The sequence below is a fragment of the Dreissena polymorpha genome, chromosome 1 (genome assembly GCF_020536995.1).
Source record: "Dreissena polymorpha isolate Duluth1 chromosome 1, UMN_Dpol_1.0, whole genome shotgun sequence".
In the NCBI taxonomy this organism is placed as follows: domain Eukaryota; kingdom Metazoa; phylum Mollusca; class Bivalvia; order Myida; family Dreissenidae; genus Dreissena; species Dreissena polymorpha.
Genome location: NC_068355.1, coordinates 145,503,243 through 145,564,190, shown reverse-complemented (window position 1 = coordinate 145,564,190; position 60,948 = coordinate 145,503,243). Strand labels below are relative to the sequence as shown.

The following is a 60,948-nucleotide window of genomic DNA, read 5'->3' as shown; positions in this document are numbered from 1 at the left end:
TATATGAAGAGAAAACACCAAAAATAAACAACGGTTGCGATAGACACCTATATACTGTTAGATGCCCATAATATCACTTTAACATTGTGACCTTGTATTTGACCCAGATTTAGACATTGCCATAGTGTTAAGATAAACTGAAGTGAAATCAAGAGCAATACATAAATGTGTCTTGAGTGGTATCATGCTTTTTACTTGTTGAGCATTTTTCGAAACCTAAACGCAAAGTGTGATGGAAAGACAGACGGACGGACAGACAGACGGTCTGATCACTATATGCCCTTAGGGGGCATAAAAATACAGGATTTCCTACTGTGCCAAAAACTAAGGCACCTGGTCATGTCTTAGCAAAGCCAGTTACCACTTTCAATGGCACCATTATGTCTTTGGTTTATTATTCCCCCCTTCGAAGAAGTGGGTGTATATTGTTTTGCTCATGTCGGTCGGTCCGTCCACCAGATGGTTTCCGGATGATAACCCAAGAACTCTTACGCCTAGGATCATGAAACTTCATAGGTACATTGATCATGACTTGCAGATGACCCCTATTGATTTTCAGGTCACTAGGTCAAAGGTCAAGGTCACGTTGACTCGAACCAGTAAAATGGTTTCTGGATGATAATTAAAGAACGCTTACGCCTAGGATCATGAAACTTCATAGGTACATTGATCATGACTCACAGATGACCCCTATTGATGTTCAGGTCACTAGGGTAAGGTCAAGGTGACTCGAACCAGTAAAATGGTTTCCAGATGATAACTCAAGAACGCTTACGCCTAGGATCATGAATCGTCATAGGTACATTGATCATGACTCGCAGATGACCCCTATAGATTTTCAGGTCACTTGGTCAAAGGTCAAGGTCACAGTGACTCTAAATAGTAAAATGGTTTCCGGATGATAACTTAAGAATGCTTACGCTTAGGACCATGAAAATTCATATGTTCATTGATCATGACTAACAGATGACCCCTCTTAATTTTCAGGTCACTAGGTCAAAGGTCAAGGTCACAGTGACTCAAAAAGTAAAATGGTTTCCTGATGATAACTCAAGAATAATTAGACCTAGGATAATGAAACTTCATAGGTACATTGATCATGACTGGCAGATGACCCCTATTGATTTTCAGGTCACTAGGTCAAAGGTCAAGGTCACAGTGACAGAAAACGGATTCACACAATGGCTGCCACTACAACTGACAGCCCATATGGGGGGTATGCATGTTTTACAAACAGCCCTTGTTTAAAAAAATTATAATTATACCTAGATCAAGTTCCAGTTAGGGTCACATGTGTCTACTATGTTCCAGGTCAAGTTTTGACCATCGGTTTTCTTGGAACTCAGGAAATCGCATCGGGCCATCATGAAACTCTTGTTTTGTCACATGACCCAGATTTGAACTTACAGGGTTGTTACATTTGTATGCCCCCCCCCCCCTCGAAGAAGAGGGGGTATATTGTTTTGCTGTCTGTTTACCAGTTGGTTTCCGATCAATAACTCATGAACCAATTTACCGATTGGCTTGATAATTCATATTTGCATTGGCCTTGGACAGGAGATGACCCCTATTGCAATTGGGGTCAAAGGTCACTGTCATAATAAGGGTGAAAATGGTTTCTGATAAATAACTCATCAAGAATTGGCGTATTGGCTTGGACAGTAGATGAACCTATTGAAATTGTGGTCGATAGGTCAAGGTCACTCACAATAAGTGTGAAGATCGTTTTCGATCAATAACTCATCGTCAAATTGACTGATTGGCTTGATACCATGTGCATTGGCTTTGGACAGTAGATGACCCCTATTTAAATTGTGCTCACTAGATCAAAGGCCACTGTCACAATAAGTGTGAAAATCGTTTCCAATCAATAACTGTTCAACAAATAGACCGATTGGCCTTGTCACGAGGTCAAAGGTCAAGGTATTTGTTAAAATAAGTGTAACAAGAGCTGTTAGAGCACAGTGCGCTCGACTATTCGAGTGCTTGACAGTATAACGTAAGCCATCATGGGGAAATTGTTAATATTCAATCATTTATTAGACCATCTTTCAAAAATAAAAAAGGAAAAAAAAAAATTGTGGGGGGGGGGGGGGGGTAGGGGGGGGGTGAGAGGAAAGTATAATGGGGGGGTAATTTAATAGATGATGTTAAAAAAAAATTGGGGGGGGGATAGGAGCGGGGGTGAGAGGGGGTTATAATGTGGGGTGGGATAATTTATAATATGATGTTAAAAAAAATTGAGGGGGGGGGGGGGGGAGGTGGGGGGTAGGGGGGTGAGAGGGGGTATAATGTGGGACTTGGTAATTTATTAGATGATATTTAAAAAAAAAATGGGGGGGGGATTCTGGGTAGGGGCGTGGGGTATTGTTTGGGTGGAATCCATTGTGGTATTTAGGTAAGTGTTGTTTTGTCAAAGTAATAATAAATGTGATCATAAATAAAGAAGTTATGGCAATTTAAGCAAAATGTTCAATTATCTAAGTGTTAAAGGGGCCATAATTATGTCAAAATGCTTGATACAGTGGTCTGCTCTTGTTTATAGGTTGGGGTCATGTTGGAAAACAAGTATGCAAAATATAAAAGCAAAATGTCAAAAGATATAGGAAATATTTGGGGTAGTACGCAAAGTTTAACATAGATTTATCAATAATATGCATATTCTAAGTATAAAAGGGGCAATAATTATTTAAAAATGCTTGATACAGTTGTCTGCTCTGGTTTATAGGTTGGGGTCATTATGGTTAACAAGTATGCAAAATATGAAAGCAATATGTCAAGGGACAGTGAAAATATTCTGGGTAGTACGCAAACTTTAACATTTGCTGCATATTCTTAGTGGAAAAGAGGCCATAATAATAAAAAAATGGTTGATAGAGTTGTCTGCTCTTGTTTATAGGTTGGGGTGATGTTGGTTAACAAGTATGCCACATATAAAAGGAATATGTCAAAGGATATAGGAAATATTTGGGCTAGTACGCAAACTTTAACATAGATTTATCAATAATATGCATATTCTAAGTATAAAAGGGGCAATAATTAAGAAAAAAATGCTTGATAGAGTTGTCTGCTCTTGTTTATAGGTTGGGTTGATGTTGGTAAACAAGTATTCAAAATATTAAAGCAATATGTCAAGGGACAATGAAAATAAATGGGGTAGTACAAAAACTTAAACATTTGCTGCATATTCTAAGTGGAAAAGGGGCCATAATTATGACAAAATGGTTGATAGAGTTGTCTGCTCTTGTTTATACGTTGGGGTCATGTTGGTAAACAAGTATGCAAAATATGAAAGCAATATGTCGAGGGACAATGAAAATAATTGGGGTAGTACGAAAACTTTAACATTTGCATGCTAACGCAGACGCCAATGCCCGGGTGAGTAGGATAGCTCCACTATATATATTTCATATATAATAGTCAAGCTAAAAATTGTTACTGATCAATAACTCGTCAACAAATTTACCAATTGGCTTTATACTTCACATCTGCATTTGCCTTGTACAGTAGATGACCCCTATTGAAAATTGGTGTCACTAGGTCAAGGTCACGTTAAGTGTGAAAATCAAGAACTTGTCAACAAATTGACAGATTGGCTTGATACTTAAAATGTGCGTTGGCCTTGGACAGCACATGTAATACTATAATGTTCTCAACCCATTTACTATAAAGATGATTAAATAGAAGTGCATACTTCTGTGTCAACTAAAACCTTATTTAAGTGGCTTTTAAGTCACACTTTTATGATAAGATTAACTCTTTCTGTCAGTTTTAATGCAAAGGCCCTGTTTTGGTAGGCAATTGGTTACCTTGTTTTTGGACACTCATGTCCAAGATTCAACCTTTTCCAAGACATTGTGCATGTAAACATTGTATCAAAGTTGTATCAAGATTAAACTTAAATGTTTCTTAGCTCACCTGAGCACAACGTGCTCATGGTCAGCTTTTGTGATCACTATTTGTCCGTCGTGTGCCGTCAACATTTGCCTTGTTAACTCTCTAGAGGCCACATTTATTGTCCTATCTTCATGAAACTTGGTAAGAAGATTTATCGCAATAATATCTTGGACAAGTTCAGAAATGATGCCCTTTGGTTGAAAAACATGGCCACCAGGGGGCGGGGCATTTTTCCTTAAATGGCTATAGTAAAACCTTGTTAACACTCTAGAGGCCACATGTATTGTCAAATCTTCATGAAATATGGTCAGAAGATTTATCTTATTGATGATATCATGGATGAGTTGGAAAATGGTTACGTTTGCTTGAAAAACATGGCTGCCAAGGGGCATCTTTCCTTATATGGCTATATATATGGCTATAGTAAAATCTTGTTAACACTCTAGAGGCCACATTTATAGTCCGATCTTCATGAAACTCGGTCAGAAGATTCATCCCAATAATATCTTGGAAGAGTTTTAAAATTATGCCGGTTGGTTGAAAAACATAGCTGCCAGGGGGCGTGGTATTTTTCCTTATATGGCTATAGTAAAACCTTGTTTACACTCTAGAGGCCACATTTATTTTCCGACCTTCATGAAACTTGGTCAGAAGATTTGTCCCAATAATATCTTGTTATCTCAGTAGAGCAACTTTAGGCCTTACATGCCCTCTTGTTTCAATAGAGCTGTAACGATTCACCCATCATTCGATTTGATTATTTTGGAATCGATTCAAATTAAACCATTTGCTGCTTATTTTTATAAACTATTTCATGTTTGGTTTGTCCAGGGCATGCATTAATATGTTTGGTATTTGTAATTAACTTATTATGTTGTACATTTAAAGTGTTTAATCTTTTAATAACATTTAAAAACGCAACATTGTTTTAGAAGTAACTAATTTATTGAACAAAACTTCCTGTTGAGTTATTCTTAAATAACATAAAATGCACTATGTTTTACATGTGTTTAACAGAGAAAAAAAAACATGTAAGTACATAAACAACTTCCAGTTGACTTCTTAACAGAATGCACACAGTATAGTAAACAAACCATGTGTATTGAGGAAAAAAATGAGATCTAAACATCACAGTAATCAAATTCGACCTGTCAGTTGTCAGTTTGGATTCATTTCTTTATATTGAAATCATTCAGTTTCATTTGACCCGTTGTCGCATTTTTTTTTTTGCTAACGTGTTAAAAGAGCTTGTCGTGGGAGATGAAGATTTCACATATGAAATATCAACCGGGTGTTTTCTCGTTAAATGTTGCCTCAAATTTGTAGTACTTCCAGATTTAAGGCAACTTAAGTCAACAAATCACGTTTTTCAAGTTTCTTTTGCATCAGAACCTTCGGGAAACCAGAAATGTTCCCATACTTTTGAATTCAATTTTGACAGTGCGTCTTTCAGCGTGGTTGAAGAAGCCATTTTACCGGCTGATGTAATGCTCAGCATGTTATTCATTCGTTCATTGGCTACCATATCGGCTATTGACCAATTACAAGACGTATTACAAATGACAAGAAAGTTTAGACGACGGATTTGGAAAGTAAGGTTTAAAATGCGGATCAATCGGGATTGCAGTGAATCGAATCGAAATTGGCCGTATTGGAATCGAAATCGAATCGGCAGTGTTGAACCGGTTTTTCGATACATCGAACTGATTTGATACAGCTCTAGTTTCTAAGATTCCATTTTGGTGACCTAGTTTTTGGACACGTGATGCAGACTCAAGCTAGCCCTAAATATTTATATTGGCAGGATAAACATTTTTTTACCAAGATTGAGAATAAAGATTTTGCCTCAAGCAATAACAAGCTTACAGTTCAAAATGAACAGCATACGCCACCCGTAAAATGATAATCACTACAGCTCATCTTCAGCACTTTACGCTCAGGTGATCTGAAAATGTCTGATTTACACTTAAACATCTAGTAAATACGAAGTATAGACATTGATTATGACAATGGTTAAAGTCAAAATTTCGGTATTTCTTTGCAATTGGTCATAATTTGCTTTATAACTGTGTTTTTCTGTGAATAATGATTGCACTTAAATTTTAAATTGGTGTGATATGTGTTTTTTTTAAACTTTCAATGTAATGGTGAGTATCTTGATATTGTTTTTTTTATGCCCCCCTTCGAAGAAGAGGGGGTATATTGCTTTGCTCATGTCGGTCGGTCCGTCCACCAGGTGGTTTCCGGATGATAACTCAAGAACGCTTGGGCCTAGGATCATGGAACTTCATAGGTACATTGATCATGACTCGCAGATGACCCCTATTGATTTTGAGGTCGCTAGGTCAAAGGTCAAGGTGACCCGAAATAGTAAAATGGTTTCCGGATGATAACTCAAGAACGCTTAGGCCTAGGATCATGAAAATTGATAGGTAGATTGATCATGACTCGCAGATGACCCCTATTGATTTTCAGGTCAAAGGTCAAGGTCACAGTGACCCGAAATAGTAAAATGGTTTCTGGATGATAACTCAAGAACGCTTATGCCTAGGATCATGAAACTTCGTAGGTAGATTGATAATGGCTGGCAGATGACCCCTATTGATTTTCAGGTCACTAGGTCAAAGGTCAAGGTGACCCGAAATAGTAAAATGGTTTCCATATGATAACTCAAGAACGCTTATGTCTAGGATCATGAAACTTCATAGGTACATTGATCATGGCTCAGAGATGATCCCTATTGATTTTGAGGTCACTAGGTCAAAGTTCAAGGTCACGGTGACCCGAAATAGTAAAATGGTTTCCGGATGATAACTCAAGAACGCTTATGCCTAGGATCATGGAACTTGATAGGTAGATTGATCATGACTTACAGTTGACCCCTATTGATTTTCAGGTCACTATATTAAAGGTCAAGGTCACGGTGACCTGAAATAGTTCAATGGTTTCTGGATGATAACTCAAGAACGCTAATATCTACGATCATGAAACTTCATGGTGGTGGTGGTGGTGGTGGTGGTGGTGGTGGTGGTGGTGGTGGTGGTGGTGGCGGCGGCGGCTTAATTCCATTTTGGCCCGATGTTTATTGATTCAATGCATTACAAAAATCCTTAAAATGCCTATTTCCAGTAACTGTGACCTTCAACTGTGACCTTCACCTTTGACCAAGTGACCTCAAAATCAATAGGGGTCATCTGCGAGTCATGGTCAATGTTCCTATGAAGTTTCATGATCCTAGGTCTAAGCGTTCTTGAGTTATCATCTGACAACCACCTGGTGGACGGACCGACAGACCGACCGACATGAGCAAAGCAATATACCCCCTCTTCTTCGAAGGGGGGCATAATTAAAAAATTAATGCATGATGTTGCGATGATCACTTTATTGTGATCTTCTCGGGTATTTTAAAAGATCTTATAGCCATATTTTTAATGCTGGAATGCTTGTTTGTTTGTTTGTCAGATAAACTGTTAGAAATACCACTGTTAAATATCCATCCATCTGCATGCAAATTCATTACTAATTTCGAACGCATCTAAAATGTCGCAGCCTCCAGCTAAAGGCAGACGCGTAGAGCTTACGTTAGAGGATAAGATGAAGCTCATCACGGAATCAACTGCTCAACCAAAACCATCTCTGAAGGCACTCGGCGAGCGCTTCAATCGATTAAAAACACTTTTTTTAAGAATGCAATTAACATCATCAGTACCTGCGTACAGTTATCACATGGTACATGTAAATGTATATGATTTGTTTAATTTTTATATGATTCTGTACACAATGCATACCATGTATATTTCGGCAATATGCATACTCTTGGTAAACCGGAACTCTCTGAAAACCGGACGATCAGGCCGGTCCCGAGACCGTCCCGTTTACAGAGAGACTACTGTATAGAAATAAATATACTAGACATACTTAATTTTGGAAATAAATTGATCCAATTTAGAAAGATTGAAAAGTCCACTAGGCATAAGTGGGTTAAAATAATACATAATTACATGTTTTACTTTGCCAAAAAAATTATTATATGGTTAATTTAAATAAATACCAACCGGCAATCTTACTGTGCATGGTAAACAAAAGTCCAATTTGATTACATGTTTATGTTAAGCACTAACTATGCTGTACCCATAACATAATTGTCTTATCTACTATTTTATTCCTTATGAATGTAATTCTTATCGCTCACAATGAGGTGTACATGTTTTTCATGGCCAAAACAGTTGCAAAATGAATGTGTAATAAAAGCAATTTCAAAGCCATGGTTACAGATGCAGGTAATCTAAAACTTTTACATCTATATTTATTCAGACCATGAACATACACAAGTTTTATAACGCGAACAAATATATTGAAGAAGTATCATGAATGGCTCTGTTATCAGTCTGTGTTTTTTTCATTTATACAATAGTCATTTTATTAAGAATTGAGACTCTAAAGTCACTCGGAGTTTTTTTGTTGATAATCATTGGACCAACTTTAAAATTATCATTTATTTCCGTTTGAAAGTTTGCAATGTGGAGACAGCATTTTGCAGGTCAATGTTTCACAGAAAGGTCAAGTTTTAATTGGCCATGATACAGCTTGTCTGGCTTGTTACTTTATGATCCATCATGTCCAATTTCAGTAACTTACCACCATTACATCAAGTGGAGAAAGTGTCACATGCATGATCCATGTCAAGGGCTCAAAGGTCAAGGTTACACTTGAGAGGGCAAAAGTTAAATCAGAGGCACAATAAAATGATTGGGAAAGCAACAATATAATTCATTAGACAAAACACAATAACTTGTCAAAAATGTTCAAAATGTAGAGCCAGGGAGCTGCACACTAATCTTTAACTAAAAGATCACTTAAAAAGGACAATACTAAAATAAGGGCACCTTGTGCAGAACTTCATCATTCATCAAACAAATCCATTGTTAAAACAGCTTGCCACAAATGATCTCAGGACACAATTTAGTAATCACGTATTGCGTGCAGGGCCAGCGTACCGTGCCCAAGCTTATGTCCGTACTTCAGTCAATGAGCAAAACATGGGCTAAAAATAGTTTTTTCAAACAGTAAATACAACATCGCTCTTACGTGGTCTTCTACACATAAGGTCTGAGTAAAGTCTTTACAGATCAATGTCATGCTTATAGTTCAATAACAACAACATGAACCACATACTAGACAATCGGTTAGACATGATGCAAATAGACATCGACATTAGATAAATAAAGGTTGTTTATGAAATGCACACCTAGTGGTATATTCAATGACAATATACAAGAAGTTTATAAATTTTAATAAACAAATGCAGAATGCACATCTAAATACAGTCAAACAACATCAATATTCTGCATGTAACAGTTTGCCTTTTACTTATTACACGATATAATAAAGTCTTCACTTTCCACAAACATTCTGTTTTCAAAAACGCTCTTTATAAAGAATAATTACTTCTGTTTCCCAAGATTTAGAAAAGAAGCACTTGCATTAAAATTAATAAATATAATTCTGCAAGTAAACTTTGCACCATCCAAAAACAGCAATAACACAGCTAGTCATTTATTTTACTCATTTATTTAGCAACATTCAGTGTTGGGTTTGCAGGGTGTCAAATATGATGTCAGGTGTGGGTGGCTTCCTCGCCCTAATGTGGTCACTGAAGATACCAGAGGGGTCAGCATAACTGCGCAGCAGGAAGTATATGGTGTCCTCGATGTTCTCAGGGGTCACACCAAGGTCCTCTAGAGTGGGCAGGCTGGGATCAAGGCAGTCAGATACTGTCTCCTGGTGTATAGAATAATGCCGGTGCTCAAAAGGTTAATGATGGGAAGCCATAAAAGTATTAAGACAGGTAAAAACAAGACTATTGCCAAACAATAAAAGTCCCCTACCAGCTCCACCATTATCAGAAATTCAACCATTGTCAGAATATTTTTTGTTGTTGCCATAGCACCAGAATTTTTGACGTAGGAACAAAATGAACGTGCATAATGTCCATATTGCCATCTATCCATGTTGGAAGTTTCATTAAAAAAATATTAAGAACTTTTAAAGTTATTGCAGGATCCAGAAAACCACCATTTTCAGCAGTATTTTTAGTCTATTTGTTGCCATAGCAACCAGAATTTGTGACGTAGGAACAAAATGAAATGATGTGCATTATGTCCATATTGCCATCTATCCATGTTTTAAGTTTCATGAAAAAATATGAAGAACTTAAAGTTATCGCAGGATCCAGAAAACCACCATTTTCAGCAGTATTTTTAGTCTATTAGTTGCCATAGTAACCAGAATTTTTGACGTAAGAACAAAATAAAATGACGTGCATAATGTACATATTGCCATCTATCCATGTTTCAAGTTTCATGAAAAATATGAAGAAATTTTTAAGTTATCGCAGGATCCAGAAAACCACCATTTCCAGCAGTATTTCTAGTCTATTTGTTGCTATAGCAACCAGAATTTTTGACATAGGAACAAAATGAAATGACGTGAATAATGTCCATATTGCCATCTATCCATGTTTCAAGTTTCATAAAAAATATTAAGAACTTTAAAAGTGATCGCAGGATCCAGAAAAGTGTGACAGACTCACAGACTGATGGACACACAGAGCGCAAACCATAAGTCCCCTCCGGTGAAACCGGTAGGGGACTAATAATATGTAAATTCAACCAGATTTCTAAACCTAACACCTGTACTTAAGTGTGGTTAGCATAATTTGCACCCTTTGCCATTGAATATTTGTTTGCCAAATAACATTTAAATTTGGAAGACTGTCACACGGTTTGTTTAGACCAGATGACCATGTAGTAGCAGGAAGAAGTATAAAGGAGCAGGACAAAGAATCCTGTAATCTCGCTCTAGATCTGTCCATTAATATGGTACTGTTTAGTGTAAGCTGTGATTACAAATTCAAAGAATATGAAACTTCAAGATTAGTCCTACAGTAAGTCAAGCATGCATATAGATATCAAAGCTCTGAAGCAAGAGGTATTGATGCTAGACGAAAAGCTTCATTTTGGGTTAACCAAGGATCTGAATATCCTGAATTAATGTAAGTCCAAAAGTAGGTCAAAGACAAGATCAAAATAACGTCAGTTGATGTGGGTTAGTGTTCAGAGATAACATCCATGCAAGTATCAAAACTTGTTGGAAGCATTATTGATTTTTATACAAAACAGGTCATTTAGGATTTATCAAGCAGGAACGGATTGACAGGCCAAATATTTAATGCTTATCAGCATCAGTAATGCTTTGGGCATAAAAAGAGTATAAATTGTGTAATTTTCAATGTATGATGATAAAAAACAACACACATAAATTCATATTATTTAGAACAATCCATGCAAGTTTCATTTTGTACAGTGAAAAAAATAGAAGAAATTCTCAGAACAAAGTTGTTTCTACAGACAAAGATCCATCCTGATTTCAGTATATCCCTATTAACTACACATAGTTGGTATAATAATACTTACAGGGCCCTGAATCCATTTTAGGGGAAGCGGGTCGCTACCCATAGCAGGGGGAATTTTCGCGGCGTTTTCCCTTTTGGGGGTATTTTTTACTTACTATCTAATTATTACATTTGTACATGTTTGCACTATATTCATTGCTTATTTAATAATTTAGTATGTTTGACAAGATTAAATTAAAATAGAATTGAGATTTAATAAAAACAAATTTTTTTAGGGGGAATTTTTCCCCCCAAAAGGGGAAAAAAGTATACTTTTCAGGGGGGGGGGGGGAATTCCGCCATGGATTTGACAGATTGAGGGCCCTGACTTATAATACATAATTAATATTATACAATTTATAATAATACTTAATGCACAGTTCAGAGCTCACCCTTTCCAACTTATCCAATGTACATTTTGGGTATGGGAATTTTAGTGTATGGTAAACTTTTTCTCTAAATGCCACTCGGTTACTGAAATAAAAATTACAACACCTTATTTATTAAACATTCTATTAAACATGATGAACCATAACATTAACAGCATCATTACTAAAACATATGACCAATGTCTATTTGACTGGTAAATTTCTGACTCAGAGGCCTTTTCAAAAAGCCTTATCATAAGTTTAGAAAATTTAACAAATATTATTTGTTTACTCAACTCACTTACACAGAAATTTTTGTATTTGAAATATGATTTGTTTATTTGCATTGTACATGTTCAAATACCCTGCATGAAAAGGTTACTTACATCAAATTTCCATAGCCACTCTCAACTTTGAACTTCTGTCCATGGCAGGCCACCATGAATTTAACCAGATCTCCTAACTTGTATGCATGGGGCCTGAAACAAGGGAAAATAACACAACAACATCATTTACAGGCACTCAAAATATTTCAGCAACATCATACCTAGCATTATATTTCAACAACATCATACCTAGTATGGTATTAGGCTAAAAGAAAACATACACCACATACAACTATAACAAATCCATCAAAAGTTATCACAAACCTATCAAACAAAATAAAATGACAGGAAAATGTCAGGCCAACACATTTTTTGTAAATCTTAGGCTAACACATGGTAACAAGAAACCGTCGGAGACGGGTGATGCTCCCAAAAGGTTCTTTTGTCACAATATTGCACTATATATTCAGATAAAAGGAAACGTCTTGAGGGCACAGTAGTTGGGGGGACAATAATTTTTTTTTAGAAAATTTCAAAGGGCCATAACTCTGTGAAAAATCATCCGACCAGAACCCGCTGATAATATGCACATCTCCTCTTGGTAGTGAAGCTTCCCATAAAGTTTCATTGCATTTCGGTAATTAGTTGCTGAGAAATAGTCCGGACAAAAATTGTGCAAGGACGGACAGACAGACGCACACACGTACAGACGAAGCGGCGACTATATGCTACCCCCAAAATAAATTTTAAGGGGAGCATCAAAAGTAATGACTAACAACAATATATCAGGACGACACCTACCCAACACACTGGTATGTTTTGCCAGCAGTAGACGGATCACGCATGGCTGCAATGATTCCCATAGAAACATCCCGTACCTGACATTGAAGACACCAATATCAATAATGGTTCATTTTGACCCATATGCATCATAAATTTAAAATATTGTTGCAACAGTCAGGCTATAATGTTCTAGTTCTACACTACATGTACTAGAATTGTCACTGAATTGGTCACCTAAATATAAATAGCCATTGATTTCTTCTCATATATCATGACATGTTTAACATTTTTCATACTGGGTAGATATATATTTTTTTCAAACAAAGAGGGAGAATTCTGTAATAAATTGTTTTCTTTTAATTATTTATCACACATATCTTATACCTCAACAGGCTATTAAACAAAAAGATAAAAACAAGTCTCCATGATTTTGTTATAACAATTGCTACTGTGTATTGGTCTTATATTTATCCTACCATAAGAGCGACTTGTGCCAACCCCTTACGGCTACTTACTAAGACAGGCATTCTTATCGCCTCTCCGTTGTTGTGGAGCGGGATAACCTTAGGGTAATGAGTTCCTTGCCGGAATGGTCGAAACCTTCTAATGTACCGACCTGCATCAACACAATTTATTGTCTGCATAGTGAGTCCTAGTTGCCCCATAACATATTAGATGGAGTAATCCACTGACTACTGATGTGTACAAACTGCTTGAATAAATGGTAAAACGGCAATTTCAACAACAGATCAATAAGGCATGTTTTTCCACCCCTGGATTAACCATAAAGCATATATTATAAAAAGCAATATATTTTAATGCAAAATAAATTCGATATGTCCAAAGATAGAAAGCTTCACTATTCTTAAACTTTAAAATTGAACACCTGTAGCAGAACAGTGAAATGGAGACATTGCACATTTACCTTTACCAGAGCATTTAACATAAACCAAAATTTTGTGGAGTAGTACATCGATGACTATTTGGTGAGTAATAGAGCTAAAAACAAACAATGACTGGTATTTAGCTTTCGTACTAAATGCAATACTGAAGATTCCCACTAAAGAACAGCTTTGTTCTCACTAAATAAAAAAATTGTGCCATGGGTGAGAAACTGTTAAGGAAACAAGAAAACACACTAAACAACTGAGATATAGCCCTGAAAAGTTGCATCATACAACAAACAAGAAACCGTCGGAGACGGGTGATGCTCCCCAAAGTTTTTTTTTGTCACAATATTGCACTATATATTCAGATATAAGGAAACGTCTTGAGGGGCATAACTTTGGACAAAATAATACGATGGATGATTTAGCAACTTAAAAATTTCAAAGGGCCATAACTCTCTTAATAAATCATCTAACCAGAACCCACTAGTAACATGCGCATCTCCTCAAGGTAGTTAAGCTTCCCATAAAGCTTCATTGTATTCCAGTCAGTAGTTGGGGAGAAATAGCCCAGACAAGAATTGCACTATATGTACAGTTTATAGAAAATTTCAAAGTGCCATAACTCTGTAAAAAATCATCCGACCATAACCGGCTGATAATATGCACATCTCCTGTTGGTAGTGAAGCTTCCCAAAAAGTTTCATTGAATTCCCATAATAAGTTGCTGAGAAATAGCTCGGACAAGAATTGCACTATATGTACAATGGAAAATTTCAAAGGGCCATAACTCTGTGAACAAGAGCACCGCCTTGCGGGTGCAGACCGCTCATCTATTTTCTTTTTAAAGGTGAAGGGACTCTCATTTTCAATCACAAAGGAGGGAGGGGTGGAGTGAAGAGGGGTGTATAGCATGGGAATGTGGACATATATTACATTATTTTCCAAAAATGGGAAAAAAAATGCTAATAAAAAAAAAAATCAAGAGGGGGGGGGGGGGGGTTTAACCATTAAAAAAAATGAAATTTGGGGTGGAGGTGGGGGGGGGGGGTATAGTGTGAGGGTGTGGTGGTCATTTGTGAGATGATCTTAAAAAAAAAAAAAAAAAAAATTTAGGGGGGGGGGGGGGATTCGGGTGGGGGGAGGGGGAGGTGGGGGATTCTTGGGTGCGATGGTTGGACGGCATTTCAAACATAAAATAAATATTTGTGTTTTTTATCGGTTTCAAAAAAAATGATTTGGGGGGGGGGGTGGGGTGGGGGTATAGTGTGAGGGTGTGGTGGTCATTTGTGAGATGATCTTTAAAAAAAAAAAAAAAAAAAAAAAAATAGGGGGGGGGGGGATTCAGGGGGGGGGGGGGGGGGGGGGGGGAGGGCACGGGGGATGGTTTGGGTGGAGTCTATTGTGGTATGTAAGGTAAGAGTAGTTTTGTCAAAGTATCAATCAAATCTAATCATAAATAAAGAAGTTATGGCAATTTAAGCAAAATTTAATAATTTGACCTTGAGAGTCAAGGTCATTCAAAGGTCAAGGCAAAATTCAACTTGCCAGGTACAGTAACCTCATGATAGCATGAAAGTATTTGAAGTTTGAAAGCAATAGCCTTGATAGTTAAGAAGTAAAGTGGATCGAAACACAAAATTTAACCATATATTCAAAGTTACTAAGTCAAAAAAGGGCCATAATTCCGTAAAAATGACAACCAGAGTTATGCAACTTGTCCTTTTACTGTACCTTTATGATAGTTTGCGAGTGTTCCAAGTATGAAAGCAATATCTATGATACTTTAGGGGTAAAGTGGACCAAAACACAAAACTTAACCAAATTTTCAATTTTCTAAGTATAAAGGGCCCATAATTCTGCCCAAATGCCAGTCAGAGTTACATAACTTTGCCTGCACAGTCCCCTTATGATAGTTAATAAGTGTTGCAAGTATGAAAGCAATAGCTTTGATACTGTAGGAATAAAGTGGACCTAAACACAAAACTTAACCAAACTTTCAATTTTCTAAGTATAAAAAGGGCCCATAATTCTGTCAAAATGCTAGTCAGAGTTACATTACTTTGCCTGCACAGTCCCCTTATGATAGTTAGTAAGTGTTGCAAGTATGAAAGCAATAGCTTTGATACTTACGGAATAAAATGGACCTAAACACAAAACTTAACCAAAATTTTTGATTTTCTAAGTATAAAAAGGGCACATAATTCAGTCAAAATGCACGCCAGAGTTATCTAACTTTGCCTGCCCAGTCCCCTCATGATAGTAAGTAAGTGTTCCAAGTTTGAATGCAATATCATTGATACTTTCTGAGAAGTGGACCTAAACGCAAAACTTAACCAAAATTTTCAATTTTCTAAGTATAAAAAGGGCACATAATTCTGTCAAATTGCCCGCCAGAGTTATCTAACTTTGCCTGCCCAGTCCTCTCATGATGGTAAGTAAGTGTACCAAGTTTGAATGCAATAGCATTGATACTTTCTGAGAAAAGTGGACCTAAACGCAAAACTTAACCGGACGCCAACGCCGACGCAGACGCCAAGGTGATGACAATAGCTCATAATTTTTTTTCAAAAAATAGATGAGCTAAAAATCATCCGACGAGAACAGGCTGATAATATGCACATCTCCTCTTGGCAGTGAAGCTTCCCATAGTTTCATTGAATTCCGGTCATCAGTTGCTGAGAAATAGCCGGAACAAGAAGTGCACTATATGTACAGTTAATGGAAAATTTCAAAAGGCCATAACTCTGTAAAATCATCCGACCAGAACCCGCTGATAATATGCACATCTCCTATTGGTAGTGAAGCTTCCCATAAAGTTTCATTGAATTCCGGTCATTAGTTGCTGAGAAATAGCCCGGACAAGAATTGCACTATTTGTACAGTTAATGGAAAATTTCAAAGGGCCATAACTCTGAGAAAAATCATCCGACCAGAACCCGCTGATAATATGCACATCTCCTATTGGTAGTGAAGCTTCCCATAAAGTTTCATTGAATTCCGGTCATTAGTTGCTGAGAAATAGCCCGGACAAAAATTTTGCACGAACGGACGCACAAAGCGGCGACTAAATGCTTCCCCCAATTTTATTGGTAAATATAGAGGTGAAGGGTTATGTTTTTTGTGCATGATGTTTTTCCTCTTTGATGAAATATCTCTAATTTAAGAAGTGTAGGGTTATGGTTCTTGTGCATGGCACTTCTCCTCATTGATATATGTTCACCCATGGAGTTTTGTGTTTATATCTTATATAGTTTCTGAGATAAAGTCATCTGACAGACAGAAATACAGACAATGCCAATTCTACATGTATTGAATACCCATTTCACAGCCAGATTAACTTCCATTCCAAATATGCAAACAAATATCTAAAACCCATAAAGTTTGTTATTGTCACAATATAAATATGCATGAACCCAGCTGTCCAGCTAGCGCAGTGGTTTGTACACTGGCTTCACACCTAGGCAGCATGGGTTCAATTCCCATTCCCGGCAGCATATCAGTTTGCTTAGTGGTCGCCATACCAGACAGGTGGGGACTCCTCACAGTATTCAACCTTCCCCCCACAACACAAGACCACACCAAAATGTAACAAGAGCACCGCCTTGCGGGTGCAGATCGCTCATCTATTTTTCTTTTTAAAGGTGTAGGGACCTATCTCAATTTCAATCACAAAGGAGGGAGGGGTGGAGTGGAGAGGGGTATTTAGTGTGGGGGTGTGGTCATTTATTACATTATCTTCCAAAAATGCAAAAAAAAATATTAAAAAAATAATTTGGGGGGGGGATTCTTGGGTGGGATGGTTGGACGGTATTTCAAAAATAAAATAATAAAAATAAATATTTGTGTTTTTAACCATGTTTGAAAAAAAACAAGAGATGTGTTTGTCAGAAACACAATGCCCCCTATTGCGCCGCTTTGAAATTATTATTTATTTATTTTTAACCTTTGACCTTGAAGGATGACCTTGACCTTGAACTTCAACCACTCAAAATGTGCAGCTTTATGAGAACGCCGCTTTGAAATATTATTTTTTTGACCTTTGACCTTATGGATGACCTTGACCTTGAAGGATGACCTTGACCTTCCACCACTCAAAATGTGCAGCTTCATGATTACGCCGCTTTGAAATTATTATTATTTTGACCTTTGACCTTGAAGGATGACCTTGACCTTGAAGAATGACCTAGACCTTCCACCACTCTAAATGTGCAGCTTCATGAGAACGCCGCTTTGATTTTTTTTTTAACCTTTGACCTTGAAGGATAACCTTGACCTTGAAGGATGACCTTGACCTTAAACTTCCACCACTCAAAATGTGCAGCTTCATGAGAACGCCGCTTTGAAATTTTTTAATTTTTTTTACCTTGAAGGATGACCTTGACCTTGAACTTCCACCACTCAAAATGTGCAGCTTCATGATAACGCCGCTTTGATTTTTAAAAATTTTGTTTGACCTTTGACCTTGAAGGATGACCTTGACCTTGAAGGATGACCTTGACCTTCCACCACTCAAAATGTGCAGCTTCATGATAACGCCGCTTTGAACTTTTTTTAACCTTTGACCTTGAAGGATGACCTTAACCTTGAAGAATGACCTTGACCTTGAACTCCACGACTCAAAATGTGCAGCTTCATGATAATGCTGCTTTGAAATTTTTTATTTGTTTTTTGATCTTCAACCTTGAAGGATGACCATGACCTTGAAGGATGACCTTGAACTTCCACCACTCAAAATGTGCAGCTTCATGAGAAAGCCGTTTTGAAATTTATTTATTTTTTGACCTTGAAGGATGACCTTGACCTTGAACTTTCACCACTCAGAAAATGTACAGCTTCATGAGATACACATGCATGCCAAATATCAAGTTGCTATCTTTAATATTAAAAAAGTAGGGATGTCAACGAATATCCGAATATCCGAATATTCGGTCCCGGACCGAATATTCGGATACTGTTTTCCGAATCCAATATTCGGAAGAAAAAATAAAAAATCGAGTAATTTCAAAGACTTTGTATTCGTAAAATTTGCTTCAAACATTGTCAAAAAAGTTGTTCCTCGTGTCATAATGTTTATTCCGGTAGGCGCGTTAATGCGTCGCTATGGTGATGACAGTATACCGGTCATAAATCCCGCTAACAAAGCCAGACATGTTGTGTCAAAATTATGATAGGTGCAAATCGCGTCGGCAATCAAAACATCGACCTGCACTTGATCCAATGACTCGAATTACATTTAAAATCATCAAAGATTAAATGAGTAAAGGAAAAGCCAACTTTGTGTAAAAACAAATAAGACCGTATGGAAATTAAAACACCGACCCGTATTGATCAAATAACTCGAATTACATTTAAAATGATCAAAGATTAATTGAGTAAAGAAAGAGCCGACTTGGTGTGAAAAACAAAACAGATCGTATGGTTATAATCACGTTGTCCAATCAAAAAAGCTTTTAGAAAATAATTTGCTCAATCTCTAATGAGTATTTGCGTGTCGTATGGTCCAAACATTAATTAATTACTCAATATTCAATCAGGTATTATACTTAAAGAAATGTTTTTGGTATTTCACCCTCATTTAATTGAAAATATTATAATTGCTACACGCATAAAGTAAATATCTGTCCAAGCAAAATGCCACCTACGCCTTTCGCTGCTTGGACGTATTTCACGACGTCATCCGATAAGAAGTCGCCGATCCAAGTGTCCTTTAAACGTGGCAACTTTAAAAGACTGACTGTTTAGACTGTTAAACAGGTTCAAAGTGTGTTGTGTCTATGTACATACTAAGTAATTCGTTTAAGTTCAGCTTTAATTATATGTAGATCTAACTGTTTTGTCATGTAATATTTTGTCGTCATGTAATCTTATGTTTCTCGTTCTATTGTTGATGTACGATATTAATAGTTTAAAAACAGTTTTTGTCATTCAATTTTAACAATAAAAAGTAATCAACAACATCCGCTTCGAATTAACGACGGCAACGCAGTGTCAATATTTAAACACTTCCGGTGAACTTCCGGTAAAAACGAAAGTAGAATTCATGGAGTAATGGTACGGTAAACAAAGTTGACTTTTTTCCAACAGATGTTGACCGAATATCCGAATATTCGTTCGGAAGGGTGACCGAATATTCGAATACCGAAATCGGTATTCGTTGCCATCCCTATAAAAAAGTTATTGCCAATTTTAAAGTTTTCGGACAGACTAATAAGACACCATTAATTTGACATTAGACCTTGAAGGATGACCTTTACCTTTAACCACTCAAAATGTGCAGCTCCATGAGATACACATGCATGCCAAACATCAAGTTAATATCTTCAAAAGTGAAAAAGTTATGGCCAATGTTAAAGTTTTTTTCAGACGGACAGACAGACAGACCGACATACTGGCGGACAGTTCAACTGCTATATGCCACCCTACTGGGGGCATACAAATTATTTTTTTAGGGTGGGGGGTGGGGGTGGGGTATAGTGTGAGGGTGTGGTTGTCATTTATTAGATGATCTTAAATTTAAAAAAAATTATGGGGGGGATTGAGGGGGGATTCGGGGGAGGGGGGGGGGCGTGGGGGATGGTTTGGGTGGAGTCAATTGTGGTATGTCAAGTAAGAGTTGTTTTGTCAAAATATCAATCGAATCTAATCATAAATAAAGAACTTATGGCAGTTTTAGCAAAATTTAATAATTTGACCTTGAGAGTCAAGGTCATTCAAAGGTCAAGGTAAAATTTCCCCTTATGATAGTCAGTAAGTGTACCAATTTTGAATGCAATAGCATTGATACTTTATGAGAAAAGTGGACCTAAACGCAAAACTTAACTGGACGCAGACGCCAAGGTGATGACAATAGCTCTTTTTTTTTTTCAAAAAATAGATGAGCTAAAAATCTTCAGAAACAACGAAATAGCTGGAAATTGTAGCTGTAATTCAAAATGCATCCTAACTCTTGTGAGTCTAGTAAGTCAATTAGGCAGGAATGCAGGGGCACACTCTGGGTCCACACATAATGTAGCCTCTAGCTCGGACAGGACCTCATAAACTTTGAAAAACACACACACTGTACATTATACAGTCATAGAGTACCTCTGCCCAGGTAGTATGTGGTGAAGTAGTCGTTGGTGTCAATAAACTCTGCTGGTCTGATAATGGTGGCGTTTGGGAACTCCCCCTTCACAGACTCCTCCCCCTCCCCCTGAAATGGAAACAGCACTTACATATACACATATGTTGGCAACAAATAATTCCAAAAACATGAAATTTCTATCAAAACAGATGAAACAACAAGCAAACTTGAAATTCTGTCATCTTGAGATACTTACTAGTAATTAGCAAACTCGACAATAATTAATTATATAATCAATATAAGGCTGATAAAAGTGTTGTTGAGTTGTTACCTAGTAAAAATCATACTTCAAAAGACATTATTTATTTCCAAATGTACCACTTAGCAAATTCTTTTTTTTTTAAGTCAAGATCTTTCTGGCCATTAATTTGGTCCAAACTTTCCTTTCATATTTTCACTGCCATATATAAATATCTGAACTGATACGTTTTAGACTTGTTCTTACCTTGGAAATGAGCCACTGGGATCCCCCAGGCCTGTACTTGCCATCAGACCTGTGACCTGCATTGAGAGCCGAGACGTGTATCAGCCGCTGCACACCACTTTCCTGGGCAATGCGGGCAATCAGACGGGCTCCCTTGTTGTGGACATCATCATACGTGTAGTTCCTTCAGATACAATAATAAACCATTAGATTACAAAAAGTCCATCTGAACTGTTGACACCTGCATTTCCATTCTACGATTACACAATTTTCAGTTGTTGTTTTTTTATTAAAGTCCACTATTAATCATTGACATTCTGATACTTGTACGTGAATATTTTGCAATATATTTATTAAAACCACCATACGATTTCAAAAATCTGATAGGTAAGGTAACACAATTTAACTTAGGATTCATGAAAAAAATTGTTTCCAATATTAAGAGAATACTGCAGATGATAATCAGGGACGTACAGAGTCTCGTATTCCTTGCCGATACAGTTGATCACAACACTGGAATACTGGCACACTTTGCGTATGGAGTCTTCATCCCTTAACTCAATCGGCTGAAAACACACACAGGTTTAACTTCAAAAGAAATAATAAACAAGAGATGTGTTTGTCAGAAACACAATGCCCCTTATAGCGCCGCTTTGAAATAAAATTTCAATATATCATTTGGCAGGTTTAGAAATTAGCTCCCTTTTAAAGCTTATTACTTCCATTGGATTGTATTTTGTGACTTTTGACCTTGAAGGATGACCTTGACCTTTAAATTTGTTTTTGATTATATCCTTTTAATAAATATTACTTCCCTTGTGAAAATGATCTGTACCTGCCAAATGATATAAAATAGAAATTATCTCCCTTTAAAGCTTGTTACTTCCCTTGGATTTTGTTTTTTGACCTTTGACCTTGAAGGATGACCTTGACATTTCACCACTCAAAATGTGCAGCTTCATGAGATACACATGCATGCCAAATATCAAGTTGCTATCTTCAATATTGCAAAAGTTATGGCCAATGTTAAAGTTTTTGGACGGACACACAGACAGACAGATGGACTGACAGTTCAACTGCTATATGCCACTCTACCGGGGGCATACAAATATGGTGCTTTGTCAACAAGAGATGTGTTTGTCAGAAACACAATGCCCCCTTTTGCGCCGCTTTGAAGCCATATATTTGACCTTTGACCTTGAAGGATGACCTTTACCTTTCACCACTCAAAATGTGCAGCTCCATGAGATACACATGCATCCTCCTACCCCGCACTGCTTTAAGTGATCAAACACAAATAAATCTCTTGAGAAGATCTTCGGGGTTGGACAGGTTTTCTCACAGACGTCTAAATTTACTTGCTTGAGAAATATTGAAGATCATGTAGTTTACTGTACAAACTTATAACAATTAACAGGAACTGACTGACTGACTGACATACTGACAAACTGTCCATGAGTGACTCCAATATGCCCCCTTTCAAATTTCACATTTGGGGGGTTAAAATAACACAGAAATATGACTGTCTTCCTATAATGTGCATATAAATAATAAGACAATATGTAACAAGGGCTGTTTGTAAAACATGCATGCCCCTCATATGGGCTGTCCGTTGTAGTGGCAGCCATTGTGTGAATACGATTTTTGTCACTGTGACCTTGACCTTTGACCTGGTGACCTGAAAATCAATAGGGGTCATCTGCGAGTCACGATAAATGTACCTATAAAGTGTCATGATCCTAGGCAAAAGCGTTCTTGAGTTATCATCCGAAAATCATTTTACTATTTCAGGTCACTGTGACCTTGACCTTTGACCTTGTGACCTCAAAATCAATAGGGGTCATCTGCAAGTCATGATCAATCTACCTATGAAGTTTCATGGTCCTAGGCGTATGCGTTCTTGAGTTATCATCCGAAAACCATTTTACTATTTCGGGTCACCGTGACCTTGACCTTTGACCTAGTGACCTCAAAATCAATAGGGGTCATCTGCCAGTCATGATCAATCTACCCATGAAGTTTCATGATCCTAGGCGTATGCATTCTTGAGTTATCATCAGGAAACCATTTTACTATTTCGGGTCACCGTGACCTTGACCTTTGACCTAGTGACCTTAAAATCAATAAGGGTCATCTCAGGCTTTTTCCGCCCTATGCCACGGGTCCGAAATTCGGCCCCATTCCCAATGCAAATCTGGTTGTTTTTTTTCCCAATTGAAAAAAAAATTCACAATTAAAATATATAAGTTGACCTGATCCGGTGTAGAAAATAGAAAGTATTGCATAATTAAATTATCTGTTGCCTTGAATTTGTTTTAAAAACTGTAAAATATGTAAATGATTATTTAAGACTTTCCTTATTTTCCTCAAAATCCAAAGCTTCGCGCGATTTTTTTCACCTCATAAAAGGCCAAGCCTTTTCACCAAATTAAGATTAAAAAACCTGCACTTATCACACATGTTCATAATATTGTGTAAAATTTTAATTATAAGTTATCCAAATAGTCGTTATTTACCAGTTAATGGCTTCTTTGAACTATAAGAAACACTATTTATATGCAATAATTTATCCCAATTGAGCCAATTTTGCGATTAATTTTTTTCCCAAAATGGGGTTTTCACGATGCGAAATTCCCAAAATTCCAGTGTGGCGTTTTCCCAAAATGGAGCGGAAAAAGCCTGCATCTGCAAGTCATGATCAATCTACCCATGAAGTTTCATGATCCTAGGCGTATGCGTTCTTGAGTTATCATTCAAAAACCATTTTACTATTTCTGGTCACCGTGACCTTGACCTTTGACCTAGTGACCTCAAAATCAATAGGGGTCATCTGCGAGTCATGATCAATGTACCTATGAAGTTTCATGATCCTAGGCCCAAGCGTTCTTGAGTTATCGTCTGACAACCACCTGTTGGACGGACCGACAGACCGACATGAGCAGAGCAATATACCCCCTCTTCTTTGAAGGGGGGCATAAAAACTGTTTTACTATAACTAGAAAATTTAGTCCTTTTGAAACAAGGCTTGATGCAAGTTGTAAAGCATTCTGAATTTTTATGTAAAGCAGTATACACTGCCACACAATGGTTTTAAACCAAAGTCTCAAAGGCATAATATGCTGATAAGTCACCCGGAAACCATTTTACTGTTTCGAGTCACTGTAACCTTGACCTTTGACCTAGTGACCTGAAAATCAATAGGGGTCATCTGCTGGTCATGATCAATGTACCTATGAAGTTTCATGATCCTAGGCAGGGTTTATTTTTGGCCCGATTTTATAGCCGAAATTCGGCTATATTCCCAATCGCAAAAGGTATACTTTTTTCATAAACAAATTTTCAATTTTCTAAGTATAAAAAGGGCACATAATTCTGTCAAAATGCACGCCAGAGTTATCTAACTTTGCCTGCCCAGTCCCCTCATGATAGTTAGTAAGTGTACCAAGTTTGAATGCAATAGCTTTGATACTTTATGAGAAAAGTGGACCTAAACACAAAACTTAACTGGACGCCGACTCCAAGGTGATGACAATAGCTCATAACTTTTTTTTCAAATGACCTCGACCTTTGACCTAGTGACCTGAAAATCAATAGGGGTCATCTGTGAGTCATGATCAATGTACCCATGAAGTTTCATTATCCTAGGCATAAGCGTTCTTGAGTTATCATCCGGAAACCATTTTACTATTTCGGGTCACCGTGACCTTGACCTTTGACCTAGTGACCTGAAAATCAATAGGGTTCATCTGCCAGTCATGATCAATGTACCTATGAATTTTCATGATCCTAGGCATAAGCGTTCTTGAGTTATCATCCGGAAACCATTTTACTATTTCGGGTCACAGTGACCTTGACCTTTGACCTAGTGACCTGAAAATCAATAGGGGTCATCTGCGAGTCATGATCAATGTACCTATGAAGTTTCATGATCCTAGGCTTAAGCGTTCTTGAGTTATCATCCGGAAACCATTTTACTATTTCTAGTCACTGTGACCTTGACCTTTATCCTAGTGACCTGAAAATCAATAGGGGTCATCTGCGAGTCATGATCAATGTACCTATGAAGTTTCATGATCCTAGGCCTAAGCGTTCTTTAGTTATCATCCGGAAACCATCTGGTGGATGGACAGACCGACGGACCGACAAACCAACGGACCGACATGTGCAAAACAAAAAAAAAACTCTTCTTCGAAGGGGGGCATAAATATGAAAGCAATATGTCAAGGGACACAGGAAATATTTGGGGTAGTATGCAAACTTTAACATAGATTTATCAATAATATGCATATTCTAAGTATAAAGGGGGCAATAATTCTGTCAAAATGCTTGATACAGTTGCCTGCTCTTGTATATAGGTTGGGGTCATGATGGTAAACAAGTATGCAAACAAGGGCTGTTTGTAAAACATGCATGCCCCCCATATGGGCTGTCTGTTGTAGTGGCAGCCATTGTGTGAATACGTTTTTTGTCACTGTGATTTTGACCTTTGACCTAGTGACCTGAAAATCAATAGGGGTCATCTGCGAGTCAAGATCAATGTACCTATGAATTGTCATGATCCTAGGCAAAAGCGTTCTTGAGTTATCATCCGAAAATCATTTTACTATTTCAGGTCACCGTGACCTTGACCTTGTGACCTCAAAATCAATAGGGGTCATCTGCGAGTCATGATCAATCTACCTGTGAAGTTTCATGATCTTAGGCATATGCGTTCTTGAGTTATCATCCGGAAACCATTTTACTATTTCGGGTCACTGTGACCTTGACCTTTGACCTAGTGACCTCAAAATCAATAGGGGTCATCTGCGAGTCATGATCAATCTACCCATGAAGTTTCATGATCCTAGGCATATGCATTCTTGAGTTATCATCCGGAAACCATTTTACTATTTCGGGTCACCGTGACCTTGACCTTTGATCTAGTGACCTCAAAATCAATAGGGGTCATCTGCGAGTCATGATCAATCTACCCATGAAGTTTCATGATCCTAGGTGTATGCGTTCTTGAGTTATCATTCAAAAACCATTTTACTATTTCGGATCACTGTGACCTTGACCTTTGACCTAGTGACCTCAAAATCAATAGGGGTCATCTGCGAGTCATGATCAATGTACCTATGAAGTTTCATGATCCTAGGCCCAAGCGTTCTTGAGTTATCGTCTGACAACCACCTGTTGGACGGACCGACCGACAGACCGACCGACCGACCGACAGACCGACATGAGCAAAGCAATATACCCCCTCTTCTTCGAACGGGGGCATAAATATAAAAGCAATATGTCAAGGGACACAGGAAATTTTTGGGGTAGTACGCAAACTTTAACATAGATTTATCAATAATATGCATATTCTAAGTATAAAAGGGGCCATAATTCTGCCGAAATGCTTGATACAGTTGTCTGCTCTTTTTTATAGGTTGGGGTCATGATGGTTAACATGAATGCAAAATATGAAAGCAATATGTCAAGGGACATTGAAAATATTTGGGGTAGTACGCAAACTCTAACATTTGCACGCAAAGGCTAACACACACCAACGCACACGCCGGGGTGAGTAGGATAGCTCCGCTATATATATTTAATATATAATAGTCGAGCTAAAAATGCTTAACTTTTGTAACTATATGTAATATTTATCAATTCAGTGTCACTGCTCAATGCTTCAGTCACATGATCAACCAATTGTACAATATTAAAATGCCAACCAATCTTGAATTATGCTCATTTCTTGAAAGCAGTTTTTGATCCATTTTGGCATTAAAAAATCCAGTGTAGCTCATACATGGTTCTGCATGATACTATACTGTAGCCTTATATACAGGGGTCTGACTTAACACTAACCTCATGGGAGCATGCTTAACCCTCCTTTCAGGATTCAATTAATCTCTTCATTAGTATATAGATCCATACAAGTTAACAACTAATTGTACAAAAAGTTTCACATTGAAAAAGAGGAAATCAGCTGAAAGGAGGAGAAATTACACCTCTGTATACATGTTAATGTATTTTTGTGGCTGCATGTTTTGGGAACGTTTTGTATCTCTTATTGAAAACTTACATTAAAAAGAATCTGTCCTAAGTCACCCATCAATTTCAAGTCCCTGACTTCACTTGGTTCACCTCTGTAGGGAATAATCACCTGAGATCCAATCTTACCTGAAATAATTGTACAGTCCTGGTTATTTCATAGCACAATTTTGTTCCATCTTTATTTTAGAACCGTGATGATGCAATTTGACTAAAAATTGAAGTTGGAAATGGATATAGCAAAGATATTTCATGCAAACTTAATGTATTCATAAGCAAAAAACAAAAGTTAACCTGATTACCACAGCTTTGGAAAAATAAATAAAAACATGCCGTTAAAAAAACAAGATTGTACCATTTTATCACCTTTGACATTACTCAAATAATAACGGTCGATACCGCATATTATTTGAAAGGAGTTTTAATGAGCCAGCTTTGTTTCATCCAAATATTTGTTTTTATTTCCTAAATCTAGCCGATTCCAGGAGAAGTCTATTAACGTATCATGTGTAGATTCAGATTAAAAATTGAAATTAACATTGCTAAGCTGTTAAATTTTCATTAATTATATAGTAAGTGGTATTTGTCTCCAAATTATACAAGAATTGTGTACATGAATAGGTTTCTAGTGTAAACAGTTTAAAGTGATTAAAACACTATTTTAATTCGGGTAGCATAAAAAGTAACAAGATCATATACATGTACACTACTTTTAAAATAGCCCCCTTACTTATATCAATGTCAAAATATAATTACCAAACTTTGAGCATGGGGTCATTTCAACATAAGGAATACATGTTTTCATTCCTGAGAAACCAATATACTGCAAGTTAGCATTAAGTGTTAACATAACATGTATTTCACCAAATTATTCAAAGAGTAACAAAACTTGTTCTTTGAGGTCACTTTAATATAGGAAGTTAATTTTTTAAGTTTAAATGAAATACCTTCAGCCATTCCAGAGAAACTAGCTTACCAAAAAAATAAAATCTAGCTCTGATGCAAAACTGGGGAAAGTGAAAGAGCTTGCCTTTAAAAAAAAAAGCTAAAAATGCATAATTTATCTTATATGTGTCAGTGTCATAACCAAATTAAATAGGATTATCTGGGATCTTGTGAGTGACATGACATTGCACAATGCTTGTTATACATATGCTTGAGGAATATACAATGTTAGTAATTTGAAAATCCAACCTTCCTGGACAAACTAGATACAACTTCTGACCAAGTTTGGTGAAGATCGGATGAAATTTCGGGACAGACAGACAGACCATCAAACCGACGGACCGACAAAGTGACTCCTATATAGCCCCCATTACCATTGGTAATGGGGGCTATATAGGAGTCACTTTGTCGGTCCGTCGGTATAAAAATTATTTGCAAACTGAATGAAATAGTTTACCAATTGATGTATAATATTCGATTCTTACCCAATCTGTTGGCCAAATTATATCCCAGTGTTCCTTTACATCCAAACACTGTCACAACTAGCCCACTAAAAGATGACCTGCCCCCAGTGCCACGTTTGTAGTTTGTCAAGTTGATGTCAGTAGGTTGAGTAGCCTGGTGGCGCTTTACGACGAAAGCTGAGGCAAGCCTCTCTGGAACCCGCAGGGCTATAATGAACCCAAAATCTGCATTTGGATATTATGAACTTATTAAAGCATTAAACATTGCTGGAATAAACACCCTTCACATATACAATAACTTCTAATGTGTAAGTCAATATTTTCTATGTTCCTGTAAATACATGTACAGCTTACTACATTATTAATCTAAACAAAAAATGTAATATCAAACTCTTCGTCATGACCGTTAATAACGAGATATGCATTTCAAACTGACTTACTTAGTGAGATTGTTTAATCAGTTTTACATTTGATAAAAGGATGCTTAACCTTAAACAATTAATCAGTCTACACAAATATATTCCCATAGACAAATATTGTTAAATTAAATAATACATGTGTACGTCAGTAAGCAATGGTTTTATTCCTTTCTGTGACACTTGTGTTTTGTCAACCCATTCAGGGATGGAAACTAACGTTTTACAATTGGTTGCCCACACGGGCAACCATCTTTACTATTTTGGTTGCCCAGCTAAAGACTAACGAGCCCAGTACAATGTACATGTATTGTCATGTGTATCTAATACTTTCTTTAAATAAAAGATAACTGAACAAAATTGCTTACATTACACTCTTTCTGTGTTTAATGTCTTAATATGAGTCTGAGTTGAATAATTTCCTTGGCCTTTATGAATAAATATTATTAAAATTATTTATCAACAGTCGCCAATTTTATTAAATGTTTAATTGTACTTGAATGTTTCAAGCTTAAAAAAGCTAGTTGCCCAGCTGGAATACCAAATTTTGAATTTAAGTTGCCCAGGCTAAAATCTACTTGCCCCGGGCTCACGGGCAACCACTAATTTCCATCCCTGCCATTTATGCCTAGTGGATTTATTCCTTTCCGTGACACTTGTGTTTTGTCAACCCATTTATGCCTAGTGGACTCTCCAATCCTTCTAAATTGGATCAATTTATTTCCAAAATAAGGGATGTCTAGTATATTTATTTCTATATTTAGAATATTTCTTACAGAAATTTCTTTAAGCAAACAGCGCAGGCTCTGATGAGACGCAGCATTATGCAGCGTCTCATCAGGGTCTACGCTCTTTGCCAAGGCCTTTTTTCTAAACGCTAGACATAAATGGGTTAAGATGGAAACACTACATCAATTTTATCATAGCATGGAGTTAGAGAACTGCAACTAATAGACTATGCATTTTTCATGTTAATCCTAATACATCTCTCTAATAGTGTGACACTTGGTAGCAACAACAGTCACCGGAAATCAGGGGAGACAATTTTCAGATATGCAAATGAATTCTGACCTCACGACCCCTAATTACTATTACGCGTTTTAGCGAAAAAATGCTACTATTCCGAATGATAATGTATTAAATTATGCAAAGGGGAGGGGTTAAAGTTGATGTATTCAATGAAAACGAAACTGGAAAGTTAAAAAATCAGGGAAAAAACTAACACGGAATTCTTTAGGAGGCCATATGATAAAGTTGGCAGGCATATATGCGAGTGAAATCGTGATTTTCTTGAAGACGAATTCCTTATAAAATTATTTCATACAAGTTTTATGGGATTAAAATACTTATTGATACTTAATTCCTCAGCTGAAAAGAGCGAGTGAAAGTTTGTCAGGGGAGGTAACCTGCTCCCAAAGCGAAAGTTCATGTGCGCAACACAGCAAATTAACACGCAATTTGCGAGGCAATCGAGGTAATATTTAATTTGCAATGTCAATTTTGTTTCAAATCAGATTAGTATACCATTAGCAATAAAAAAAATACTGTTACTACGTGTATATTGTTGTAAAATATTGTATTTATATTCCGACCACTTTCATCCCGAAAATATTCGTACCTGTGTTTTCAACGATCACAATGATTTGTGTAACTTCTTTAACTTTGTTATCGTAGAAAGCATCATTTGTATGTCCCTTCACATGGGGGAGACATATTGTCTGTCAGTTTGTTAAACAACTTAAACATTTTGGCATTTGACATAACTTTTGAGTTTTGTCTAGACTTAAGCTTTGTTGAGCCATTGCAGATAGCAACTTCATGTTTGGCATGCAAATGTTTGTAGCAGTCTCACAAACTCATCTTGTTATCAAATTAACATTTTAGTACGTTATTTCAGGACCACATATCTTGACTTAGTAATTTTAGTTCTAGTTCGTGTCAAATATTGAGTAACCAGTTAACTTATAAAAAAAAGAGATGGTAATAAATTAACTTTGTTAAATAAATAGATTAATGAATTATTGATATTAGGCTTTAATTTTCAAAACTTTTCTTCATTTATTTTACTTGTTAATACATTCTACTGATGAGCCAAGATCTAGCAATAAACAAGCTAAAAATCATGAATAACATTTAAAAATATTTTTATCCTATTATAATGGTAGTGGGTGGGGAAAAGCAATACCATTTCAGTGATATTTTTACAAATCTTCTCATCTGAGTCCTGGAACTCAATAACTTTAAAATCTATGAGTCCCCAAATTGAATAAATGAGTCCAAATATTAAACCATATAATTTTTTTAGAAATTTCAACGCATTTTTGGGACTCACATAATAAGACTTTGCATCCCCAGAGGTTTTTGTGAGTCCAGGACGCAGGACTAGCAGGTAAAAAAAATCACTGCCATTTGCAGTGGTATTTTTACAAATTTTCTCATCTGAGTCCTGGGACTCAATAACTTGCAAATCTATGAGTCCCCGAATTGAAAGAATGAGTCAAAATATTAAACAATATTATTTTTTAGAAATGTCAATGCATTTTTGGGATTGACATAATTCGAAACTTTGCATCCCCAGAGGTTTTTGTGAGTCTAGGACACAGGACTCAAAGATAAAAAAATCACTGCATTTGTAAACCATATACTCATGTGTATTACTATTTTATTACTATATATGTATGCTGTGTGTCTTCAAACATATTTATTGATGCATATTTATTGATATCATTTATAAGATAGTTTATATTGAAATGAGGAGACAAATCATTTTTATTTCTGCTATTTCTATATTTTCTGATATTTCCACACGCCCCGAAGGTCTTTGATAGGCGAAAAATAAACCAATTCAACTGCTTGGATTGAATGTTTCAGTTGGAATTTGTTCATACATAACTGACATACAAATAGAGCACTAGTTTTAGTTCCCAGTGCTTTCCATTGCTGAAACAACATATGGGGGTCAGATTTTTATGCAAAAATAAAAACAGCAGAATTTATATAGCCTTTTTTCTCAACTTCTATTCCGTCAATTGTTTTCTGTTTATATGGTCAAACTATGCATTTTTATTTTCCTCACAAGTCACAGATTCAGAAAAAATATAATTTTGTACATAATATTTAGAGATAGCGGTGGTGTACAGTGATTCATTTTGATGTGCGTCCCGCGTGCCAGACGCACATTTTTTCTGAGGACGCATCATTCTCAAACATGTGCGTACATGTACTCGGGACGCATTGTTTAAAAAGTCTGATTTTCAACATCGTCAAAGTTGTACATGATACCGAGTTTGATTCGTGGAGATAAGCGAAACACATGTTAACACAGTTTTGAAAAGTAGAACGGAAGATTATTCAGAATGTAATACGCGTATTTTGATTGGTTGAAATATATCAATTATCCAATATGTTACAGCGTTTTATTAAAAGTTCATTGGACGTTTAATTTGCTGTCCCGGATGGTAAACAAAGAAAATGCCACCCAAAAAGGTTTCCAAAATTGATCCTCAACAATTTAAACTCCCTCAGTGTGTAGATATTTATTGATATCGCAGCCTCGATGTAAAACATGTGGTTTAATGTGAAGAATAAACAGCGGAAAACACAATTTGTGTTCGTCTGTTGTGAGCGCAGACAGTTATATTGTAAAGCGATGTTATTATTCTTTTCTGGATTAATTGATCATTTTTGTTTTTTCTAAAGTGACAATTAAAAATGTGCAAGTTCTGAAATAAATAGCATCTTTTATTTTTATATGGTACATACATAATAGTGATACAGATTGTACAGCATTTCGTCCTATGTAACGTAGAATGTAAGTACATATAACAACACAGACTTCTGCTGTTCATACTGCAGGATGTGGGAGGGGTTTTTATGTACAGAATAAGGTCTTGACCAAATTCAGGAACAGGTTAACTGTAGGGAAACAAGACAAACTTATGAGAGTGAAGTTGTGCAATTTTTCAGGAATGAATTTATGGAAAAAGCTCTCCCTGTTTGAAGAAAAAACAAGGCGAGAAGGCTATACATCTTAAATACAGTATGAGTGTTGTTACACTAAATCTGTATTGAAGGTGTAAACCTTTTGACCAAAGCAGAAATTGTCTTTTGTCACACTGTTTGAAAGGGATAATTTTGACCAAAAAATTATAAACACTAGTCAACCAATTTATTTAAACTCTAGTCTGTCCAAATTGTTAAATAAGTTAAAAGTTCTCTGTTTAAGATGTTATATGTTTCACTGTTTGTTATTTAACGTAAAACATATAAAGATTTTACTTGCTATAAACCTTTTTCTTTTTTTTAGCTGTAAAATTGCATAAAAGAGCCGCGGGCTAAGGCGTATCATGTTAAGTACATATGTAGATTATTTGTTACGAATTTACAAAGACACAATCTGGGACCCATTGTTTTCAGTTTGGACCCATTGTTTCAAAATATGCGAGTCCCAAGGACTCATTGATGTAGATTTCAAAATGAATCACTGGGTGTAGTGGATGAGGTGTCCGCCTAGCGATCGTAGTGTTTTTCCCAGGAGGGCAAAGGGGCATGGCGCATTACTTTCAAAAAGGGCATTTTAGCGCGCAGTTTAGGCAAAAAAGGGCAAAAACGTTCCATGAATACCTGAATTACGGTGAAACATGTACAGTAATCGCATCAGAAGCAGTTGTGGAAAAAATAACATATAAACAAGCACATTTAATGGTAATAGAAGTATTTAACTTACTATGATTTATATTAATATATTTACCTTGCAATGTAGTTTAAAGTTCCACGCTGTTTCAATAAACTGTACAGCACGACAAACATAATAAAGCAATATATGCATATGAATCTGATTATACACAGATCCACAAACATATAAATGAAACCATGTTTGTCTTATCCCATTTTCTAACAATAATCTCGACAGATGTTTAAAATAACATTGCCAGTAAATTGATCGCTAACAATATGCAAACACTCGTTTCCGTGACATACATCCACCGAGTAGATTACAAATAAATAAATAATGTTGTTGCTTTCTAAAACATTTTTATGCATCGTTGATTATCACAGACATTTCATTAATTCCTTCTTAATGTATAATCTCCATCGTTAATTCGATCGTTTACGACGTTATTTGCCATTTTTGCCAAGTCACAATTTAATTCTGTGTAGTCCGCCATGTTGATAAAATGTCAAATGATGTAAGCGACAGGTTCGCATAGCAACGTTAAATCGTATACGTGATTCGCATTTTGTTAAATTAGTATACATCTCAGTAATTATTTCAATAATTAGATCTTATTATCTTAAAGACGAAACCGATAAAGAATAAATTTGTTTGTGAATTTAAATGTAATTATGTGTAAAAATATATGTTTCGATATAACTGAATAATGCATGCAAAGCACAATTGCCACGAGAATAACATCGAGTTTTTCATCAAAAGTCTCCGAAGTAATGATTACATCGTGGAGGAGTACACATTGCCGAGCGAAAAGTGCGCTTGGTATAACATAGCCTCCAGCATTATCGATTGATACTGACACGGGGTTATTCACGCATGACTAATTTACAGCTTTGGAGCAGTCAGTAAGACCTACCTATAAATCGAGCACTGTTATAGATAAAATCTGCTCAATTTAATATAGTCGATTAGACATTGACGTCTCTCGAGTAAATCAAGCACAGTCGGAGCGTCACAGACAATCAAGGACGCTGATTTTGCGGACCAAGTTAGATCGTAAGGCCACAATTAAAATATTGTTCGTTTGCCCTTTACCGGCCCTAAATTTTACAGGTGGGTAGGTAGGTAGGAAAATTATTTTATTTTATTTGAGAAATTATATTTTTAATACACTTATAGTCTATGAATATTTAAAACACTGTTATTAAAGCACTGTTGCAGTGTACGAAGCCCTATGTAGCTTAACATTATCTTGTTTGCTGTTTCTTGCATATATTAATATCAAATGCATGCTTGTGTGTTATTACATCAAATATTTGCTCATTATATGATGTTAATTGCTCAAATGCATTTGTAATTATTTAACAGCCAGACAGCTTTTATTTTTAACTTAAACCTTTCCCTTAAATTGGGCTTAATTAGCATGCAACAAGCATTGAAGGGGTGTAGATAGACAGCCCAAAGCCTTTAATGGAAAAATTCAGACATGGCGAAAGACCGTCACATTTTACAGGCCAGACTTGCCCACCAGGAGAAACAATTCACATGCCAGTTAAAATTTTTACAGGCCCCAATTTTAAGTGTTTGACCGGTTAGTGCATAGTCTAGGCATGGCAAAGTAAATTCATAAAAGGGCAAACTGAACATTAATATAAAGCATTATTTCTTCTTGAATGCTCTGAGCTTTTATGAGTACATACATACAGCTCAGAGGGTCAATAGCTGAGAGTTGTATTATTGCAACTAACATAAGCATGAAAACTTGATTTGGGGAATTAAATTAAGGGTGTTAGTTTCAGTTTGTGGATATGTTAACGCTTTAAACATATATACTTGAGTGTTGTCGATGCAGTTAACTAAGAGACATAAATATATTCAGGGCCCTCAATCTGTCAAATCCACGCCAAAATTCGGCCGCATTCACCCCCCTTGAAAAGTATACTTTTTTCCCCTTTTGGGGGGAATAATTCCCCCTAAAAAAAAATAAAATAATTTTTTTTCTTTTTTTTAGATAGATGTTTCATGATTACTATATCTCAATTCAAATTTAATTTAATCTTGTCAAACGTACTAAATTATGAAATAAGCAATGAATATAGTGCAACCATGTACAAATGTAATAATTAGAGAGTAAGTTAAAAATCCCCCAAAAAGGGAAACGCCGCGAAAATTCCCCCTGGTATGGGTAACGACCCGCTTCCCTTAAAATGGATTGAGGGCCCTGATATTAAATAAGTTTACCTTTACATATCCATTTCACTAACATGCCATTACAGTAAACTGTTTAGTGTGGCAAACATAATAAAGCAAAATATGCACATGAATCTGATTAAACACAGATCCACTTGCATATAAATTAAATCATGTTTGTCTTTTATTTTGCATTTTCGAACGATAATCCTGTAACTGTTAGATGTATTTTTCTTTGCGAGTAGACTGCATTCCAATTTTCATGAATCCATACTAATTATATGATGTCCGTCGTAAATTCGATAGTCATTTGTCCTCCCTGAGCATCGTTATTTCTTTTAATTGTCTGCCATCTTGGATCACGTTAACAACATGTGTACAACGAACGTAAACTCGTATATGTCCGACTACTTTCGCGAACCAATAGTTAAGTATGATGTCGTTCGGCCATTTTCACAGAACACCGCCGATCGCGATGCTGGTTATAGACGCTTGCATTACTGTCTATTCTGGGGCATATGAAATTCCAACAATCGGAGCGACCTAGATCGGTCAGGGGCGATAATAATAGACAGGGATATAAATTCGTGCACAAATAAATATTGCAGTCGGCTCTTTTATGATCGTCGAAAAAAAACGAAAATAAAAAAAATACGTTTTCAGAAATCGCAATAAAATTTTTTGGGTCGGGGGGTAAAAGTGGGTCGGTCGGTAAAGGGCAAACAAACTCAATTTTAATTTAGGCCTAAGGCAATAAAGATGTTATTGATAAGGGAGCGTGGCGAAATTTGCCTCAGAAAAAAAGGGCGCATGGTGAAATTTGCCTTTGAAAAGGGCAGCGTGGCCATCCAGGAGGCTGGCGTGGCTTTTAGCCACGCTAAAATGGCCTGGGAAAAACACTAGATCGGGAGTTTGTGGGTTCGCTCCCTACTCTGGGAGTGTTCTCATTATCTCCTCCATAGACACCAAGTACTGGTTCTTCCCAGGAAACGGACTCGATAATGTCCCTCTGCCTTAGTCCAAATAATTAGACGTAAGCTACCCCGCTTATGTCTAAACGGCTACCGTCGTTTTCCTATAGCAAATTGAGTTCAACTTAAACTTCAGTTTTTCTCGTTAAATCTTTGCTAATGCATAAAATTATCATTAATTAGACATAAATGTGAGGGATTACCTCTTAAATGTGTAAAAATTGTGCTTTTAAACCATTTATGTACATTTTTAAAAATAAACACACACAACACACGAAGTGTGTTTGTCGTTTATAGAATTGCATTGAATTATCTTGAACGAAATTATTTTTTGAATAGGTTACACATAACCAATTGTTGTTGTACAACAAACCACATCACTTTTTAGCTTTCTGTACTCTTTAATTAAATGAAACCTATATGTATGTGTTAAAACTACCAGTTGTATCACGGAGTGTATATTGATAGGAGATGAATCGAGTATTTGACCCTTACTGTAGTAAATTCAATCTTATGCAAAAACTATTCATCCGATTTTATTGGTTTATACGTTATCTTGTTGCTTATTAATTCCTCTTTCAAAAAATATACGTTTTAGTATATTCCCGTTGTTATTAATGGATTTATAGCGAGATAAACACAAGAAATACACATTTTATGTTTTACCACCGCGCGTTTTACCGTGTTGTGGCTATCCAGGGTTTTTTTGCCCGATTTTATAGCCGAAATTCGCTATGTTCCCAATCCCAAAAAGTATACTTTTTTCCCAAAATGTGGCAAAAAATTCCGTTTTGGAGTTTTAGAATCTAGATTTACGGTTGACATGTTCGTACTTAATACCAATTTGTAGCGTTTATATTTGGAGTTCAGTTTAAAAAAAATACATCTTGCTTAGGAGAATAGAATTCTGTATACGATAGAAAAAAAATTGTTTAAAAACTAAAGTAATTAAGGAATGAAGGCGGAAGAAAGTAGCGCGCGTTCCTAAGGCACTGAACTGATGCTACGGTCTTGGCGATTATGCTTTTGTTTAGAAACCGGCCATTGAATTTCCTTTGCCATGATTAATATATTTTTTATGGAATATATTGTAGTATTTTGCTCACGAAACATATCAATAAAGCTTATTATAAATAAATCTTAATAAATTAACGATTTCAGCTCTTGTTTATAACACAGAAAGGGTGTTATATTTATGATGAAACAGCGTTTATAGCGGACCCTCTCGATTTTATTCGGCTTTGCATGCATACTTGAAATAAAATGGGTGTCAAAAACATTCATCGTTTGCTGTTAATTATCAACAAGGGAATTATGTATAACTATATGAAATGTTATTTACCTTAAATTATCAATTTATTAAAGATTCTTGAAAATCACGGTCGGTGTTACGCGGGTCATTTTGTATTTTGACATCAGGGCATCATGTCCAACTATTCAAAATCAGATTTTTTTCACTGGGACGATGGCGGCTTAGATTTAGACATGCAGACAGATAGTTTATTCAGACTTATACAGCAGTACATCGTCTTCAACTCAAATATATAAATTATTTTTAGACGAATTGTTAGGTGATTACACATATAGCGGTGATGATTCTGAGAATGTTGCCATGTTTCTTATCCGTGTAATCTAGAGTCCGTGGTTTGAGCATTTTTATCGCGGTGTTCAATAAAAGATATCTCAATAATCTTGTTTATTGATAGATCTGTGGTTTTATTGCCCCTGAGTTCAGCACAAACCAATTATCTCGTTATGATCAGATACTGTGCCGACCAATACTAAATAACAATATGGTGTCATACGCCACAGCAGGGACCTATACTTGTGATCATGGAGTCTTAGTGCACGACTTAAAAAAGTATGTTGTTTCGCTTGCGGTTGTTAAAGCCAAAACGGGGCTTCCCAGCTGGCACAGCTGCTGATATTCGGATCTGAATACTTAAACTTATTCAGACCTTATTCTTAACCGTTGCGCGTTTTACGATATCGTATTTTAGGCGGGCATACAACTCAGTGAAACTATTCAATTTCTTATACAACATTAAGCATATTAACAGTTATTGAAATTAACAATATCAGCGACATCTTTTTAAAGACAAAACACCTTTTCAAGTATCGAATTTAACATGTCAATAAAATATATTAATACCAAAAAAGGTTTCATTTACTATTGTTCACATTAAACCTTTAAATGAAAGTGTCGCTTTAACTATTTTCCGTGTCTTATTAAGCCGCGAATCGTTTGCTAAAAACAGTTAACAAAAAGGGCTACACGTTCAAATTCTTAATGAAATACAAAAATAAGTATAACATAATTAATAACGTCCATAAACACACACGACAAGATCAAAGTTTTAATGGAAAACTAATATGACATTCCACGTAAATTATTATTTTCGTCTAAATCGAATACTATATATAGAGAAACAATGTATTTATAACCGACCAATGAAGTAACATTATGCAACTTTCAATTTACACAGTGCTATATGGCAACAATATGGAATTTGAACAGTGGTAGTGTTTTAAGGTCTGGACTATCATTACTTGTAAGTTTGTATAAACATTTTTCTAATGCAATTAGTAAAATAATGTTTATATTTTATGTTTAATTATTTATTGCATTATTATTCTGTGCTGTTATATGAATTTGATGCCGTTAAAGCTTCCGACATGAATTCATGTCGGAACGATGCTATTGCAAAATAACGTTAAACGATACGAGGTCGATGTAAATCGACCTCATATTTATAGGAGTACCTCTGCCTATAATGCTCTAAAGGGGGCTTGGCAGTATATATAGATAGATATTAAACTATTAAAAATATGTGGCTGTTCAGCCTGTTGCGTGTTGCTACACTTAGGAGAAATATTGACTGAAATCGATTAACACAATGCTGGGTAGGAAAATGCCATAAAAGAAGGTGTTTGTTTTGTTGATATGCACGTGATGGCTAGAGTAGCGGCAAAACTGTCATGGCTTTTCTTTGTAGTGAAACTGTTGTAAAATCTTTTTTTTTTACCTCCGGCCTTGGTAAATTTAACTAAGGCGGCCATTTTGCCCTTCACTGACTGGTTCCAAACTAGGCAACAATCCACTAATTAATTAAGCTTAACGCTGCCTCACCGTCCGCTCAACGCACGACACAGCTGCTCCGGTTCCCATTATGCTTAGATGGAGCCCGTCCCTACTAAGCATGTCCCGGACGATATCTGTTTTTAAGAATATTGACTTCATATAAAATATAATCATTCATATATAATCACAGTTTATGTAGGACATACGAAAACGTACATGTACTATTCCTTGTTGTTTGTTGCTGTTATTGAATATTTATGTAAACTTATGACGATGAGCTATATATATGCTTAAGTCGAAATAAACTATTCTGTTCTGTTCTGTTCTGTTGTTTTTATTCCAATTAAATAGGGTCAATTGGTAAATTGAAAAATGGTATAATCACATTTACATTAATTTCAAAACTGTTTTCCTTGTAACAGTTAAATATGATAAATAAATAAACTTTGTAACTGTCATCAATTTTATTTTTTTCATGCATTCATATGTGTATTATCAAATTATTGGATGTTACTGATATTTTATTTTTTACTAATAACTAATTTAGACTAATTAAACAGAATTGCACTTTCCTTGCACATTATTTCATTATTAATAATATAATTAGCAAATGTAATAAAAAAATTATTGATATTTTAATAATTAAACTCAATGATATTAATAATATGTAAAAGCAAAAAAAATAAAAATTAACTTTTTATGAAATGAATTTGTGGAATTTAAGGAAAAATTAATAACTTTACGGATTAAAAAAATTAAAAGGTCAATTCAAAGCAATTAATTGATTATAATTATCATCATCATTATGGGGTTGTTTACCCTCGGGACTTCGGTTAGAAACCATTGCCCTAGCACACTGTTTAACATAAAACTCTACGTTTAAGAAGCCGAAAACGGCTGTAATATGGTCAGCTTCAATAAAAATCTATTGGTTAAAAAATATCTGTACATTTCTATTCAAAAAGCAAAAACGCCGTATTCGATAAACTTAACGGACAATCTCTTGCCTAAAGCTGTTAGAAAGCGGCGTTTTCATTGGTTGACAGTATTTAAAAGCCTGGCTCTGATTGACCTACTTGAAATTCTTAAAAAGAAATTTCGGCCAATCAGCGCCATCGTTTTAAAAGTCTATTAACGAATAAAAACGCCGCTTTTTAACAGTGTTAGGCTCAGCCAGTGTAAAGCAAATTTTTAAACTACTAGATTTTTATTAAAGCACCGCACCAACACTGCAAAGTTTTATATTTGTATCAATGGTACAGCCCAGTAAAATCAGGCTGTCCATTTTATGGCCGTTTTCGACCTTTTAAATGCAGATTTTTAATGTTAAGCAGTGTGCTCGGGCAATGGTTTATTAACCGAAGTCCCGAGGGTAAACAATCCCATTAGTCAGTAGACCTTGAAATGGCGTCCGCTCCTGCAAGGACGTGAAAGTGACAACCAATCATATTGTATGGCATCTGCTCTTTTGCACTTTTAAAATGTAAACAAAGCAGAATTTCATTAGGAAATGTATGAAACAAGAAGGAATAATTGACCAGTCGCCAAATTATCGATCGCTCCGCCCACATAGTCACGTGGTCTAGTGATTAGAAAACTCCGACAAGCAGATCAGAAATTATAGCGGATTACGTGAGGGAAATTCTATATTTGTAATGATTTATTATGCTCTTTGATATAAAAAAAATTATTAAAGCCGCACACTAACCTAAACTGCTTTGTAAAACGTTAATACAAGCATAAAAACTTTAGAGAGAAATGGCGTAATCAAAATAAATGAGTTAACGGCAGACTGACTATCAGAAGCGTTTCTTATACATATTATATAGGGAAGTGATGAAAAATCCGTTGTAAAAATGAGCATTTATTTCATATTGATTTTGAACTTGTATTCAACCGTCTGACAGTGAACCCGGTGGCTATTCATATATAATTTTGAAAATATTTTTATTAAATGCAAATGACATATCCATATCATGATGGGTTTTTAGTTTCTTAAAAATGTTTAGATCTTTGTTTTATTGTGTTATTTTTAAAAAGACACCGATTTTTTTATTTGGATATGAATTAAATTTTGATTGTAACCATAATTTAATACAGGCCTAATTTCGTGGTTTCATTTAATGCGAACCTGTTACATTTTACTATCAAAAAATGAAATGTTGGTATTACGGTGCTGTTCACGAACATTCGAATTGAATACATTTAGCATATTATGCATTTGTTTATTTATAACAAGATGGCCCTCATATGTTAATTGCAATTTTCACATTTCTCCCCGTATCAATATATGTTGTATCAGAAATGTTGTTGTTGTATTATAAGCCGTACATTTTACACTTGAAGTCGCTTTAAGCTGGCTAAGCCGCGTTGAAATCACCTTTGTGTTGTTTTTACTTTAGTTAAAACAATATTTAAGTCAACAATTTATAATGATTTCCCTTGTTTATGATCAACAGAAAATAAATATATAATTGGAAATCATTTAAGTAATTAAATAGTTTTCTTTTCTTGTGTACAGTACCTAACAATACCTTAATGTTCCTTCATTCTGAGATCCACGCAACATACTGTTATTTATTTATCATCGACAATTACGCTGAGATTAATAAGCACGTGTGGCAATTATTATGTTGCCCAAACTGCTTAATAATATTGTGCATCAAACGGTATAACACGTTTTACAGAACACACACCTGGTGTGGTTAAACTATTTATTGCTTTTGTTTTCTCATTACTCGTTCATATGTTCAAGAAATAAAGATAGAATAATAACCTTTTATAAAGTATTTATAACACCTACAATTTTGAATAATGATCGAACAGTAATGATCATGCATTTGATATAAAATCTGTGTAAACTCTTAAAAATTACGTCCATTCCATATGTACAACACGCTTTGTTTGTCGGACAAAATGGCGGCCAGATAAGCGTTGCTGAGGGGTGTGTGAAAAATCGATATCTGATTGGCTGATCGACAAAATGTGGGCGGAGTTGGCGACTGGTCAATTACATCCATTAATGCCTGAATCTATTTGAATTTAATATGATTGGTATATGTTATTAAACCACTATGAAGATGTTATATTAATATTATTATTATTATTATTATTATTATTATTATTATTATTATTATTATTATTATTATTATTATTATTATTATATGTTGTTTGTGTTGAAAAGAGAGAGAAGGAGAGGAATAGCCCAATTTTTATAAGTATTGATGGTTAAAACACATACTTTTTATTATATGTGGTATCATCATTACTAGACCCATTGCTCAGTATTTACTGCAATGGGTTGTTGGAGTCTTGAAACTTTGTGATCTGTGTTTTAAATGTCAAAATCCAAATAGGATTACTTTTAATATAATGTTTATAGAAAAGAAAAGGAATACACGGATGTGTAATATGTTTGTAAAACAAAAACAAATAATAATATTTAAGGATTTTTCAGATAACAAAGTGGTTTAACATTGCCAGTATGTATTTACATACATAATAAAGTATCAAAATTAGGTGTATATTTAAGGTTTAAATTTAATGTCATACAACAAGATCTAGGCAGTGGGAAAATATTACTATTTACAACATAAATTAGTAGAAAAGTTAGAGCCTGGTTGAATAGCTCTCATATGAAAAGAGAATTTGCATGTAGACATGCAGTTATATGGAAAATTGTAATTGTAATTGTGTATATATTTATGTATGTGGCTCAATATTAAACACTTGCAGACAGGAATATAGCCGTAATGCTCCAACATAAGGCCCTGTCTGTATGGAACTTAAAGAGGATTGGTCTATGGAGAAGAGAAGTCCTCCCAGAGTGGCGTTAAAACAATATTTAAAAGTGAAATTTGTAAAAACCCTTATATAATAAGGGTAATAACTTATGTGTCGCCAACCAGTCACCTTCATAGGACCACATAAAAATCATGAGTAAAACAATGTGCTTTACAGTTAAAAAGGAGACAAAACAACTAAATTTGTACAAAAAGTACATAAATTACAATATGTACAGTACTATATGCATTTATATATATATATATAAAATACAAATTGCCACCCTGGAGGGTTAAAAGAAGAAGAGATTTGAAAGTGTAGGCTGGAGTGAATAGGGGAATAGCCAGCAGGGGCGATGCCCCTAGGTTGAACTAAGGGAGGTAATTGTGGGGATGGGGTATACATCGGTTGTTTCCCCAGGACCAGAGGGAGTGCACGGTAGATGAAAAATAGTTTTAATACAATTGAAGGAAATTTAAATAAAGCGTGATATAAAATTGGTAAAAAGACCAGATATAACCTAAATGCAGGAAAAAACCCACAAAAAGTTCTTATCAAACCAATATTATTAATATATTGGGGAAAACAATAGAGGAAATTGTACTGAAGTACCTTATCTGCTATGTAAAATAGCAAATAAACACAGAACCGAGTCAATTTGCTATTTAAAATAGCAATTTAACATAAAACAAGGGCTGTTTGTAAAACATGCATGCCCCCCATATGGGCTGTCTGTTGTAGTGGCAGCCATTGTGTGAATACGTTTTTTGTCACTGTGACCTTGACCTTTGACCTAGTGACCTGAAAATCAATAGGGGTCATCTGCGAGTCACGATCAATGTACCTATGAAGTGTCATGATCCTAGGCAAAAGCGTTCTTGAGTTATCATCCGAAAACCATTTTACTATTTTGGGTCACCGTGACCTTGACCTTGTGACCTCAAAATCAATAGGGGTCATCTGCGAGTCATGATCAATCTACCTATGAAGTTTCATGATCCTAGGCATATGCGTTCTTGAGTTATCATCCGAAAACCATTTTACTATTTCGGGTCACCGTGACCTTGACCTTTGACCTAGTGACATCAAAATCAAAAGGGGTCATCTGCGAGTCATGTCCAATCTACCCATGAAGTTTCATGATCCTAGGCCTATGCGTTCTTGAGTTATCATCCGGAAACCATTTTACTATTTCGGATCACCGTGACCTTGACCTTTGACCTAGTGACCACAAAATCAATAGGGGTCATTTGCGAGTCATGATCAATCTACCCATGAAGTTTCATGATCCTAGGCGTGAGCGTTCTTGAGTTATCATCCGGAAACCATTTTACTATTTCGGGTCACCGTGACCTTGACCTTTGACCTAGTGACCTCAAAATAAATAGGGGTCATCTGCAAGTCATGATCAATGTACCTATGAAGTTTCATGATCCTAGCCCCAAGCGTTCTTGAGTTATCATCCGGAAACAACCTGGTGGACGGACCGACCGACCGACAGACCGACAGACCGACCGTCCGACATGCGCAAAGCAATAGACCCCTCTTCTTCGAAGGGGAGCATAATAAGGAATTTGCTATATAAAATAGAAATTTTAACAAGGATTAATGTAGTACAAGGTACAAAGCCCGCTATGACGCAGAAACAGCAACACAAAGAAAATGTTAAAGCAATTAGCTATATAAAATAGCAGTTTCACACAAAAATAAGGAAATTTGCTATACAAAATAGCAATTTTAACAAGATTAAATGTGTTACAAGGTACAAAAATTGCTATGATGGAAAAATAGCATTATTAACAGAATCTACAATAATACCAAGGAATTGGTATTACCCTGATTATAATTAAAACAGTGATAAACTATTAAAAAATGTTTTTGTATGATAATGTGCGAATCTCACCTTATGAATGACTATCCCCCTTCAAAGATATCACCTAATCTCACCAATGCTGATTAAAGGGCCTGTATATTGCACCATTAGTACCCCTTTATACAATAGCTGTTATCTTGTAATAAACACTTGCTTATCCAATAAACGCTTGTATATTGCACCATAAGTGCCTGATATATTGTTTAATGGTAGGTGTGTGTTGTTACTTAATATTAGCGAAAACATTAAAATGCTGTCACATTTTTTGGCTACAGATTAAATTAATTTTTAAATTCTTAAATTGGGATGGTAAATAGTAATAGTAAATATTCTGCATAAATTAACATATTAGTGTCAAGCTTTTTATTATATGATAATCTTGATGACAGACTGAACAAATATGTAAAAAAAATCGAACGAAAACAATAATGTAGGAAGTGATATATAGGCATCAAAATGAAATTCAGAAAATAGGACGTGTTTACCTTATTAATAGAATATTGAAAACTATTTTAATATCTCTCATAACTTTCTTATTATTTGCCTGGTTTTGAATATAGATTCATCCTTGAGTTTCCTGATGCTTGACTCGAACCGTTGCGGCGCAAGTATAAAATCGATATGGTTGTGTACTTTCCCGTTTGGATCATGTCAGTTCTTAGTTCTGGACGGTTTGTGTGGGTGCAGCTAGAGTGTTGGCTAGGGTGAGTTGGTGGCTTTTTGCTAACTCAAGATGTCTCAAAACTCTGTCGTTGATCTTTCCTAAGCCAATTCTACCTTCTGTCCCTGACCAGTCTCGGTATGCGTCTGGTCTAACCTTGGTGCCCCAGTCGCCTTGGAAGATGTCGTTCTTAGGGACCTTGATTATGAATGCGAATAATCATCGTTATATACTCGTCCACAGATTGTCAAATCGACAATTTTCTTTATTTATGGTCGCATATTAAACAAATCAAAGTACAGCGCACATCAGTGAGTTCAGTTATACTTATGAAGCAGACTCATTAAAAATATGTTAATGTAACTTTTTCTCACTTTGTCAAAATGATAATTGTCCAACTTTTGGTCACATATTCAACAAATTAAGAATAATGTATATCAGTAAGCAAAATAATACTATGGACGGAGACTCATACCCAAAATATATTTTGTTTTAAGAATACTCATCGTTATAAACTTACAAAAACATTAAGCGTTACAAACGCGAAACGATTGAAAAAATGAAGAGTTCTGATGGTATCGTTATATTTTGTTGCACAACTTGGATTGCTGATTTAAAGTATACAATAAATACAATATATGGCAGCACGCATGGCTGAGTGGTTAGTTTTTTATTCCAAAGGTAATTGGTGCGAGCCCAAGTGTGGTTGACTTTGTTTAACTTTTCTATTTCTTTAATTTTATTGTTGTGTTATAGTTCCGATGTTTACAGTTATCAATAAAAAAATGAGCCCCAAGCAAATTATCACTTAGTCTTAACAACTTTTGATCTCCTTGACGCAAGTCGGTATATTCCCACGGGTTAAATGTGACGCATGACGTAATTTTCTCACGAGTCAAACAAGGATCTTCTGTAATTTTCAAGCGTCAAAACCTGGGACCTCGGGTCAAAGGAAACCCCTGAAATGACAAATTTAAAAATGTGAAAAAAACTATGGACAAGTCTCGTATCATCCTCATAAACTGACAAAATAAAACCGCTTTTAACGCGAAACGATTGAATTATTTTTCTGTTTCTGTTGTTGTAGTCATATTTTGTTACAATACTTGGACTGGATATATAAAGTTTTCAATTAAAAAAGAATGTAAATACGTATTGAATAGTGATTAAGGCGATACATGCTTTCCAAAAGTCTGTAGTTTGTGCACAGTTGGTAAGGGGTGAGAACTGTTCATCCTGTTGTTCTACACTAGAACTCATAACTTTTTTACTTATTATTATGTTATGAAACACAAGAAATATTATCCCCCCCCCCCCCGGCTGTCTTAACAAAACGAATTGAGGACGAAGCTGGCGATGTGGAAGCTGATACAGTTTGTCTTTTTATATTTTTCATATGTAAGTGGTATGTGGCCTTCGCGATGACCAGTCAGACTCGGGTAACGAAATCGAACGTTCGATTCGTCGCTTTTCATTATCAAAAAAATACTTTAAGACTCCTTTAATCGGTATGTATTATAGTTTATTTTACGATGTTATGAACTTCTTTCATTTTTATGTTCCACACGAGTATAATTTAATTATATGTTACGATGAGTTTTAGGTTTCATTCGCAAGCATATATTTACGGATAAAATAATCGGATATCGATTGTTAAATTCACAATATTATAACATACCGAAATATTTGAACGATGATTTAATCTAGTGTTACTTGTTTTACTGTTTTAATAATAAATTACTCTAATGATATTTTAGGACTGGATGATTCGCATTGAAATAGTAAGGGGCTTCTACCTCCGTTACTTTGTTAGTGCAAATTAGTATCGTGACGTTACCTGTTTCCGATAGACACCTATTTCTGATAGGTTCCGATATTGCGCATGTTTTTGTTAACTACATGACGTCACAGGTAAACAACTTGCAAGCAAGTGTTTTTGACATTGGCGATTTTTTGTGATCTCAACAATTTCGTGAAAATGCTACAAATTAAGGTAACAAAGTTACTGAATACAAGTGTATACGTTTTTGACTGGTTTGTGCTAAATACACTTTTTTAACTTAGTAAACAAGGTCTCAATACATCAATTTACTGCAGGGCCCTCAATCCATTTTAGGGAAGGCGGGTCGCTACCCATAGCAGGGGGAATTTTCGCGGCGTTTCCCTTTTGGAGGTGATTTTTTACTTACTCTCTAATTATAACATTTGTACATGTTGGCACTATATTCATTGCTTTTTTCATAATTTAGTTTGTTTGACAAGATTAAATTAAAATAGAATTGAGATATAATAATCATGAGACACATCTAATCTATAAAAAAAATTAAAAAAAATATTTTTTTTTTAGGGGGAATTTTTCTCCAAAAAAGGGGAAAAAGTATACTTTTCAGGGGGGGGAATGCGGCCGAATTTCGGCCGTGGATTTGACAGATTGAGGGCCCTGAACTGTGAACGCTCTATACGACAGCCATGTTTTTGTTCCGTAAACTCCGCCCACTGTAATGTTATGGGTAAAGTTCCTCAATGATTACAGGGTTGCCGCTGTCGATCGCCATTGGCGCCAATTGCGACAAAATAAAAAATATGGCGACAAAATTTCGTAAATGGCGATTTTACAAAAATCGGCATTTTTCTGGGTTCATATTTTCTTAAAATGACAAAAGACGCTGTGTTTACCAGCCGCTTTACGGCAGTCGTAATACTATAGATTTCCATGGTGTAAGCGATACCGCTGTAATCAATGGAGTGTGGTGCTGACTGCCGACTACCGCAAAGTGGAATGTTATGGTGATAATTGCGATTATCTGGGGTGTTGTTGCAAGTTATCTTAATTGGTCGGCAGTTTTATTGCTTCAGAGATAAGGCAATATTGAAATATACCGACTTTGCGCTTAAATGTGAAGTGTTTGTCACTGTGTTTGAAGCAGATTCAAGACCGTTAAATTGACAACAATGACAATCAAAAAGGTAAGTATCGATTGTTTTTAAAAAAATCGGTGTAATTATAGAAAATAGTAAAACATTTTACATCTATTGGTTCTATTTAAACGGTGACATATTGCTGTTTCACTCGTCAAAATGGCAAGTTCAGAGTGTAAAACGACTTTTAGAAAGTGAACATTAGATGCTGCTTATTTTGAGACTCATTCAAAATGCAAACGTTCCCACCGCTATTATTCACCAGCTAACAAACAAAAACCAAACAAAGACAGTTGTTTATCAGAATTTCATTTCCTTCAATATGATTTCCAACACACAATCTATGCTGTGTGAACTCTTTATATCCTCAACACTTATCAATTCATTTACTACCGAATGTACCTTAAAAATAAAGGTAAACATAGTTTAGCACATGGAAATCAATTTGACATTTGATATACACAAATGCTTATTTTATTTGACTGTTGTGTTAAGGGCTCTATGTAGTAGATCATATGCTAGCACACATTTATATTATTTATATTCTTCACATTCATTGATTATTATTAGTATTATATTAATATTATATTTCCCTTTTTGTATTTTCAGAATACCATAAAGCTTCTGAAGCACCAAAACTGTGGCAACATATTCAAGCTGCTAAGAAGGTGTCAATCAACAAGAGTTACAACTGATTGAATGTGCCTTTATTTAATTAACAATGTTAAATGTGTTGTTATTATTAATACTACTGTTATTAAATCAATTCCTTTAACATACTGTAAATGCTCAGTTTTTGTTTGTATTATAATAACATGATCTTCATTGCCCAAATGTAGCCCCAGTGTGGCGACAACTTTTTAAATTTGGCGAAAGTAAGTGGCGACAACTTTTGAAAGCCCAGAGGGAACCTTGGATTATTGTAAAATACTACACCCTACTGTAAATACAGGTTATAAATTAACATGTTCTGCTTAGACTTTTTATATCAGAATGGATTTCGATTGCTCATAATATGGTTTTAGTTATGTAAATTGACATCAATACATTGATAAATCATACAAAACATACTGCTACTCTGCTGGGTAAACAGCAAAGGCAAAAACTGAGGGAACAAATCTTTTTGTTTAAAGCTTAAACCTCTGACTTCCCTGGACCCACGTATGCAAGGCGGCGTTCGTATTCACCAACAACTTTAACTAGGGCATACATGGCAGTTAAAAAAAGGATAACACCCCCGTCTATAGGGCTTCTAGGATTATGGAGTGCCTCTTACAACGTTGCGCGATCGCGTAGACAGCAGAGTGTCGGTTGATATCGTGAAAAATGGACCCGCGCCGCTGCTTAGTCTCAGTGAGGAACAGCTACTGGTCAAGCATGTGAAAGGCCTAGCGCGTGTCGGGTATGGGTACACTCGCACTGAAATCTGCACCAAGGCGTACAACTTCGCTGTTTACCTTGGAAAACGCGGAAAGAAAGAGAAACCCCTCAGTCTCAAATGGTTCTATGGCTTCATGGGAAGGTGGCCAGAACTCAAAGTTGTTAAGCCATCCGGACTGTCTGAACAACGAGCAAGTTGTGCATCTAAGGAGGTGATTCTGAACTACTTTGAAGAACTGAAAAATATCTTCGACAAGTACGAGTTCCACAACAAACCTCACCTTGTGTACAACATCGACGAAAAGGGCATCAACACCGAATATAGACCACCAAACATTGTAGCTGGCTTTGACACACGTCCTCAAGTGGTGATGACCGAACAATCGAAAACGGTTACAGTGATCGGCAGAGGAAATGCCCTTGGTTCCCTGATACCGCCATTCTTTGTATTTCCCGGTCAACGGATGCTTCAGGAGCTTTTGGTCGGAAAGAGTGAAGGGACTGAAGGCATGATGACGCACTTCTTGAAATATGCCATGGGACGTAACCAAGAAGATACCACATTGGTGTTGTACGATGGTCACAAGAGTCATATCTCCATCAAACTCATTGAATGGGCAAAAGAGAACAGAATAGTTCTATTCGTTCTACCACCTCACTGTTCCCATATTTTACAGCCCATGGATGTCGGTTGTTTCGTTCCATTCCGATTGCACCACCAATGTGTGACTCGGTATGATTTTTGCAAATTGGTGTGCAAAGCGTACACTGTAGCTCTGTCGCCTGTCAACTTGCAAGCATCGTTCAGGAAGACTGGAATTTATCCATTGCAGAATGCCATTGACGCAGTGACTAGTCTATGCGATGCCATAGCACCTTCAGAGCTGTATGCAGCCACCTGCGAAAAGCTGGCTTCTATTGTGGATAACATTATCCAACATGAGCCTGACATAAACGACGGTGCAAAGTTCTACAGTGACTTCCCCACTGAAGTTTCCAAGAAAGTGTCAAAACCCCGCCGAAACATCATAAGGTTGTTGGTGGCAAAGCACTGACGAAAGACAAAACGTTCAATGCTGTGCGTCAATACATTGCCCAGTCCGCCACCAGCCCATCAACCGCTGGCAAGGCAACGACTATAGACAATCCAGTAGCAGGACCATCACGTGCAATATAGACCTGTGATGATGACTCCATGTCTGTAGATGAAGATATGACGGACGATGAGAAATGTTGCGTGTGCAAGAAGTACTACTGCACTTCAAGAAATGGACATTCTCTTGCAATTTACACATGGGCGCAATGTGATGTATGCCAACACTGGACACACCTAAAATACTGCACACCAGTCAGAGTTGTCTGTAGAAACACTCCTTTCAAATGCCGATGTTGTTAAATTAAAAAAAAAATTGTTTGTTTTATAGTTGCTATTTCAATGAATATTGTTTCTTAATATTTTTAGCTCACATGAGCAAAACATGCTCATGGCGAGCTTTTGTGATCGCCTTTTGTCCGTCTAGCGTCGTCCTTTGTGCGGCGTCAACATTTGCCTTGTTAACTCTCTAGAGGCCACATTTATTGTCCAATCTTCATGAAATTTGGAAGATTGGTCTCAATGATATCTTGGATGAGTTCGAAAATGGTAACATTTGCTTGAAAAACATGGCTGCTAAGGGGCAGGGCATTTTTCCATATATGGCTATAGTAAAATCTTGTTAACAGTCTAGAGGCCACATTTATTGTCTGCTCTTCATGAAACTTGGTCAGAAGATTCATCCCAATAATTTCTTGGACAAGGTAGAAAATGATGCCGGTTGGTTGAAAAACATGACTGCCAGGGGGCGGGGCATTTTTCCTTATATCATCATTATTATATGGCTATAGTAAAACCTTGTTAACAATCTAGAGGCCACATTTATTTTCCGATCTTCATGAAACTTGCTCAGAAGATTTGTCCCAATGATATCTTGGATGAGTTAAAAAATGGTAACCTGCGCTTGAAAAACATGGCTGCCAAGGGGCGGGGCATTTTTCCTAATATGGCTATTTGGGCTCGGTTTTTCTGTCCAGCACTTTTTGGTTACATCATAAATAATTTGATGTCCAACATTTTGTGAATTTTAAGCTGGTGTGTTAACCGCAAAATTTTATTTCAGTGCTGAGTTTGTGGAAAGTCCTACGATTTAATAAATTGAAAAAAAAAATATGTTAAGGCATTTTGCAAAAAGAGACAATTTATATTGGTTTAAAGTCAATGATGTAACATATTGGACACCACTTAGCAAACATGATTTGTATACAAAATCTTAAAATATTCTTGTTGAAATAAACGGCATTGATTCGTCATCACGGCGTTCGACCTCATCCTTGTTCCTATCATAACATTTGTAGACACTACACAAGTTAATTATGTAAAAGCAGTTTGAGATCTGACTTCAAGATGTAACATATTGGACACGAACTGTTACAATGTACATCACCATTCATAAAAAATAATTATTGACTGAAAATTGTATTAATTTGTGCCTTTTTTCAGTTTTATATCCAAGAAGTAACCTTTATTGATAATATTGAAATAAAGGTAAGTAGCCCAAGTTTTTTTGGTAGAGTGATGGAAACTCATGAATTCATGGGCACTATAAAAGGTATACCTTTTTTGTCCAGAATCCGCATGTATTTGTTACAAATGTTTGTACTAACAGGGTAGAACTTTGTAGTTTTATGATATTAATCAACAAGTTTTATGTTAATCTTATCAAATATGGCCACAACATTTTCAAATACATTCATGAAATTTATATTTATGCCCCCCTTCGAAGAAGAGGGGGTATATTGTTTTGAACATGTCGGTCGTTTGGTCGGTTGGTTTCCGGATGATAACTCAAGAATGCTTAGGCCTAGGATCATGAAACTTAATAGGTACATTGATCATGACTGGCAGATGACCCTTATTGATTTTCAGGTCACTAGGTCAAAGGTCAAGGTCACAGTGACTCAAAATAGTAAAATGGTTTCCAGATGATAACTCAAGAATGCTTACGCCTAGGATCATGAAACTTCATTGGTACATTGATGGTGACTCGCAGATGACCCCTATTGATTTTCAGGTCACTAGGTCAAAGGTCAAGGTCACAGTGAATCGAAACAGTAAAATTGGTTTCCTGTAGATAACTCAATAACGCTTATGCCTAGGATCATGAAACTTCATTGGTACATTGATCATGACTCGCAGATAACCCCTATTGATTTTCAGGTCACTATGTCAAAGGTCAAGGTCACAGTGACTCGAACCAGTAAAATGGTTTCAGGATGATAACTCAAGAACGCTTACGCCTAGGATCATGAAACTTCATAGGTACATTGATCATGACTCGCAGATGACCCCTAATGATTTTCAGGTCACTAGGTCAAAGGTCAAGGTCACATTGACTAGAACCAGTAAAATGGTTTCCGGCTGATTACTCAAGAACGCTTACGCCTAGGATCATGAAACGTAATAGGTACATTGATCATGACTTGCAGATGACCCCTATTGATTTTCAGGTTACTAGGTCAAAGGTCAAGGTCACATTGACAAAAAACATATTCAGACAATGGCTGCCACTACAACTGACAGCCCATATGGGTGCATGCATGTTTTACAAACAGCCCTTGTTAAAAACTGCACCCGCAGCCGAGCGTTGCGGAGCTCTTGTTTAATTTGCTGTTCGCAGTACTTGTTTTTATTTAATTGTTATTTCAAGATTTTTGCTCCAATCTGTGTTTGTATTTTTTTTCTCTACTCTCTTATGAAACCGTTTTGATTAAAGCAGTCTGTACGTTGGACAATTTGTCCAAGCGATTTACAGTCAACGGAACTGTTTTCCAATTTCCGAATGTTAGCCAGAACAGCACGATTTTTGTTAATCCCAAGGGCTTCAGGCCTCATTCCTAACTTATGAACACTTGATCTGAAAGTATTGAATACAAAATATTAATAATCAATTTTTTGAATTTAGTTATATTAATTGTTTATTGTATTGAAAAACAACAACAGCATCAACAACGCATTTCATATCACCTACAGCATTTACATGCACCCCCTCCCCCCAAAAATACCTTGTGGATTATATTTAATGTAAAGTAAGTTATTATATATACCTTTTAATAATATTTCCAATTTCAACAACACACACAATAGCATCGGTTCAGATGGCAAGTTAGTGATAATAACACAAGTGGTAGGAGTGACAACGTGGGACGTCATAAATAAATCTTAGAGGCCGAGTTAGGGTCTATTTTTGGGAATTTTGACCTGTGAGCATTTCAAAAGGCATACACTTAATTAAATACTACTATACATGTACAAGAAAAATGTAATTATGAATTTGCTTGAGGATATGATGTATGAGAAATATCAGACATTTTACTTCATGTTATTTATTGAATTGTGATGGGTGGGATGACATAAATTATGTTTACTGACATTAAATAGGAGGTTGCTTTACAGACAGGTAATATTTGTTAATTGATTTAGTTTACATGTACTTGAAAATTCTGGTGAAATTTCTCCGAGATCTTTAAACAAAGCAAAGATAGCTACCTGGGGGCAATATTTTGGTACAAGTTGCCATATATATAGTCACATACATCAAGGTCAATATCCTTCTTGAAGGTCAGAATGCTCATGTCAATGACATAGGTGCCCTTTGGAATGCTTTGACCTGCTATTTGTTGTTAATCATATTTTTGTTTTGGAATCCAAAGTTATACTCTGTTGTGTTGCTACATTCCAGATTGGACTGCTAGTGGAGTTCAGCCATGTCGTACATGCTACAGCATCTTCACAATGGCTGGCAGGTAGATCAGGCCATTCTGTCGGAGGAAGACAGGGTGGTAATTGTGCGCTTCGGACACGACTGGGACCCCACATGCATGGTTATGGACGAGACCCTTTACAAGTGTGCGGAGAAAATGAAAAACTTTGCAATTATATACCTTGTTGACATAAGTCAGGTACCAGACTTCAACAAGATGTATGAGTTGTACGACCCCTGCACCTGCATGTTCTTCTATCGGAACAAGCACATTATGATTGACTTGGGTACCGGTAACAACAATAAAATCAACTGGTCAATGGAGGACGTTCAAGAGTTCATCGACATTGTGGAGACAATATACAGAGGAGCGCGCAAGGGCAGAGGTCTGGTCATATCACCAAAGGACTACTCTACAAAATACAGATACTGATGTGTCCTTTATCTCATTCTTCAAAATTGTTCAGTGATTTATTGTTTCATGGTATTTGTCATGTTATTAATCATTTGGTATAGTACCTGTACTAGTAAGATTAAAATCTGTAAAGAAAATCACTACATACATGTAGTCATTGTAAGATAGCATGTGAAAATAAAATAAGAGCCGTCTAGAAAATTGTTAAGAAAATTTCTGCTTTACATGCTTTTAAATTTAAAACCATCCAGTGAAGCAGGGTTCAAAAAGGTTGTATACTTATTATGTCATGAAATTACGCAAACTAGGACTTTTGACGTTTTGTTCCATACCAAATGTATTAATTTGAGTTTTATTAAGTAAAATAAAATCATGGATTTTTTTCTCACGAATTTTAATATTTTAACATTACATGTATATGACATACTTTAATAAAACAAGTGTACTAAGAAAGGTGTAGCTAAATAACTGGCATAAAAATAATAGTATTTATTGTGTGCTGTGTTTAATGTAAAGCTTGATATGAAGGTATAACAATAAATCCTATAGTGTAAAGTGGATTATGATTATTTGTGTTTTTTGTTATAGCAAGAAATTCAAAGCAGAGTAGATGACATAAATCCCGTTAGTGATGCTGCTGTGTGCATGGATTGAAGTAAAACATGTTGTTAGTGAGAAATTGATGTCAAATACTGAAACGTACATATTTGCATAAGGTTGATGTCATTTAGACCGAGTTTATGTAGAAGGACAGCTTCATCAAATCAAGTAAAAAATGCTTGATTAGAATTGTATTTAAATATTTCTATTAAGAAATATACACCATGTTATCAATAGAAACTGAGATGTAAAGCCACCATTAAAACAAACACTTATTTAAATCGTCAAATATTATGAACGACGTAGAGGAGCAGAGCTTTGTTGAATTCCCACAATTCGAGGGTCATCAAAATGATCGAGAGAAAACGCTGACGTGTTGAGATATAAAGTGGGAGTAAAATGGGTCATTGACATCCGACAGGGCGTTCTTAGCGTCACTTTACAGTGTAAATGAGTCGGTAAATATTTAGTGTGCAAGGAAATCCGCCAGCCATCGGCAGTCAGGAAATCCGCATAAGAGCAAAGAATAATTTCCAGAATACTGGCTCTCATGGCCGGAAAAAATCAGGTCAAGTACTTATGTCGTATTTGACTGGTCAGTAAATGTAGTTTTGTGCGAGAAATAATTACTAGTTTTATCAGACCTTGTGCACAGTCATGGTTTATATACTTTTGTGAAAGCCGTGAATTGATACCATTAAATATGAATGGATGTCTGACCAGGTTACATGTTAATTCATATTAATTAATCAGATTAATATGTACCCCTGCATGACATATTATTGCAATTCAATTGTTATATGATCTAGAGTAAAATGAGGTTATGGAAATTGAAGTTGACGTCTTTGAATATAAATATAATGTATCATCTTTCTTACTCGAGTAGAAAATGCAGTGTTACGGCAAACAAACAAACATTACACGTTTTCCGGAAATACAGAAAGTGATCAGGCGCTGCAATAGATTTATGTTGCTTCTGCTCATACAATTTTACATCGAACTTAAGTAAAAAAAGTCGCCTCGGAATTTCGCCTACTTATCCGCAAGTTATGCGAAGGCCTAATTAAAACAGATAATATAAAGTCGAAATCAAACTTTCTTCCTATTTATAAGAATTACATGAACATTAGTCTTATTCTAGTTATTCATTACGCATTTCGAAATTTGTGACTTCCGGTGAAATGAAAAACATGTTCGTAGTAAGGAGGATAGTTTAACACCGGTTAAGTCTCTGGATATTGATGATAGATCAGTAAAGTTTCGTCAAGTGCTTGCCAACATTCGCTAGCATGCGTGACCAGGTTTTGTGACCATGTTCCTAAACATGAACTTATTCAAGTTGAGTAGTCCGAGCAAATATATGAGAAACCAGACTATTTAAAATGTAATATTAATCACGGAATCTAGATGACACGGATATAAAACGGGACCGTATCGGCAAATAGCTTGTCGATACTTTGTCACGTGACCGGTAGCTATCGATTAGCGTACATCGAAGCGCCGAGGTTATACATTTTGATGTGTGTGTATTTCAGAGTTTATTTACAGGTCCTACTGGCCTCTTCACGAGGTTATGGTAGCCCGACCTGCCCCTGTGACCTTTCAGAGGAGAAAATTTAATTTAGAGCCAAAGTAGGTCAAATTTACCCCGGCTTCCCGGGTATTTGCCAAAGAAATCATTAAGATCCAAATAGACCAGTGCACGGTGGCCAATGAGACCTTAATGTGCACTGGTAGTTAGACAATCTCAAAAGACAAATTCATGTCTGAACGCAGCACCGCTGCAGCACACAGCTCCGCCTTTATGGCCCACTTGTTGTCATCAGCCGTCGTCTTCATCCCCGAGACGGTTTCCTCAGCGCGTTGAGCGCACTAGGTACCGCCGCCCCGGGGTCCCTCTTTAAAGCCACCCCCTCGATGTTCTTGGGTTCCCCCCCCCCCCACGCAGAAGCACAGACCCAGGTCCGTCCCGTATGTCCCCCACACTGGTGGTCTCGCTGTCCCGCCGTCCCCGGCCCTCTTCAGACGGGACCTCTGGCAGGTCCGGGCCGGCGAGCTCTCGACGATAAACAGCGGGTGACAAGTCCGCTGCATCTTGGAGAAGACAGCAATCCCAGCAGTGTGGAAGACGTCCGGCTCGAGGGTGACGGACTCTGCTGGATTAGCAGAGCCACCCGCAGAAGTTCCCCTCTATAAGGAAATATGTACAGGTGAGAAAATCTTCTGCGGGCGACTCTCGCCTCGGTCGCGACGCGCACGCTCCAGCAGCTGACCGAGGCATTTTGATGTACCCACTCACGTCTTTTTTATACGCCCGTTTTAAAATCAAAGCGCTGAAGGCACTAAAATGTTCGCTATTGCATAATTTAACACGCAATTCATTTTTCAAAATCAATCGCAAGTTTGAAATGAACACACGCCAAAGTGTGTGTCATAACGCACGGGTCGAGTTTTGTGTGCACTTTTTATCATATTTATTATTTCATAGAAATAACTAAGACAAAATAAAAACAGCATGCTTTTTTGGAAGTTCTGAAAGCAAAGAAAGTATGATGAAAATGGTAATGAGAACTTAATATAAAGAAAATTTGCAGTCACCATCATATTAAAGGAATATTTTTTCTAATATCAAATAACTATCTCACCAAGAATATAAATTCATAATGAAAGTTCCGTGTACAAAACTTTTCATTTTTGACACTATATACAAATTCAAAATATACAATAATCTTCGTATCTTGTATATGGAGGAATAAAAGTATATAAACATTGCTGTTTATGCTTTACTTGTAACCCGAGCAGTTCACACGGTGTCAACAACGCTGACATAAACATAGGTATAGAGCACTAATGCGCTTTTAGGCGTAATTGTTTTACTCGGTTTTCATCTTAGTGACTTTAACATAACGCCAACAGCCACGCATGAATTCAAAGGATGTAGCACTGTTCAGTGTAAGGCATTCCGGACTACTCTCTGTATGCTCAAATGACACAAATTGTGGCCCTGTTACAATTACGCATTACAATCCATATCGCAGAATTTCACTTTCGCCTCCAAGATGAGAAAACAATCATAAGCAAAATAGTATGGTGTCACGATAAGAGAAATTCGTTTAATTATCATACCACAATGTTTGCCGTACTTGGTCAGCACGTCTGGAAATCATTCCTTAATGTGTGGATAGGCTGCCATTATTAACAAGTTTGCTATTTTGAATTCAATTTTGTATCAAAACGCATTGTTCTTAAATGTTGCATTTTCAATTCGCAATGAGATTTGTAATGACCCTCGTCATGCAAAAATGGGTCTTATTCCATATGCGCCCATCATATAAATAGCCCACTCAGCTTTCACTCCTTCTGGTAAGGAGAAACATAACATATTGAGTGATTTTATAGCGAACAGCATCGCCTATGGCCTGACTGCGCAAAAGCACATATTGGGTTAAACAAACGCTTACCGAAACGCATAAGACCCATTTTCGCATGACGGCGCTATTGACGTGTGATTTAAATGTGTCGAAAGAAAACTGCGTTTAAATCAAATATCAACATACGATATATTTCGATAGTAAGAAAGATACTCATAACACGGCATATGAGGACACATATGAAGTGCTCTCCCGTAGTATATTTTTTATCTACTCACACTAATGTGTGGTTTGACAATGCTAACACACATTTCATGCGGTTAATATGCAACTTACAAGTGAAAGACACAACACAATAGTTTAACTTTTGTTTAATTGTAATTATTTATTTAGATAGGAAATTGCAAACTTTATTTCAAAGTCAGCGTATACGCCGACTACATTTTTAAAAGATATTTATTGTTATAAATATATTTAATATAATATATTTAGCTGTTTTCGGTTTTAGCGATTATAAAGCATTTACGAGGTTGCCTATAGTATGCCTGTAGTAATTGATGAACTCATGTGAATATAAACAAGCTAAACCTTCTACTAACCTTCTACTATTGCGTTGCTAGCACCCGTAAATACAAAAGATCGCCGCTATCTGTTGAGTACCAAAGAACGTTTTCCAGCATGAACGAGGTTACGAAACATGTCATTCGTATTATTATTATAAATTGTTTGTTATATTCGGGTTTAGCGATTATGAAACATTTTTGGATTTTGTCTATCGTATCGCTGAAGTTATTGTTGAACTTATGATCAACGTTTTATAAATTGAGAACATAAATAAGCGTTAACTTTTTCCCGAATCTATTAATAGCCTCAATTTACGACCTTTACTACGTCATTGAGGTGCATGTGAGAGCGTAACCTATTGCGTTTTTAACGCCCGTTGACTTTCCTTTGTTTATCGACAGGCGCATCTATTAATAGCCTCATATTACGAATGGCAAAAATACTACGTCATGAAGACGCTGCAGAAAGTGGACTATTATATTCATTCATAAACAATCTCCTCCGCGACACGTACAATACGATCATTGTTTATTGATTCTTTTCTATAAAAGCACC

At 36.2% G+C, this 60,948-nt stretch overlaps 3 protein-coding genes across 3 annotated transcripts; 2 read left to right on the top strand and 1 right to left on the bottom strand.

The window, feature by feature from the left end:
- Positions 1–9,175: 9,175 nt before the first annotated feature.
- Positions 9,176–40,110, bottom strand: LOC127854139 (NADH dehydrogenase [ubiquinone] 1 alpha subcomplex subunit 9, mitochondrial-like). The gene is made up of 11 exons (XM_052389146.1): positions 39,976–40,110; positions 28,722–28,907; positions 27,323–27,420; positions 21,739–21,830; positions 21,286–21,448; positions 20,801–20,909; positions 13,343–13,443; positions 12,846–12,922; positions 12,105–12,197; positions 11,743–11,824; positions 9,176–9,678 (listed from the first exon to the last, which is right to left on the bottom strand). Exons 1-11 carry the CDS (start codon positions 40,007–40,009, stop codon positions 9,481–9,483), a joined length of 1,233 nt encoding a protein of 410 aa, XP_052245106.1. The 5' UTR covers positions 40,010–40,110; the 3' UTR covers positions 9,176–9,480.
- Positions 40,111–47,706: 7,596 nt separating this feature from the next.
- LOC127854192 (thioredoxin-like protein 4A) lies at positions 47,707–56,418 on the top strand. Its single transcript, XM_052389215.1, has 2 exons — positions 47,707–47,856; positions 55,423–56,418. The coding sequence occupies exon 2, from the start codon at positions 55,448–55,450 to the stop codon at positions 55,874–55,876; it is 429 nt and encodes a 142-aa protein (XP_052245175.1). The 5' UTR covers positions 47,707–47,856; positions 55,423–55,447; the 3' UTR covers positions 55,877–56,418.
- On the top strand, positions 48,248–51,702 carry LOC127856278 (uncharacterized). The gene is made up of 2 exons (XM_052392420.1): positions 48,248–48,259; positions 50,524–51,702. Exons 1-2 carry the CDS (start codon positions 48,248–48,250, stop codon positions 51,700–51,702), a joined length of 1,191 nt encoding a protein of 396 aa, XP_052248380.1.
- Positions 56,419–60,948: the final 4,530 nt, after the last annotated feature.

Excerpts from the sequence above, each read along its gene's own strand:
- LOC127854139 (XM_052389146.1), bottom strand. The coding sequence starts at position 40,009 with ATGGCCGCCTTAGTTAAATTTACCAAGGCCGGAG. Across the intron at positions 13,444-20,800 it reads CACATACTACCTGGGCAGAG|GTCGGTACATTAGAAGGTTT; the intron begins GTACTCTATGAC and ends GTGTTGATGCAG. Across the intron at positions 12,923-13,342 it reads CGATAAGAATGCCTGTCTTA|GTACGGGATGTTTCTATGGG; the intron begins GTAAGTAGCCGT and ends CTTCAATGTCAG.
- LOC127854192 (XM_052389215.1), top strand. The coding sequence starts at position 55,448 with ATGTCGTACATGCTACAGCATCTTCACAATGGCTGGCAGGTAGATCAG.